The 72,089-nt window shown below is 48.7% G+C and overlaps 1 protein-coding gene across 1 annotated transcript; it reads right to left on the reverse strand.

Moving 5' to 3' along the window:
* Positions 1–11,603: 11,603 nt before the first annotated feature.
* Positions 11,604–41,870, reverse strand: LOC136538681 (protein DETOXIFICATION 40-like). The gene is made up of 7 exons (XM_066530643.1): positions 41,456–41,870; positions 19,045–19,676; positions 18,900–18,956; positions 18,562–18,800; positions 12,268–12,386; positions 12,088–12,174; positions 11,604–11,930 (listed from the first exon to the last, which is right to left on the reverse strand). Exons 1-7 carry the CDS (start codon positions 41,741–41,743, stop codon positions 11,841–11,843), a joined length of 1,512 nt encoding a protein of 503 aa, XP_066386740.1. The 5' UTR covers positions 41,744–41,870; the 3' UTR covers positions 11,604–11,840.
* Positions 41,871–72,089: the final 30,219 nt, after the last annotated feature.

Genomic DNA, 72,089 nt, shown 5'->3' on the forward strand with positions numbered 1-72,089 from the left:
GCACTATCGAGCGGTGTCAGTAGGGATCATGTCCTGCCTGTTATCGGGTCAATCTATCAAGGGAGTAGCCTTGTGTTTGTGTCCTGATTGGGAGAGTGCTATGGTCTATTTGCAGTGTCTTATGGCTGGTAGTGGTCAGAACTTGAGGTTGAGTCATGCTCAGATTTGGAATGTGCTTGGCACCCTTGGAATGATTGTAGAACGGGGCCAGGGGGAGTATGTGTGTGTTGTTGTTTGTCACTTGTGTTTGCCTTCAAGAGTTAATCCCAATAGCCTACTTGTTTTGTTTATGGATAACAGTGACCTTACTGTATTGACGTGGAATGTAAGAGGCCTAAATGATGCTGCTCACCGAGAGCTTGTTAGAGAGACTATTACCTACTCACGGCCGATGATAGTGTGTTTACAGGAAACCAAACTCAGCAGTGTCAGCAATACCATTGCCATAGAGACCTTTGGGCAATATCTAGACTCCTACCTTGAGCTAGGGGCCCAGGGGACTAGAGGTGGCATACTCTTGGCATGGAATAAGGATATGATCTCAATGTCAAATGCGGTGAACAGAGTTTTCTCCATCTCAGCTATGATCAAAGTTGCCTCCTATAATACCCAGTTTCTAATGACTACATGTTATGGCCCAGCAGGTGATGGCAGAAAAGAGGATTTTCTTGCTGAACTGAATGCTATCAAGTCAGCTGCTGGGGTACCATGGATCATCCTAGGAGATTTTAACCTAATCTACCAAGCCAGTGACAAAAACAACCTAAACCTCAATAGAAGACTGATGGGAAAGTTTCGAAGAGCATTAGATGAATGTGAACTCATGGAGATTGCACTACAGAATAGGAAGTACACATGGTCAAACGAAGGGACAACCCTACCTTGGTGCATTTAGACAGGGTGTTTTGCAACCTTGAGTGGGAGGCGGCCTTTCCAAATTTCGCCTCAAATGCTCTGACAATGGGAGCCTCAGACCACTATCCACTGTTTCTCACCCGACAGGATCGAGTGGTCAGGAAAGCGGTGTTCAGATTTGAAAACCATTGGCTCAAGGTGGATGGCTTCCGGGACATGGTCATGAATGCCTAGAGCAAACCACAAGCGGGCTCAGCGCAGATTGTGCTGAGCAGATAGCTAGCAGAGACGGCGTAGGCGCTAAGAAGCTGGAGCAAACTGCTTTTCAGTAATGCACGCCTTCAGCTGTACATTGCAAATGAGGTCATCTTCAGGTTGGATGTTGCCCAAGAAAGCAGACGGCTATCAGAAGAAGAGAGTATTCTATGATAGGATCTCAAAATTAGAATCTTGGGCTTAGTGGCGATTGAGAGTAGGAGAAGACAGGCTTATAGAATAAACTTTATAAAGGCAGGAGACGCATGTACAAGATTCTTCCACCTAAAGATGGCAGCCAGGAAGAGAAGACACTACATACCATCGCTCAAAAAATAGGATGGCACCTTGGTGTGGGCTCACGATGACAAACAATGGGTCCTGCAAGACTATTTCCAAGATCTAATTGGAAAGAAGATACAAAGGCTACAGACCTTCTAATGGCCACAGCTGCAGCTAAATGCACTGGGCCAACTACCTGGCCTTGAACTAGACAGGCCCTTCACAAAAAATGAGATTCAGCAGGCAATAAGAGATCTTCCCAGTGAGAAGGCGCCTGGCCTAGATGGTTTTACCAATGATTTTTACAAGCATTGCTAGGAAATCATCAAGCCGGATGTTCTCGCCGCTTTTCACGCTTTCTACATACACCACAATGGGGCTCTGGAACACCTAAACCGAGCACAGGTGGTGCTGATCCCCAAGAAGGAAATTGCGACAGAGCCAAAGGATTTCAGACCGATAAGTCTGATCCACTCCTTTGCAAAGTTACTGACAAAGGTGATGGCGAACAGATTGGCGATGTATATAGATAAGCTAACCTCCAGCTATCAAAGTGCTTTCATTAAAAGGAGATGCATACAGGAAAACTTCTTGTATGTCAGGGGGCTCGTGCGGCACTACCACCGCACAAGAACACCTACCTGCCTCATCAAACTTGACATAACAAAAGCATTTGACTCGGTATCATGGGAATACCTGATTGAGCTGCTTGACAGAAGAGGATTTCTGACAAGATGGCTGGACTGGCTGGCAGTGATCCTTAGAACATCGTCCTCGGCAATACTACTCAATGGTTGCCCAGGTGACAACATCATGCACCAGAGACGTCTCAGGCAGGGCGATCCACTATCACCCTGCCTGTTCATATTAGCAATCGATGTACTTAATAACATCTTCGACATTGCCACACAGCAAGGCTTCCTATCAAAACTAAAAGGTAGACATGCAAGCCTCCGAATATCAATGTATGCTGATGATGCGGTAATCTTCAGTAACCCAAGACGATAGGACATTACCTGCATCATGGAGATCTTGAATGCTTTTGGTGCAGCCATGGGATTACAGATAAACATGCAAAAGAGCACTGTGGCCCCGATCAGATGTGTGGGCCTAGATATGGAACAGATACTACAAGATTTCCCTGGACCAAGAGTGGCTTTTCCAATGCAATACTCAGGACTACCTCGCACACTTGGAAGGTTAAGAATGGTGCACCTGGAATACATCCAAGATAGAGCTAAAGGGAGGGTGGCTGGCTGGCAAGGGCGCCTGCTAAATGTTGCTGGGCGCAGGGAGTTGGTGCGCTCTGTGCTTAGCTCCCTCCCGGTTTACCTACTGACGGCTGTGAAGGTACCTAAGAATTTCTTGAAAGAACTGGACAAACTGCGTAGAAGGTTCTTGTGGGCTGGTGACAAGGAGCTAACTGGAGGGAAATGCAAGGTTGCATGGAACAAAGTATGTACGCCAACAGGCAACGGTGGTCTAGGCATCATCGAACTTGAGAGGTTCAGTCAAGCACTGCGGCTTTGGTGGCTCTGGTTTTCGTGGGACGACACTGACAGACCCTGGAAAGGAATGGAGCTACCGGTTGACAATAGTGACATTGCACTCTTCAATGCTGCTACAAGTGTGGTCTTAGGAAATGAGAACAAGGCTAAGTTCTGGTCCTCTCGCTGGCTACATGGTCAACCACCTGCAACATTATACCTGGCCTTGTTCAGACATAGCAAGAGGAAAAACAGAACAGTTTGTGATGCCCTGGATGATGATAACTGGATCAGAGATGTCGACTATAGCATGACGGAGCGGGTGGTTGAGGAATTTATATCACTGTGGACTTGCTTACAAGAAATCTCTATCCAGTCGGTAAATGAGGATAGGATCACCTGGCTTCAAACAGCGGATGGCCAATACACGGTAAGATCGGCATATAGAATACAATTCCTTGGAATGGCCTCATCCATGACAGCTAAAATCACATGGAAAACAAAGGCACCGCCAAAATGCCGATTCTTCACTTGGTTGATGCTGTAGAACTGCATTTGGACAGCTGCAAGGCTAATGCTTAGGCAATGGCCAAATGACTACTTCTGCCAACTCTGTGTAAGGAACCTGGAAACGGTCTCACATCTCTTTCAGGAATGCGGCTACTCGAGGAGTGTCTGGGACAAGGTGGGCTCCTGGATCTCGGCGGCTGCTCTAAGGCCGACACACTGGACACAAACGGAAGATCTAGGTGTAACATCCTAATGGGCCAAAGTGGGCCCAAAATCAATCCAGTATGGGCCGGTGACACTGTAGCAGAACACGGGCCGGTTACTGTAGCATCCGAACTGCGGGTACTGTAGACCGAGCACTGGTCATCCGAAAATGGGCCGACCGATTTCGGTGGTACTGTTCACGGGTTACTGTATCACCGCGGAAAAAACACTGCGCAACCAGTTAGTACCATACTGGAAACTCTGAATTCGCCGGATCGACTTAAATACCAGGGCCAGGGACGCGTAGTAACCTTCGGTTAACCGTTTTGAACGAAGCGAGGACGAAAGTTCAAGCGGGTTGCTACGCGGGTGGGACTTCTCCTAGGAAGAGTGGGCCTGGGCCATGTATGTCGGGACTGGATGTTACACTAGGGCAATGGTACGCTGACATGGCCAATAGTGGAACAAGAGATGCAAGAGACGGGGTATGCTCGATGATCATGCTGACAGCCTAGGAAATATGGAGGGAGAGGAACAATCGGGTGTTTCAAAGATCCTCGAAAACGCCGGAGCACGTCTTTAGAACCATACAGGAGGAAGCAAGGACGTGGATACGGGCCGGAAATAGAGGACTAGAAGGACAGCTGCCTCCACTGGAACAGCCTCCTATAGATGCTATAAATCCTATGTAAAATACAACTGTAAAACGTAGGGATGGTATGACTCTCACTGGAATGTGAAAGCCATGCAAATTGACGATCCTTGTGCCAAACCTTTGTAAATAATATACTCTTCCCTTATCAATGAAAGCCGGTAACGGATCTTTCGAAAAAAAATAATATATACAATATTAAATAAAAATGTATTATCAAATATATTTCATATATAGTGTATCTAATTTGATGTTGTAGATGTTTGAGGTATTTTTTTATATATAAAAAACTTGGTGTATGGTAAAAGAAAAAAAGAGTTTCACTTTGTCACGGAGCTAAAAGGACTCGGTACAAATTTGAAACGGACAGCGTGCTCTGTGGCCTGTGGTGGTAGGTAGCGTGTCAATCGAAATGAAACAGCGCCGTTTCGGTTGAGGCCCAGTTGCATCCTAAAATGCCAAATTTTTCAAGATTTTCTGTCACATCGAATCTTTGGACGCATGCATAAAGCATTAAATATAAATAAAAAATAAAACTAATTACACAGTTTAGACAAAATCCACGAGACGAATCTTTTAAGCCTAATTAGACTATGATTGAACACTAATTACTAAATAACAACGAAAATGTTACAGTATCATTTTACCAAAATTTTTGGCATCCAAACTGGCTCTGAGGAGATGGCCGAAACAAAAGGACGCTCATCGTCATCAGTGACGCAAAGGCTTGCAGCAGGACGCCGTTTTATTTTATTTTATTTGTCCCACGTGCCGCTCGCAGCTAGCAAGCGGCCCACACCAGCCTGTTCGCTTGCTCATAAACGATCGTAAATTTCCAGTTAGAAATAGTGTTTTTCTCTCACATCAAACTAGCCAGCAGTAAATAATCCATGATATCCGAACAGGCAGCCGCTGCGAGCTTCGGCTGTGTAGCAAGTATTGATTGCTACTCCGATCGAATTAAGCCCTTGTTTAGTTGGAGAAATTTGGATTTTAGGGCTACTGTAGCACGTTCGTTTTTATTTGGCAAATAGTGTTCAAACATGGACTAATTAGGCTCAAAACGTTCGTCTCGCAATTTCCCACCAAACTGTGCAATTAGTTTTTCTTTTCGTCTATATTTAATGCTCCATGCACGGGCCATAAACATTCGATGTGACAGATACTGTAGCAACTTTTTAGAAGTGAGGGTGGAACTAAACAAGGGCTAACTATCTTTTTCCATCTTTGAGGCAACGGAGGGCCTCGCTTGGATTTGGAGTTAGCAGACTTCAACAAAGAAGAAGCAACATCTTGGTCTGTGATCAAGAAGAATGAACCTTCCTCCAAGCCTAGGTCCTTTGCAGATGCAGTCAAATCAGGACTTCTATCAGGTGCGAACTCAATCCCCCTCAGAGTTTCGGCTTTTCAGCGTCTAGAATTCCCTAAGCGCCCTAGTTCAAGGCAATTCATCGTCAAGCTCAGACAGTTGATCCGACGGCCCAATCAGGGTCCGGTCAAAGAAGAGAGTCTCAAGTCCACAATGTAACTAGCCCAAATTTGAATTTGAGTTTAAGAGGGTGTTTGGTTCCCATGGACTAAAACATGTTAGACTAAAATTTATATTTTAATTAGACTAAACAGTCAAACATTTGAACTAAAAATAGACTAAAATCATTTAATCCTTTAGTCTACAAAACTGGCTTGCTCCCTTTTGGTTCTTTTTTTTTTTTTTTTTTTGCTTGGCTAGTGTTTTTTTCTCTCTTTTTCTCCTTCGTGTGGGTAGGGAGCCCACACCCACACCCACACCCGCACGCATTAGCATCGATCGTAGGCCGGAGCTCGAGGCAAGGGACAAGGGTTTAGGGCTGGCGTAGAGACGAGAGGTAGGATTCGCCGCACAATTACCATCAAACCGCTGCCTGTGTTTATTTATTTATTATACAAAACAAAGTCATTTTATATTCCTTTCCACCCATCAAAACGACCACTGTCTAGGAGTAGCTAGCATGGCATAGCGTCATGGTTCTGGTGGCTTCAGTTACATCATCATGCTCCTACATACTAGGATACAGTCACATGCATGCACCTAGGAGTAGCTAGCATGGGATGGTTGCTTATTCGTCCGTCCGTTCTGCCCAGCTTGTGACAATAATAAATTCAGTTTCTACCGCTAGCAAGTACTCATCTGTCCCTTATCAACTGTTGGTTGGGAAGCATGTATCTCTCACCAGCACAATTTCCGAGCGACAAAAAAAAAAGGAACGGAGGGAGTACTAGTATACGTTGAGAGACCAAGGAGGGAAGCTGAACACATGCTTTGCTGCTGCCCCGGTTCTCCCTCCTAGGCTCCAAGTCTCTCGTCCTTAGACCGTCTTCAACGAGAAGATACAAACCCAAAATACGTCTTCCACAGTGGTTTTACCTACCAAAAACATTCTTCAACAGCTGATCCAGACACACGATCCATTTTGCCTACCGACCGAAACGATACGCAAAAAAGCATCCCCTCTCTCCTCGGTACGTAAATCTCCGATGGTGGCCCGCCCGCACACGCCTCTACAACGCCGAGGTGGCCCGGTCCCGCACCGGCCGCGCCGCCAGCCCCGCTCGTCCGTGAAAGGTCCTAATAGCTAGAGGGGTTGAATAGCCTAATAAAAATTTCTACAACAACACTTAACAAAATGGTTAGACAATTATGAGACGAAGCAAGTGTTGCGCTAGCCTACTCAAAATGCAAGCCACTTACCACAATTCTAGTTTAGATAGAATCTATTCACACAAAAGCTATGACACTACCCTATGTTAGTGTGCTCTCAAAGACTAACTAAAGAGCCACACCAACCAAGCAAGCAAGCTCTCACAACTAGTTACACTAAAGAGCTTGACAACTAGTTTATGGTAATGTAAGGAGAGTGATCAAGGAGGTTATATCGCCGTGTAGATAAAAGAACCAATCAATCACAAAGATGAATAACAATGAAGACCAATCACCTCGGAATCAAATGATGAACACAATGATTTTTACCGAGGTTCACTTGCTTGCCGGCAAGCTACTCCTCGTTGTGGCGATTCACTGACTTGGAGGTTCACGCGCTAATTGGCTTCACACGCCAAACCCTCAAATAGGGTGCCGCACAACCAACACAAGATGAGGATCACACAAACCACGAGCAATCCACTAGAGTACCTTTTGGCTCTCCGCCGATAAAAAGTCAAGAACCCCTCACAATCACCATGATCGGAGCCGGAGACAATCACCACTCTCCGCTCAATGATCCTCGCTGCTCCAAGCCGTCTAGGTGGCGGCAACCACCAAGAGCAACAAGCGAAATCCGCAGCGAAACACGAACACCAAGTGCCTCTAGATGTAAACACTTAAGCAATGCACTTGGATTCTCTCCCAATCTCACAAAGATGACGAATTAATGATGGAGATGAGTGGAAAGGCTTTGGCTAAGCAAACAAGGTTGCTATGTCAATGAAAAATGGTCAAAGATGTGAGCTTCAACCGGCCATGGGGCTTAAATAGACGTCCCCACGAAATAGAGCCATTGTATCCCTTCACTGGGCACAACTCGGGCTGATCGGACGCTCTGGTCAAGTTGACCGGACGCTCAACCTCAGCGTCCGGTCGCCCAACGACAGCCACGTGTCCCGACTTCAATGATCACTTGAGTTGACCGGACACTGTGCACAATACTGACCGAACGCTGAGCCACTAGCGTCCGGTCGTTTTCAGTAAGGTTCCAGAAACGCCTTATGCCCACCGGACGTGTCCGGTCAAGCATGACTGGACTCTGCCAGCGTCCGGTCTGAAACCCTAGCTTCTGTGTGCTGCCCGATAATAGAACCGGACACACCTCACCAGCGTCCGGTCATTCAAGACCCAGTGTCCGGTTGATTGACCGACGTCAGCTTCTCTGCTGTAACAAATGACCGGACGCGTCGGTCTGCTGAGACCAGCGTCCGGTCACCTTTGTGACCAACGAGTCTAACTTCTTTTCATTTCTAACTTCTTCACCCTTGTTCAAATGTGCCAACCATCAAGTGTATCACCTTGTGCACATGTGTTAGCATATTTTCACAAATATTTTCAAGGGTGTAAGCATTCCACTAGATCCTAAATGCATATGCAATGAGTTATAGCATCTAGTGGCACTTTGATAACCGCATTCCGATACAAGTTTCACCCCTCTTAATAGTACGGCTATCAAACCTAAATGTGATCACACTCTCTAAGTGTCTTGATCACCAAAACAAAATAGCTCCTATGGTTTATACCTTTGCCTTGAGCTTTTTTGTTTTTCTCTTTCTTCTTTCCAAGTCCAAGCACTTGATCATCACAATGGCATCATCATTGTCATGCTATGATCTTCATTTGCTTCACCACTTGGAGTGTGCTACCTATCTCATGGTCATTTGATAAACTAGGTTAGCACTTAGGGTTTCATCAATTCACTAAAACCAAACTAGAGCTTTCAATCTCCCCCTTTCACTAATTGAGGACGAAGATCTGAGTTTTTGAGGAAAATTGAGAAAAGCCCAATCTTGGAGATATTTTCTTAGAGCTGCATTGATTCATGAAGTTTTTGGAGTTGGGCTTTTGGGAATAGTTTCACAACTCCTTAAGAAAGCTCGGTGCAAAACTTGGTTTGAAACCGAGTTGGTTTGAGTAAGAATCACCTTTTTTGAGATTGTCTCGGGTTGCTGTTCATAAAAACCGGCCAGGCCAGTTTGGCTACACCCAGTTGGGTTTCGATTGCGATTTGCTTTTCTCGAATGCGTTCTCCGCTGTGTTGCTTCTTGTACCTTTCCGCTGTCTTATTTGAATGAGTTGGAGTCATCCGGTCTCCAGCTGGCTTGTATGACCTCGACTTGTGATTTTGGGCTTTCGAGAGCGCTTTGTGGATTGTTGGGGACAGAGGCCAGTTTTTCGGTCAAGAAATTTGAATTGGCTCTCACTCACCCTCTCCTCTGATCACTTGTTCGGTCTTTCACTTAATATTTATGTCTCTAACTAGATTTATTATGATAATATATTTTATAATTTACTTAATGATATTTATTTTGTACCATAAACGTTAGCATTTTTTATATATCTTTGATCAAATTTTAAATTGGCTAACTCCAAAAAAGATGAGAATTATATTTTAAACTATATGTCAAATTTTAAATTGTCTGACTCCTCGGAAAAAAAAAGAAGGATGCAATTATAATACGCTATTGATTAGAAACGACAGCGCCTTGGTTGTGAAACTTATAGAAGGGACGGTGGATGGTTGGAACTCTGGACCCGATGGCGTACACTCTACACTGTCGATCGCCACCATGATGTTGAGCTGCCAGGAACACGAAGCCGGTTCGGAGGGAACAACCGAGCGGCCGGTGCCGTCAGTGATGACGCAAAAAAGAGAGAGACTTGCTCTACCGCCTGTCAAAGTCTGCATTGACGCCGCCTACTCCGACGATCATCAGTTCATCACTGCGCTGCCGCCGCAATCATACGCTGGGTGGGTTGTTTTGAAATTTTCGTTTGTTTGTTCACGTGGCGCAGCCGCGCGCCTACCCGCCGCACGCTTTTTATCTTTTAATTTAACTTTTCTGATGATGAATTCTGGCGCCGCTTGCGGACACGGCCGGCGGCGACGGCGTCTTCAGCCTTTTCTGATGATGAGGGGAGGCTGCTTGCGCACCCGGCGGCACACGGCGTCTTCAAATTGAAGCCGCGCGCGCGCGAGCGCGACGTCCCAATCCAATACTCCACAATCCACATCGGAAGATGGCAATTCTTTGCCTGTTTGCCATTGTTTTCTCCTCCTCTCCTACTTTCTTACGCGAGACGACGACGACGACACATCGATCGGCTTATTATACAATATATCTATATATTATTTGGAGAGCAGCATGATTGAGATTGACTAGCAGATTCCGCTGACGCGCATGCAGGAGACAATTCATTGACAGGGCATCAAATCGACATGTTTTGCACCAATCGCGTCCTTGATTGCCTTATTTCTTTCAGGTACCGTGCATTGTCAAATGCAGTAGTATAGTACTCCGCGAATGGAGGCATTGGCTCTTTCTGTAGAGCATATCCTGCGCCACCACTCCAGCATGCAGAGCCTCTTGGCTCTTTTTGTACTACTAGGAGCCTGGTTGACTACCTAGCAGCCTAGCACGGCGGCTAAGACAGCGGCTGGTTACTACATCCCTGGGTGTTTTCAGTGACTCAGAAGTCAGAAAAGCAAACCACCACACAATATCTACTCCCTCTATACTTAAAAAAATGTAACGTCGTGCAAGTCAAACTAGTTTAAATTTTATCATATCTATAATGAATATTAACATTTATGTCTCTAACTAGATTTACTATAAAAATATATTTTATAATTAATTTATGATTCTTAAGTTGTATCATAAATGTTGATATTTTTTTATATAACTTTGGTCTTCGGCTTTTTTTTTAAAAGAAGTGAGGAGTGCAACTTTTTGACTATTCTCTGAGGATCTACTCCTCGTCACATCACTTCATTTTTCTTATGCAAGTCACATCGTGGATATTTTTGAACAAACGTACAGGAGGGGCTTGCGCCCCTACTGAATTCACATTGTGGATATTTCAAGTCCAATAGGTCAAAATCAGTACAATCTTCTATCTGAAGTACTAGGTCATACAATCTTCAGTTTCACCAACTTTTTACAAAAGAAGATACAAATATTTATGATATAAAATATGTATAGTTGATTTTATCATGGAATATATTTTCGTAGTATATATATTTATAATTATAATTGTTGATTATTATTTATAAAACTTAATTATACTTATAATAGTTTGACTTAGACTAGATCTAGATATGTATTTTTTTTTTAACACAGAGGGGATACTTCTATCTATGAATTATTGTCTTTTGTTGTGGACTTGTGGTAGATAGACTTAATAACGGGCCTGCCATCCTGCTATCTCTGGCCATTAACAGGTACGTAGGCCCATCGCTCATTCTACCTACAACGACTAGGGCCTATCTCTGGATGTACAAGAAATATTATAACAGACCTGTTGGTGTGGCATATGCCATGGTCCTGCATCGCCATATTTTGTATCTTCGATTCAATATATAACTTGAACTACATATAGATTTCGATCGTGTGGCTGCTAATTTTGATGGACATTTATTTCCCTTATTTTGAGAGCCTATATATGCATGCTGCAGATTTGGATGGCCGGCATATTGTGTCGTTTGCTGGGCACATTAATTTCTTCAGCTCACGGGTGTAGCAACCAAAAAAAGAAGCGATTTTTTTTTAAAAGTAAAAAAAAATCCACTTGTATGCTCGCGCGGAATTCTAACTCAAAAGACACGTCAGTTCTGTAACCAAAATCTTCCTTTTCCGCTTTGCAAAATTTGTGAGATACGAACGAGTACATTCATCTAACGTCGGGACGTATACAAATTCTCCACGGCTTGATCGATATCACTGTTACTGTTATGGTAAAAAAAAAAATCTAAACACTCCGGAGAAACAGTTGCAGGCAGGGTCCATATCTTGACGGTGACGGTGGTGATCGAAGCCGGCCGGAGATTGATGTGGATATCCATCCATCCAGTAAATTAATTGCCATTGCCGCCCCCCGCAAGAAGGGGTTCCTCCGTCGTCTTCTTATCCTCCCATTTGTGTAACCTTTTCTGTGCTTCCTCTACCTGAAACATAATTATCCAAACAGAGACAACGGAAACAAGTAGCAACAACACACAGTTAGCTAGCTGTGCGACAGAGCTTAGCATTCATGATTGAACCTAGATACAAAAGTAAAAATGAAAATGTATCTTTTATTCTGCAAGTTTTAGGAATTCCTACCTCTTTGTTCCAATCAGTTCTCAAGGTGACCCACAACAAAATAGCCGTCTGCATGCAAGTTCCTCCAATCATACCACCCCAAATACCCTGTCAGGAGAGGCATGAGTACGTCATTAGAGTTCATCATCATTCGTTATACAAAAAAAAAAACATTACTAACTATGCATTTGAGCTCATTACCTTTACACCGAGCTTGAAGACGAACCCGAGGAGGGCGCCGAGGGGAACACCAACTATGTAGTAACAGCCAATGTTCACGTAGGCTACGAATTGTTGCCACCCACACCCAACAGCGACACCTTTTATGTGAAATATTTGCTTGTTAGAAATGTTCAAATCACACGGAGAACGAACTACTCCTACAAGTCATGATCAGAAATAATCAGTCGAGGTATCATCCATTTATTTCTGATCATGATGTAAGTTTGCTGTGCTCTCCCCATTCAATTAAGAAGGAAAGAGATGGGAAGCACTTGCCCACGCACCAAGCCACCACATGATTTCTAGGAGAATCGATCATTGCACGTCCTAAATATTGACATGACAGACACCCACTAAAGTTGTTCGGAGTGCTTACGAGTCTGTATATACTATATATAGTGTAAAATGTGAACAGGTCAATTCTTTTTTTTAACGAGGACATATAGGCGTTTTCATTGGTTGCATGAGACGTGGTAGTATTTGGTAAGTCATTGATTCCCTAATTCAAACTTAAATGTATCTCAAGCTTTATCATCATCAGACAAAAAGTAGTGGCCTGAGATAATAACCATTCTAGTGCAAACATCTAAAGTTCCTCATACTGAATGGATTGCTCAGTCAGTTAGAGGATAAATTTGTTAGCCACTGGATCACCGGCTCAGGTGAGTCGACTACTCACCAGTCTTGTCGACCACGGCTGAGCACGACAGACGTTGTCTGACCACACACTATGGTCAGAGGTAGAAGAAAAAAGAGAGAACAGAGCACACACACAGTACAAGCACCAGCGTTGGCCGGAGCTCTGTATAGGAGATGGCAAATCTGAACTCTCTTTGTTGAGTTGCAGTGGCAAACTATATATACAACTCTATCCATCTAGTCCTAGTACAGCTCCCATGCTGCTACAGTGACTAGATAACACAGTAGGACTGACTTCTGTGCCTGTCCTTGTAGCGGCTACAGTACCACAACAGGAAGCCTTTTCGGCATCGCCTTCCCTTGCTGTGTGTTCATACAAGAAAGCAGTAGATTATCTAACAATTCTTCTCCTAATCCTACTGCTATCCCTTGTACCCCCTCCATGCCGATCATCTCCTTCATCTCCGTGAGTCGAAGACGTCCGAGCGGCTTGGTGAGGACGTCTGCTAGTTGCCGACCAGTTTCAATGAACTCGATGACGATATGCCCTTCATCGACACAGTCCCTAAGGAAGTGGAACTTCACGTCGATGTGCTTGCTCCGGTCGTGGAGAACCGGATTCTTCACGAGGGCGATGGCGGGCTAGTTGTCCACCATCAGTGCTGGTGGGTGAGCTTCCGCACCGGTCAGCTCGCCCAGCAGCCGACGTAGCCACACAACTTGGCACGCCGCTGTGGCCACCGCTATGTACTCTACCTCGCACGTAGATAGCGTCACCACCTTCTGTTTCAGTGACAGCCATGAAATTAGAGCTGACCCGAGGAAGACGAGCACTCTAGAGGTGCTCCGTCGTCTGTCGATGTCTCCCGCCATGTCTACATCACTGAACACAGTGAGCTACAGCCTACTCCCGCCGGTCTTGGGAAAGATGATCCACTGATCCACCATCCCCTTGACGTAGCGCAGTAGCCACTTCACCGCAGCCTAGTGATCCTCTCTGGGATCCTCCATGAAGCGACTGACGTAGCCCACGATGAACACAATGTCTGGCCTTGTGTGGACTAGGTAGCGCAGACCGCCAACGATGCTCCAGAAGAGTGTTGCATCCACCTTCGCCGCAATGCTGGCCTTCGTCAGCTTTAGCCGCTCCTCCATCGGAGTCACACATGGCTTGCACTCAGCCATGCCGCTCCGCTCCAACAGCATCGAGGCATACAACTTTGACCGAGTGTGAGTTTCTCTTTCCCTGTCTCACCTCGATGTCGAGGTAGTAGGAGTGCGCCAAGACCGCTCATTCAGAAACGAGCCGCCATCTTGCGCTTGAAGCTGTTGATGTCCTCCGTACGAGCGCCGGTGATGATCAAGTCATCCACATACACGCCGCCGACGAGCTCCTCCTTCCTCCATCACCGCGTGTAGAGCGCGTGCTTGGTTGCGCACTGTTGGAACCCAAACTCGCCCAGCGTGACGTCAAGCTTGGTGTTGCATGCTCATGGAGCCTGCCGCAGCCCGTAGAGTGCTTTGCGCAGTCGGAGCACCCTGTGCTCCTCTCCCTTGACGACGAAACATGGAGATTGCCGGACGAAGACCGTCTCCGTCAGCTCGCCGTTGAGGAAGGCCGATTTAACATCCAAGTGATGGACGCGCCAATCCTTTGCTGCTGCCAAGGCTAATAGCAAACGAACAGACTCCATACGTGCTAGTGGTGCAAAGACTTCTTCGAAGTCGATGCCCTCGTGCTGAACAAAGCCTCGGGCAACGAGGCGCGCCTTGTGCTTGACAATGGCGCTGAGCTTGTCCTACTTGACCTTGTACACCCACTTCAGGCTGATCGGACGACATCCTGGAGGTGGATCGATGAGCTCCCAAGTCTCATTTTTCTCGATCGCCTTCATCTCCTCCAGCATTGCCCGTCGCCAGTTTCCATCATGCTCTGCCAGCGCAAATGTGGGTGGTTCCTCTGCACTGATGAGCAGCGGCTCTTGGTCATTGAGCAGCCGACCAGCCAGGCCTGAGGGCCCTATGCCATCGACGATGTCATCCAGCCTGTGGAACCGCATCTCCTCACCTTTGTGGAAGGCATCCACGAACTCGGTGATGTCACTTGGAGGTGAGGCGAACTCGATCGACATCGATGGAGTTCCCTGTTCCGCCGGAGTGCTCGGCATAGCACCTGGAGTGCTCGGCACCCTGGTTGTAGTTCTCGACACTACTCCTAGACAGCCCGTCACCACTCCTGGAGTGGTCTGCACCCCTCCGGGAGTGCTCGGCACACGTCTTACAGTGATCGGCACCATTGCAAGACCCCTCGGTTCTGCTACGGGAGTGCTCGGCACCCATCCTGGAGTGGTCGCCACCACTGCAGAACCTTCCGGCACCACTCCTGGCATGCTCGGCATCCCTCCAGGAGTGCTCGGCACTCCTCCCTAAGTGCTCGGCATCTCTCTCGAAGTGCTCGGCTCTATTGCTGGAGTGCTCGGCACCCCTCCCGGAGTGCTCGACACCTCTTCCCCAGCGTCTCCACCACCGTGGATGACCAGGTGCTTGACGATGAAGGTGTTGGTGAAGCCACCAGCTTCCCCCATGCTCGGATTGTTCCAGTCCCAAGCTGCCTTCTCGTCGAGCATGACATCACGCGAGACAAGTACCTTGTCTCCGCATGGGTCGTAGAGCTAGTACGCCTTGGTACCCTCCACGTAGCCTAGGAACACTATCGGTGTGCTCCTGTCCTCTAGCTTGGTGAGGGCCGGTTTCGTCTTCCTGACGTGGCCGATGCAGCCGAATGTCCGGAGGAAGTACACGCTCGACTTGCGTCCATACCAAGCTTCGAACGGCGTCTTAGCCGTTAGGGTCTTGGTCGGAGCGCGGTTGAGGATGAACACCGCCGTGGTCACCGCCTCACCCTAGAACCTTGCTGGCATGCCTTTGGCCTTCATCATGGATCAAGCCATGCCGACCACCGTCTGGTTCCGTCGCTCCACCACGCCATTCTGTTGTGGCGAGTACGGTGCGGTGTGGTGTCGCACCACACCCTGATCCGCGCAGTACGCAGCGAACTCCACCAAAGTGAATTCGCCGCCGCGATCAGTCCTCAGCACATGGAGCTTCTTACCGCTCTTGGCCTCCACACGCATCTTGAACTTCTTGATCGCCGCCGCCACTTCGTCCTTGCTCGTCAAGAGTTGCAGCCACATGTAGCGACTGCAATCATCCACGAGCAGGAGGAAGTACCGCCGACCACCGTTTGTAGCTAGCGTGATCGGCCCACAGAGGTCGCCGTGGACGAGCTTGAGAGCGTCCTTCGCGTGATACTTGGCCGCCTTTGGGAATGATAGCCTCCTCTGCTTCCCGGCCAGGCAGCTGTCACACAGCTCGCCTCCGTGCTTGATGTGGGATAGCCCTCGGACCATCTTCTCCAGCTGACCAAGCGCGTCGAAGCTAAGATGTCCGAACCGAGCATGCCACAGCCACGGTTCCTCGGTGTGCCTTGCCGCCAGGCAGACCGGCTGCTTTACCTTTAGGTCAAGCAAGTACAACTAGTTCTGGGACCTCTTCACCTTGGTAAGAAGTCACTGCTCCCAGTCCCTGATCCTAAGGACTCTGTGCTTGATTAGTACCTTGCTACCGCGCTCATCCAGCTGACCAATGCTGATGATGCTTGAACGCAACTGCGGGATGTAATATACATCCGTTAGCGTGCGGTGCTCTTCGTTCTGGCACCTGAAGATGATGGTGCCGCGCCCTTGAGCCGTCACCAAACTTTACCGTACCGGTAACATCGTCGTCGAGCTCAGAGAAGGCTGCCTTGGAGCCCGTCATGTGGTTGCTGCCACCAGAGTCCAGATACCGCCGCTGCTCCTGGTCAGCGCCCACACATTCGAGGTGGATTTGGGAGCACGGTTCGTCAAGGTTGACAGCCTTCAGGGCCTTCCCAGGTCCTTCCACCGTCGTCACCTCTTCCTTCTCCTCTGCCTCAACGTCGTGCAGTGCACAGAACGTCGCCATCAGGATAGTGGCCTCATCATCATCATCATCAGCTTGCGCCAGATGAGCCTCATCCGTCTTCTTCTGCTTGCGAATTAGGCACTCCCGTGCCCAATGGCCCGTCTTCCCGCAGCGCCGGCAGACATTGGGGTCGACCTGTTTCTTCTTCTCCAAAGAAGCCTTGCCGCGGCGCTTGTTATTTCCACCGCGGCTGGAGGAGGCTACCCCGGAGTTCCTCCGAGTAGCCCACTCCTCCTCTGTCAGCAGCAGTTTGCCGCTGTCCTTCGTTGCTGTCGCTTGTTTCAGGCGCTCGTCCACCGCCCGCAGATGGCCTGTCACATCCTCGATGGTGAGGGTGGACAAGTCCAGCATCATCTCTATGGAGAGAGCGATCTTGATGTACTTTGCCGGCACGGAGTGGAGCGATATGGATGTACTTTGCCGGCACGGAGTGGAGGTACTTGGGGACCGCCTTCTCTTCATCGATGGTGACGTCGTGGCTCTTCAGCTTGCTGATGAGTGTCTGCAGGCGGAGGGAGAAGTCCTCCACCGTTTCACCATCCTTGAACTTAAGGTTGGCGTACTCCTGCTTTAGAAGCTGGGTCGTCGCCTTCTTTGCGCGGTCGGAACCGATTCGCATCGCTGCAATAGCCTCCCACGCCTCCTTAGCAGAGCTCTTCGCCCCCAATGGCTCCCTGTACTCCGCCGGTACAACAGCAAGGATAGCCTCCAACGCTGACATGTCATCTTCTTCATTGTCGGTGCCTTTGTCAACAGCATTCCAGAGCCGTCGGGCTCTGAGCTTGACCTTCATGGTCACCGACCACTCTGCATAGTTGGTGCGAATCAGCGTCGGTCAACTGGTGTCGCTGACCTCCCGCACCGTGCGAACAACGACCTCCTGTCGTGGTTGGGCAGCCACAGCAGTGCCACTGCTGTCGCCCATGTTCGAACCTTGCGTCATCGCCAGCGGTTAGTCCAACAATGGCGTTTTTATGGCTCCGATATCAATTGTTAGCCCACTAGATCACCGGCTTAGGTGAGTCGACCACTCACCAGTCTCGCCGACCACGACAGACATTGTCCGACCACACACTATGGTCAGAGGTAGAAGAAAAAAGGAAGAATAGAGCACACACAGTACAAGCAGCGTTGCCCGGAGCTCTGTACAGGAGTGGTAAATCTGAACTCTCTTTGTTGAGTTGCAGTGGCAAACTATATATACAACTCTATTCATCTAGTCTTAGTACAGCTCCCATGCTGCTACAGTGACTAGATAACACAGCAGGACTGACTTCTGCGCCTGTCCCTGCTGTGGCTACAGTGCGGCAGGTGAGCCGTTCGGCGCCTGCCTCTGCAGCGGCTATAGTACCATAGCAGGGAGTCTTTTTGGGCGGCGCCTTCCCTTGCTGTGTGTTCAGAAACAGTAGATTATCTAACAAAATTATTCCCACTGACCTAATAATTAATAACTGGTCTATGCATGCATGTCAATAGGTATGACTAGAAAAGCTTCAAGCTTCTTAATGATGAACACAAACAATTGGTAAAGCAGGTTTTGGATGCTACGTTTACTAATTTGGTACGTAGTAGGCTAGTAGCATATAGCAGGTTCACATGAGAGATTGAGAGAGTCTCTGAAATCTATACCTGATAGAACAGGTTGGATGCCGTTGAGAATGAGCGTGATGGCAAGCAGTGGGCAGAGATCCGCCACCGCGTTGGACACCACCTCACCCTCTGTGAACAAGTAGCTGATGTAGTTGCGCAGGCAGAGGATCACGATGCTAAGCATGACAGATATCAGTGTGGAGACCGCAGTCACTACCCACACTGAGAAGCAGGCAGATTTTGGGTGGCCGGCACCGAGCTCATTGCTCACTCTCACGCTGGAAATCAATCATTCAGAAGTCAGTTAGCATACACAGATTAAACCAGTAATAAATTAAGCCTGGCAGCTGTAGTATGTAGTTGAGTTGCGAACCTACCTGGCAGCAGCATTGAACCCTACTGAGATCATGAACACCCACCCAGAAATAGTCATGCTGCAGATCAGATAACACGAACAAGACAACAAGATTAATGTTTCTGATTTGACATGATTTTCTGGTAACGTACTACGCTACTACTCACCATACAGACAGCGCATCCAATGCAAGTTCAGGGTTGGGGAGCAAGCCGGCGATGAGCACCAGGACCTGAAAGTACCAGGTCTCAAGGCAGAGCATAACGGCCGACGCGGCGGAGAGCTTGAGGAAGTCCCACAAGCCCGAGAAGGCCTGGCAGGTGAATCCGGTCCAGGTGTGTCGGCACCTGGGGCTCATGACGATGTACGCGAACTGCGCGGCGACGATGAGCCACCAGCTGAGGCTGAGCACCAGGGAGGCCCCCAGCAGGCCGAGGCCGGCCTTGTAGACGACGACCCAGCTGAGCAGCAGGTGCAGCGCCAGCGTGGCGGTGGAGATGTAGGCGCTCGGGAGCACGATGCTCTGCGCCTGCATGAACTTCTGGATCGGGAAGTTGATGGCGTACGCGAAGATCTGCGGGATCAGGCCGTACACGAAGATGGACGCGGCGCGGGCGATCTCCGGCGACTGCCCCAGGAACACCAGGATCGGCTCCGAGAAGGCGTAGAGCACGGCCAGCGGGACGCCCGTGGCGCACAGGAGCACGGCCGAGCGTTGCAGGTAGATGCCCAGCATGTCGTACTTCTGGGCGCCGTAGGCCTGCCCGCAGAGCGTCTCCACCGCGCTGCCCATGCCCAGCTGCGACAACCAAACTATTATGAACATCTGGTTCTTCATTTTGGTGGAACCGTGATTCGCGACAAAAACAGAAGACTCGGGACGATTTCATGATATTGTGAATAAGGCCCATACATGCGAACGGCTTTACCTGACCAGTAGTCAACAATGATGCAGGCCCATCTATGCATTGCAAAGGCCCGGAAAATCTTTTGTTTTCGTAAATTTTTTGAAAGAAACTTTATTTGTAAAAAAACAATTCGTTGATTTAAATTTAAACAAATCTAGGCTCTTGTCGCCGTCTTGCTCCGGCTGACAAATAAATTGCCTTACATTGGACGATTTTTGTCCATTTTCTACATTGGAGTATCTTAAAAATCTCCACTCTTTTATATGAGCTCAACTAAAGGCAAACTTTATGCGACAGCTATAGAGCTCAATCAAATCTGTAACTTTATAGCTCACCCTTATTTTTTGTACAGTCATATTGGTGTTGAAATAATCGATATAAATTTACAGATATAGAAATACATATTTGAACATTATGGTTTTCCAAATAATTCAGCACTCACGTACATAGCTTTATTAACCCCCCCCCCCCCCCCCCCCCCCCCACCCCCCACACACACACAAAAAAAAAAGGTCAGGGATGTTTTTTTTTAACAAATTGTTAAGATGTGGGCCACTCCTCTTCTTAAATTATATGGTGGTGCCGGTTACATATCACTATATCAGCAACAACTTGAAGTTCAAGCAGACGATACAATCAAAAGTAAAAGACCTAATAAAAGACGCACATACTAATTTAAGATGGTATGTGTCGGAGACCTAATACCGGGGTACCTAATGAGGTGGGACTAATGACCATCAAATGTTGATGCTTCCAGTCAGACAAAGAGCACTACTACGCTTCTTGTCTAAACGACGGAAGACTGGTTCCGCCTCGCCCGATTGCTAAGGGCCAGCTTCGCCTCGCCCGACGTCCGAGGGCAGGCTCCGCCCCGCCCGACCCCCGAGGTCTGGCCTCTGCCTCGCCCAATGACTAAGGGCTGGCTCCGTCTCGCCCGACGTTCGAGGACTGGCCTCCACCTCGCCCGACGGCTAAGGGCTGGCTCCACCTCGCCCGACGTCCGCGGGCAGGCTCCGCCCCGCCCGACCCCCGAGGGTCGGCCTCCGCCTCGTCCGACGGCTAAGGGCTGGCTCTGTCTCGTCCGACGTCCGAGGGCGGGCTCCGCCTCGCCCGACGACCGAGGGAGGGCTCCACCTTGCCCGACGATTGCACCCTGCTCCTTCATGATGACAAGCACAGGGTACGACTGGACATTCAAGTCAAACGCAGTACCGAGGACCATGCCCTGCACGCCTGCTGGAAGGTACCGTCAGGATACGATGGGACGGGCGCTTTAGGTCCCTTCCGATGTAACAGTGCCCGAACAGTGTTGTAGGCGCCGACTTTTATCCCACAGTGTAGAAGGCGCCGCCTTCAGTCCTCGAGCGTGGATACTAACATAGGCATACGACAGCCACTACGGTCCAAGACAGAAACCACATCGTCTACAGTGACGGACGTATGGTCACTTCCCCTGTTACTCCCCGAGGGGTCACAGCTCGGCTCTCTGGCACGCCGCACCGTCCGCCGACGTAGGATGGGACTCACCCACTTGCTTAAAGAGGCCAGGGCATGGCCTACGAGGATCAGCGAACATGCCACCTCTGACACGGCCTGCCATGTTAAGCAGGGTAGGCACAGGGAAAAAGGAAGACCCGGCTCCCTCAAAGGACCTTCTATACCTTCGACATTTTCCTTTTTTCTCCCATCTGTAACCCCTGCTCCCCCCTTGGTCTATAAAAGGGAGGACAGGGCTCCCCACTAGAGGGACCAACTTTTGACGGATCAGTTCAACATACACAACACATCATGCATACCGTCGAGCGGCGACTGAGCTCTTGGCATCCTTTCGACCATTCCATCAGAGACCTGAGACCTCCCCCTCTCTCAACCATTTGTACCCCCTACTACGAACCTTTTTTTGGTACTAATAACACAAGCAGCAGCAGACTGGACGTAGGGACATTTAGCCTGAACCAGTATAAATCTTGTGTCCTTTAGTGTACCATCTGGGCCTAACGCGCAATAGTCACAAATTTACTAGCCGGTGTTTGTTTGAAACACCGACAGTTGGCGCACCAGGTAGGGGCCTTTGCGTGTTCCAAATTAGGCCTCGGATGGCTAACCACGCAATTAGCTAGGTCCCGGGCGTACACGTGCGTTTCAGTGACCTAGACTTCATCATCACACTGGGAGGAGAGTTGGCGCTGGCGCACGCCGCCGTCCAGTCTCTCCCCTCCGTCAACTTCAACTATGGGAGGCTTGAGCGCCAGCCCGACGTCTCTTTTGGACCACAACCATCCAGAGAGGACCCGCGCCGCCTCACCCTCTCTCCGAAACACTCCGCACGGAGCGCCCCGACGGCATTTCCATTCGGTCTCCGCAACACCGCGGCGACCGTTAGCCACCTTGTGGCACAGCGCACGATCCTATCCCCCTCGAACAACGAGTTCATAGGGATGATCAAAAGCGTTACGGAATCACCCCATGGACTCATTGTGGAGGGGCCGGGGTCGGACTCTGGCTCTGACTCTGGCAGAGGGAGCCATCATCCCTCCCGGGAATGTTTCATGGCAGAAACCTCCGAGGGACACGTCGAAAGAGTCTTCGTGGAGGAGACTATCCCGGCAGGCAACCTCGGCGGCGCAACCGAGAGGGGGACAGTGGCCCCACCTCACGTAGGGGTGGAGCAGCTGAGAGCCCGAAAGCGGGAAATAGATGAAGCCGGACAACAGCTTGTTCGGGAGTACGTGAAGGTCAATGAGGAGATCTGGCGCCGTGGAGATGGTGGGCACATATGCGCCGTGGCCCGCAATGCAAACCGAAGGATCATCACCGACGATGAAACCCTTCCCCACTTCACTCGGGCGAGCCAGAACATCAACGCCGCAACGGCCTTGCTCCGTGGCCTTCTAGAGGCCACAACGCTCGAAGATCGCCGGGCCCACCGCAAAATCCGCAAGCTACTTGAGCGTGCGGCAGCGCAGCAGGTGGAGAGCTCATTGTCTCGGCGACGTGAGCCCGACACCAGCCAGCGTACACCCTCGGTACGTCCGGTCAGGGATGCATCGGTCCACCAAGCACCATAAGGCGGCGAGCAGCGCGCTGCAATCCCGGTACATCAACGTATCGGTCACAACCACGACGCATGCAGCACCCTCGATGCCCACAGATGTGCCTACAGTGACCCAAGGGAAGGTGCCCACCGCGGCTATCATCCTCGACGCGGCGGACGCTACGACAGCGGCAAGGACCGGAGCCCGAGCCCTAGCCTCCTAGGGCCTCAGGCCTTCAGCCGACACATCCTCAACGCTGCGTTCCCACCAAGGTATCGACCACCTACTAATATCCCTAAGTACTCCGGGGAGACAAACCCTAGGCTTTGGCTTGAAGACTATCGGCTTGCCTATCAAGCTAGTGGTGCGGATAATGACGACTTCATTATCCGCAACCTTCCACTGTTCTTGCTCGACTCGGCTCGGGCATGGTTGGAACACCTGCCGTCCAACGGAATCCAGAGTTGGGTGGATCTAAAGGAGATCTTCGTGGGAAACTTCCAGGGCATGTACAAACGCCCTAGGAACCCATGGGACCACGAGAACTGCTGCCAGAAGGCCGGTGAGACCCTCCATGGGTGCATCTGGCGCTTCTCTCGGTAGTGCAATGAGCTCTCCAATGTCGTCGACGCCGACGTGATAGGAGCCTTCCTATCCAGGATGACCTATGAGTCCTTGGTTCATAAGCTAGGATGCAAGGGCTCGTGGACCACCAAGGAGCTCCTGGATATCGCCACCAGCCATGCCTTAGGAGAAGAGGCGGTCGGAGTGATCTTTGATCGCCTCGGGGGTAAGGCAAGGCGGGACGAGGGTGTCGGCATAGGCACCTCCAATCGTTCTGCCAAAAGAAAAAATAAGAAGCAACGGCGCGAGGACCCACTTGTGGCTGCTGCTGACCGCAAGGGTGGTCAGAAGCCCATTGAGGGCGCTCCAAACCACTTTGAGAAGATGCTCGAGGGGCCGTGCCCGAACCACGCCTTCCCCATAAAGCATCCGCTCAAGGACTGCAGCCTCATGCGGAAGTTCTTGTCTGGAGGCTCCAACAAAGGGGAGCAGGGGAAGGAACCTGCCCCCGCTACGGACAACGCCAAGGAGAAGGACGATGGCTTTCCAACGCCAGACGCCTGCCTCATGATCTTCGGGGGATCAACGGCCTACGACTCCAAACGTCATTAGAAGGTCGCACGCCGCCAAGTCTACATGGCCCAACCGGCCACACCTCCCTTTCTTCGGTGGTTGGAGTCCGCCATAACCTTCGATCGGACCGACCATCTGGACGCCGTCCCCCACCCAGGAAGATATCCGCTTGTGGTCGACCCAATCGTCGGCCTAAAACACCTCACCAAAGTTCTGATGGACGAAGGCAGCGGCCTCAACATCATGTACGCAAAGACGCTCAATGTAATGGGCGTCGATCGAACGCACCTCCGCCTAATTCGAGCGCCTTTCCACGGCGTCATGCCCGGGAAGGAGGCCATGCCACTTGGACAGATCGATCTGCCTGTTACCTTTGGGGATCAATTCAATTACAGGACTAAGACCCTCACCTTCGAGGTGGTTGGGTTCCCCAGAACTTTCCACGCCATCCTGGGATGTCCATGCTAAGTGAAGTTCATGGCCATCCCCAACTACACGTACCTCAAGCTAAAGATGCTAGGCCCATGCAGGGTCATCACCATCGACACCTCCTTCCAGTGTGCCTACGAGTGCGAGGTTGAGTGCTGTGGCCACGCCACGAGAATCATCGGCTCCGGGGAGCTCGCCGCCCTCAAGGAGGAGGTCGCCGAAGGAGAGCCTGACGCAAAGAAGTCGACTGGGTCATTCAAATCGGCCGAGGGCTCCAAGGAGGTCCTCATAGATTCCAGCAGTTCCGAGGGTAAAACGGTACGCATTGGTACCACACTCTCCTCCGAATAGGAAAGTGCGCTCGTCAACTTCCTCCGCGGCAACAAAGATATCTTTGCGTGGAAACCCCGGATATGCCAGGCATTCCAAAGGAGGTCACCGAGCATACCTTGAAAATCCATCTAGGCTCCAAGCCGGTGAAGCAACGCCTATGCCGCTTCGATGAGGAAAAGCGCAGGGCCATCGGTGAGGAGATAGCAAAACTATCGACCACCGGATTCATCAGGGAAGTACACCACCTAGAGTGGTTAGCTAATCCCGTCCTTGTACGAAAGAAGAGCAGGAAATGGAGGATGTGTGTTGACTATACGGGCCTCAACAAGGCATGCCCAAAGGATCCATTTCATTTGCCACGCATAGACCAAATAGTCAATTCTACCTCAGGGGTGCGAAACCCTCTGCTTCCTTGATGCGTACTCCGACTACCATCAAATCACGATGAAAAATTCCGACCAACTCGCGACGTCTTTCATCACCCCCTTCGGATCATTCTGCTATATTTCGATGCCATTCGGTCTAAAGAACGCTGGGGCAACATACCAGCGATGTATGATTAGATGCTTCGAGGACCTCATCGGGTGGACCGTTGAGGCCTACGTTGACGACATCGTAGTTAAGTCCAAACGGGCTGACCATCTCATTGCTGATCTTGAGCAAACCTTTGTGAAACTTCAAGTGAATGGCATCAAACTTAATCCCGAGAAATGTGTTTTTGGGGTCTCGAGGGGTATGCTGCTCGGCTTCGTCGTCTTCGAGCGTGGCATCAAAGCCAACCCAGAGAAAATCTCGGCCATCACAAAGATGGGCCCAATTCAGAACATAAAGGGGGTTCAGCGAATCATAGGGTGCCTCGTCGCCCTTAGCTGATTCATCTCGCGCCTTGGTGAACTAGGACTCCCCCTTTATCGGCTCCTAAAGAAAGCCGACCGCTTCGAGTGGACATCCGAGGCCCAGGAGGTGCTTGATATGGTCAAACTACTTCTGACAAAGCCCTCGATCCTGGTTCCTCCGAGCGATGGAGAATCCCTCCTGCTATACATAGTGGCCACCACACAAGTGGTCAGCGCCACCCTAGTAGTAGAATAGGAGGAAGAAGGACACGCCCTCAAAGTCCAGCGCCCTGTGTACTTCATCAGTGAAGTACTATCCGACTCCAAAACCCGCTACTCCCAAATCTAGAAGCTCCTTTACACCGTCCTCATCACCAAAAGGAAGCTGCGCCACTACTTTGAGTCACATCCCGTAACAGTTGTGACGTCGTTCCCCCTCGACGAGGTCATCCAGAGCCAGGACGCCACCGGAAGAACTACAAAGTGGGCACTCGAGCTGATGGATCAAGGCATCACATATGCCTCCCGAACGGCAATCAAATCCTAGGTATTAGCTGACTTCATCGCCGAATGGACCAAGGTCCAAACACCACCGGCGATCGTCGATCAAGAGTACTAGACGATGTACTTCGATAGATCGCTGATGAAAAAGGGCACTGGCACGGGGCTGGTCTTCGTATCACCCCTCGGGGTCCACATGAGGTACATGGTTTGGTTCCATTTCCCCTCATCAAATAATGTGGCTGAATACAAAGCACTCATCAATGGCCTATGCATCGCCGTCGAGTTGGGCATCCGACACCTCGACATTCAGGGTGACTCTCAGCTGGTCGTTAACCAAGTCATGAAGGAGTCAAGCTGCCATGACGCCAAGATGGCTACATACTGTCGAGAAGTCCGATGGCTGGAGGACAAGATCGATGGCCTTGAACTCAATCACATCCCAAGGCGCCTCAATGAGGCGGCCGACACACTTGCGAAGGCACCGTCCGGTCGAGAGCCAGTGCCGATGGGCATCTTTACCAGCGACCAACACAAACCCTTGGTGCGCTATGAAGAGTCAGAACGGACCGATGATGGCCCATCTGATCTAGCCCCAGGGGCCGACCAACCGACCGCTCCACCTGGCCCCGGTGTCATGGAGCTTGAAGAGGATCCAGCAACAGAGCCCGACCCTCTGGGCGACTGGAGAATGCTCTACCTCGACTACCTCCTCCACGACATGCTGCCAACGGACAAGACAGAGGCTCGATGGCTCGCACGTTGTGCCAAATCCTTCGTTCTTGTAGAGGGTGAACTCTACAGAAGGAGCCACACCGGGATCCTGCAGCTCTGTATTCCCGTCGAACAGGGGAAGCTTCTGCTAAGCGATATCCACGGTGGGGTCTACGGTCACCACGCCGCACCTAGAACCTTGGTTGGGAATGCATTCCGATAGGGCTTCTACTAGCCCACTACAGTAGCTGACGCCGAGCAAATTGTACGCACCTGCGAAGGGTGCCAGTACTACGCTTGACAAACTCACCTCCCGGCCCAGACACTCTAGATGATCCCTATCACGTGGCCCTTCGTGGTCTGGGGGCTCGATCTGGTTGGGCCTCTCAAAAAGGCGCCCGGGGGCTACACCCACTTGCTTGTCACCATAGACAAGTTCACAAAATGGATCGAAGCTCGGCCAATCTCCGCGATCAAGTCTAAGCAAGCTGTGCTATTCTTCCTCAACATCATCCATCACTTCAGAGTACCAAACTCCATCATCACAGATAACGGCACGTAGTTCACTGGTAAGAAATTCATTTGATTCTATGATGAACAACACATCTGGGTCGATTGGGCTGCCGTCGTGCACCCCCGATCGAACGGGCAGGTCGAGCGCGCAAACGGCATGCTCCTACAGGGCCTCAAACCTAGGATCTTCAACCGGTTGAACAAGTTCGGCGCATGCTGGGTCGTCGAGCTCCCTGTGGTGCTCTGGAGCCTGAGGACAACTCCTAGCCAGGCCACCGGCTACACACCTTTCTTCATGGTATACGGTTCCGAGGCCGTCCTTCCGACGTACCTCTACTACGGAGCGCCAAGAATCAAAGCATATGATGAACAGGGAGCCAAGGCATCCCACAAAGATGCCATGGACCAACTAGACGAAGCCTGCGACATTGCCCTCCTCTGTTTGGCCAAATACCAGCAAGCACTACGTCGGTACCATAGCCGATGGGTGCGGGACTGAGCCTTCAACATTGGGGACCTGGTTCTCCGCCTCGTGTAGAGCAACAAGGACCGCCACAAGCTCTCCCCACATTGGGAGGGACCGTAAGTCGTCGTAGAAGTACTTTGGCCAAACGCCTACAAGTTGAAAACCATCGACGGCGAGGTCTTCACCAATGCCTAGAACATTGAGCAGCTACGTCGTTTTTCCCTTAATAAATGCATCCTCGATCTTTAGTGACATCCGAACCCTACAAACTGTGAGGGGTCGAACCTCACTCGGGGGCTGATATAAGCGATATAAGTACATGTATCTTACAAACACTTCCGGTGTGTTACCTCTACAAATATTCTCTAAGTTTTCCATTCTACTCATAACAAGTCCTAAGGACTAAGATTTCGGGAACAAATTCTGAGTACAACTGGTAGGACTACGGGAAACCCACGCCCCAGCAGCTATGACCTCCTTGCTCACCAGTGTGATCAAAATTGATTCACCCGCACTCCTAGTTTTTGCGACCTGGACCATGGGAAGGGTCGGAAGGCACCAAAACCTCTTCTACAGAAAAAAGAGGAATATGAAAAACTGTTTGCCATAACAAAAGATGAAAATTTGTTCATTCTTGCAGAAATTCACCACTTACAAAGTGACCCCAACACGAAAAGGACTAATGTATTCATAAATACAAAAGACTGTTCACTCGGGGGCTCCCCGACAAAACTTATTCGATTACAGTTTCTGACCATCCCTACCACGAGTACTGCTACGGTCGCCGTGCCACGCTCTCCATCGGCGACGCCCTACCCCTCCGCGGGATCCTCGAGGGCACCGTCATCTGCAATGTCGAGCACCACGTCGGTGACTGTGGTGCCCTCCGCGGGGCATCCAGGGACTATGCCATCGTCATCAGCCGCAACCCTAACAACGGCACCTTCGCTGAGGCGTCCCGGGACTACGCCATCGCCATCAGCCGCTACCCTAACAACAGCACCTGGGCAGGGGGCGTCTCCCGTTGAGGAAAGGCAGCAACGAATGACGACAAGGCCGATGACGCTCGACACCCTCTGGTGCCCCTCCTCCTTTGGCAGCAGTGGCCCCTTCTCATCAAAGGTGGCCTGCACCACCTCATCTACATTGGATGACCTCCAGCTCAACATCGTGCTCTGGATCCACGAGCGGATCTGTGAGTTTTTCTCTCCCTGGCATTACCGTCTCTCACTCAGGACCCGCCGCGACGCATGAATGAATTCGATGGAAAATAAGGAGAAGGTAGCGGCCCAAGAACAGACGAGAGAATGGGATGAGAACTCCCCTCCCCCTCCCTATTTAAGGAAGAGGCGCAGCAACTAAGGAAAGGCAAAAGGTTGGGACAAAAAACTCTCTGCTTTCTCCTATTCAATGCAGGTGGGAAATCAATGCTGACGGGAATCCGAGGGACGCGCCTGCACCGATGGGAAGCGCTCTGGTCGACAAGACATCGCCTGGTCAAATAGGACGTTGCCTGCGAATGGCCCACCACTAATGCGCACCGGGCGTGAGAACCAGGGCACACCCGCAGGCAGGCAACTCTCCGATTCCCCAGGCAGGACCATGGAATGACCAGACATTAGAACCCCCATCCAGCAGGGGCCCAATGGGCCTCCTAGGTCAATCGGATGGCCTAGGCAAAACGACGAACGAACGGCCGCAGAAAGATAAGCACCTCTATTTTCTTACTTTGCGCGTTAATTTCATTACCGAGTTTCCCACCTCGGCAATGGTAGGGGCACGGACACCACTCGGGGGCTGCCAAGAGTGTCTACCTGGTTAGACATCCTCTTTGCCCGACCCCTCCTTACGTCTAAAAACCAGAAGCATGGTGTGTGGGTGTAAAACTTTGAATACAACTGGGCGAACCGCCAGACCCTACGCCCCGATGGCTATGATGTTTTTTGTTCACCAGCATAATTGAATTCGCAGTTTCCCGCATCGCAAGCTTTAGCTCCCGCCTTCTCAAGAAGGGTAAGGAGGGGTCCTCCTACAGAATCTCCTTCAAGGAGAAGCTATTAGGTCGCCTAAATCAATCGAACGGCCCAAATCGCCGCCGAGAGACAGAAACAAAAAAATGGCAATTCTTATGCAGGTTACATCGACCTCGTCGCAAACGTTAGACCCAAACCCTACACTGACATATTTGGTAAGAGCTTCCTGTCGCTCATGCCACCAAGGTAACGTTACCGACCCCCCGCTTTCATTTCAATTAAATTGTACATTGAATCCATACATCCAAACGTTGCATATGCAAATCGCTGCATCTCAACGTTTCATGTCGCGTCACGAAGCGGCAGCCGCCTCATTCAATATGAGTGGCAACTGACCGAGGTTCGAAGGCCAGCCCACAAAGGGCTCAAGGCCGCCTCGCGTCAAACAGAGCCAGGGGAGAAAAATTGAGATGAGACCCAGTGGCCTTGCCTGACCCCGCTCAGAAGCGGACAGGGACATCTCGACCTTTCTTGTTTGATTCTAACCCCAAGCCAAACCCATAGAATCTCCATCGAGGAGAGGCCAACGGCCCTCCCTGAGCCTATCGAACGGCTCGAGCATCTACCGGGAGGCAGGTTAAGAAGTAGTGAAATGCCACATGAGGGCTCTGTCGACCCCGTCAGCGAATGATGGACCCGAATTTCACATGAACGTACCCGTTAGTGAGCTCATTGAGCATGACACTCGAGCCATCAAGGCAAGTATCGTCAACTCAGCCCCTCCGGTTGCGGAAACCGATGATAGGGTAACGCGCAAAACATGGCTGACCCTAACAGACCCTAACGGGCTCAGGGGCTCGAGCCGCTCGATCCATGATCGAGAGACCAAAGTTCGAAGGCTGACCCATGAAGGGTCTAAGGTCGCCTCACATCCAACAAGAGCCAGGGGAGAAAAACGCAGATGAGCCTCAACGGCCTTTGCCCAACCTACATTAAGGCAGGAAGGGTCATCTCAACCGTCTAGTTCAATCCAGCCTCTAGCCGAGCCCATAGAATCCCCATTGTGGGGGAATCTGTTGGATGGTAGGTCAAGGAGCAACAGAACGCCACCCGAGGACTTTGCCGACCCTGTCGCAAAGCAAACAGGATCAGATTCCATCCGAACATCCCTGTTAGCGAGCTTATAAAGCGCGTCACTCGAGCCATCTAGTCAAGTGACGTCGCCTTCACCCCTCTAGTTATGGGAACCACAGATGGGGCGACAATCACAAAATGAGCCGGCCCTTGACCGAATCCCCACCATGCGCGGGGGCTTGGGGAAGGCCGGGCCAGCAATAAGACCAAACGCATGGTCACACAGCGATCGCCAAAATCCTAAGTAAGGGGTACGTGTGACACCAAGTTCGCTACCCTCGCTCCGGTCTCCAGTAACATCCGGCCCCAGCGACCGCAAGGGGTCAGATCTCACTCGGGGGCTGGCAAAGGTATGACCACCTCCTTTCCTTTTTTGAAACAGTCATTACATCAGACCTTTTTCCTCATGTTGAGACTAGCAGCAAGGTTTGGGGGAACAGATAGGTAAGACTGTAAAAGGCCCACGCCCAGACGGCTACGGCAATTTTGCTCACCAGCACAAACAAAATTTCCCCTAAAACACCTCAGGCCCTATAGTCTTAATGAGCAGAAGGGTCGGATCGCATAAATCCCTTTTATTGCAAAAAGGGAAGAATGTAAGATCAAACAAACGAAACGAAATTGCGAAACAAAGCCATGAATCTATTTTCGACATCAAAGTACCGACACTTGTCCACATATTACAGACAAATATTTATTTCAACTAACTAACTACCCCTCCGAGGGAGAACCATGTCTTCAATTTTGCTCGCTAGGCTTTCCACGAGAGGAGTCACCGCCGCTTCTATTTCATCCAGCTCGGAGAGCTCATAGCCAGGCGCGAAACCTAGGCTCATTGCCCTCTGGTTGATGTTATCATTATAATGCGAGTGGGCGATGGCGAAGGCTTGGATAACCCCTAGGCAAAAAGCTTCCTTCTCTAGCTGGTGCACCCACGCTGTGAAATCTACGGCATGCGCCGCGAGCGAGCTGGTCCCTTCCGCCTACACCACCCGCAGGTCGTCACAGACAACGCTTAGGCCAACCTTCAAGAGTTCGAGCTCGTCGCTCTCCGCCTGAAGAACACTCCTCACTTCGGCGAGATCCCTGGCCAGTCCAGCAGTGGTGCCCTCGGCCTCAAGCTTCTGAGCCTTCGTGGTATCAAGCTCGGCTTGGAGAGAGCTAATCCTCTGCTGCGCCATGTCACGCTCCCGCACGGCCTAGTCGCGCTCCTCGCAGATCGTATCGTGCTCTGAGCAAAGCCTCTCCGAGGTCTGGTGTTGCTCGTCTCGCTCCCCACGTAGCCGAGCGACCGCCTTGGCGTCCAACTTCACCCTTTGTTCTAGGGTCGTGGACCTCTCCTCGGCTCATAGCCTGAGCTCCCGCTCCTTCCCCACCTCACCTAGGAGGTCGACGATCCGCTAGCGGACCTCGGCATCCTGCTGGAGCAGCTCGTCCCGCTGCTTCTACACCCTGGCGGCCTCCTCTATGGCACGCCACGCCCTTGCTGCCAAATCTTGGAGCATCCCCGTGGCATCCTCCATGTGCTGGCGAGACTCGGCTTCCTGCCGTCGAAGATCATCCGCCTCGGCCGCGAGGGGAGTCAGCTTGGCCACCCTCTGGTGGAGCTGGGCGGTCATGTCCCTATGCAGTCGTGCCTCATCAATGAGGCAGTCCCACTCTTCCTTGTGTTCACACAGGAACCGGGATTTCTCCTGGCTACGAGCAGCAAGAGACTGGAAAAAAGACAGGTGATCAGAAAATAAAAATAGACGAAGAAAGGAAAAATCAAGATGCAAGACCAAGCAAATACCTGGCCGACGGGAACGATGACATCTCGAAGGGCGCCCTAGGCATGGTTCAGAGCATCCAACATGGCCATGATCTTGTTACCAAGGCTTTCCCTGTCCATGTCCTTGGCGCCATCGTCGAGGTTGAAGATCGCCGACGACGCATCATGTGGACTCCCCCACCAGAGCAGGTGCTCGTCCCGCACTGGCGGGCGGCTGCCCCCCGATGTTAGGGACAGGGACAACTCCCTACCGGCCTCCTCGGTGACCACTGTGGCATCTGAGGGTCCCTCGCCAGCGACCTCCTCCGTCCTGCCCAGGACGGGCGTCGCCTCGGAGGCCGCCGGTGCCACGGGACGTGCCGCTGCCTCGGGCGCCGCCACCATAGCTTCTGGCTATGGTCCATCCATCGCAGCCACCATCACCTCCACCCTCGTCGGTAGGACCTCATCCGGTTGCTCCTCGACCATCGTAGCCGACACAACGGGTGCGACCAACAACTCCACCTGCTCCGGCGCCAAAGGTGGGATCACTTCCATCGCTAGTCACGTGGCAACCTCTAAGGGTGATCCCTCGGCTGCACCGATTGCTCGACCCATTGAGGGCGCGGGCACCATCACGGGCGGTGCCAGACCCACCGGTGAGGCTGTGGCACCGGCTTTGCTCCCGCCCAGAACGGGAGCAACGTCAGATGGTGGCCCCCGCCTTGCCTGAAGGGCGAGGGTTTTCTTGGGCACCAGCGCTATAGAAATGCCCTGTCTGACTGGCCCCCGGGCACTGCAGAAGAAACAGAAGTCATGAGTCGTCGTGAAAAATAGAGAAAAACAGAGATAACAGAGGAGTCGGAAAACTACGTTGGCGCTATTAGACGACGTTTGGGGGATGAACCCCCGACTTCCGGCTCCACCTCATCAAGGCGGGGCCGCTTTGAGCCTACCCCCTGCTCTCGAGCAGAGAGGCTCACCTCCCTTGTCTCTGAGGCTGCGATGGCGGAACCGTCCCTCTCTACCGTTACCTCGGGCATGGCGGTAGATCCGCCCGCCCCTATCGGCTCATGGGGAGCGGCATCGGAGCCGCCCCCTCTGCCAGCACCCCAGGCGTGATGGTAGGCCCACCTGCTTCCATCGGTCCTGAGGACAGGCCGACAGTTAGGCCCATCTCCACCAGTCTTGAGGGCTCACTTCCCCCTGCGTGGAATGGGAAGGGTCCCTGCATGGATGGGTGGGCGCTTGTCCGTGAATCCTCACCCTCTAGGACACCCCAATCCACGCTAGCGGCAGCCTCATCAAACTCGTCGCTATTGTCGTCGTCATTGTCTGTCTCCTCTCCTCGATCTTGTGCTTGCTGCTTCTGAAGCAGCTTCTTCTTCCTGAGCTTCCTCATCCTTTTGTCCCACTCGGCCGCAATATGGTTCACTTTCGCCAGAGTCCGATCCTTCGGCAATGGAGCTGGCCTTTCCTTGAAGAATAGTGCCCTCGGCTGGTCCCGCCATCCCAAGGCCAGCTTTAAGGGGTCGAAAATTTAAGTAAAAAGGAGTATGGAGAAAGAAAACTTACAAAATCGACGAACCCCGGTTCCGGCCGCATTGGGGGATGCCCCGGCACCGGAAACACAAAATCAAAGATGACTGTAGCAGTGTCCTTCAAAGAATCCATCACCTCCTTGATGCGCTGCACCACTTCAGAGGGAGGGAGCGCTTCATCGACAAGCACCATCCCTTCAAGCGACGCTTTGGGCACCATCTGGTGTAGGCGGAGCGCGCGCACCATGAGCGGCGTCACCCTCCTCGCATGGTAGGCGCCGATGATCCCCGATCCCTTCATGCCCCTATCCTTCAGAGTTCGAATGGCGGCAAGAAGGTCGTCGATGTGCTTCTTTTCCTTGGCCAGGACACCCCACTTCCACGACCCCGGGGCCTCCACAATGAAGCGCCTAGAGAAAACTGGCAAGGGGGCGGCGGCGTCATCCTTGACATAGAACCATTGCGAATGCCACCCCTTGTTGGAGGTCGATAGCCACATTAACGAGTATGCTTCTGCCCGATTGTTGCGGAGGTGGATGCCGGCGCATCCCACCGGCGTGTGTAGATCTTGCTTCCCGACCCGCTTCTTCAGAAGATTGATGGCGAAGAGATACCGCCACAGGTCAAAGTGGGGACCAATCCCCAAGAACCTCTCACACAGGGTGATGAACGCTGCAATGTGCTGGATCCCGTTGCGGGCAAGGTGCTACAGCTCCACCTGGTAGTAATCCAACAGCACCCGAAGGCACTGATGAGCGGGTATGGTGAATCCCCGCTCGTTGAAGTGAGCAAAGGACATGACATACCCTTCGAGCGGCGACGACTCATCTTCATCACCGAGCAACCGCCACTCCTCGACGATAGTCAGCGGGCGAAGGAGGCCACAGTGAACGAGGCCCTCCAGGCGTTGAGGGGTGATGTTGGATCTACACCATGGCTCCATTGACACAAATTGAGAGGGGATGGCTATGGGTTCGGCAGCGGATGTGAGCTTGACAGCGACCACGATGCGAATGCGGGAGGCTCTGGCAATTGGCGGTGGAGGTTGACGATGCGAAGGCGAAAAGGCAAAGTACGAAACCCTGGGGGCGAACCCTATGGTTTTATAGGGGTGACGGATGTTATAGGGGTGACGGATGCGAGAAGGGCAACCATCCGCCTTGATCTCTGAGCCTACCACGACACACTACTGCGTCATGTCATGGGATACGCGCTCACGATCCCTATCCTTTCCCACCAAAATCATGCCAGACAGTTCGCCTTCCCCAAGCAGACCGAGACTCTTTTCCCATCGAGGGAATACGGGTCAAAGGACCCTTTCACCGGCCCACCTGGGCCCAGAAGTCAAAGGGCCGGCCCAACAGTCTCAACGGTCGTCCCAACAAGGGATGGGTCCGCAAGCGACCAGGATTCAGGGACACGAGCATCAGTAGGACCTCGACCCGCAGTCGAGCCCCAGCCGGGCTGACCCTGGATGAGATCCCCACGAACGGGATACTAGGGTTCCCTAAAAAACTACCCAGTTGACAAAAAATGAATCTCACAGCCTTACCCACGAAGGGTCTGAAATTACCCCCCGGGTGATTCTATCCGAATCACCTGGGGGACCGGGGGCTACACCCGACGGGTGCGCTCGCACGCACCCTCTGGCGAATCAAAATACCCTCCAGATGATTCTATCCGAATCACCCGGGGGCTCGGGGGCTACTATCGGGGACCTAATGCCGGGGTATCCAATGAGGTGGGACTAATAACCATCGAATGTTCATGCTTCTAGTCAGACAAAGAGCACTACTACGCTTCTTGTCTGAACGACGGAAGACTGGTTTCGCCTCGCCTGACGGCTAAGGGCTAGCTCCGCCTCGCTCGACGTCTGAGGGCAGGCTTTGCCCCGCCCGACCCCAAGGTCTTGCCTCCGCCTCGCCCAATGACTAAGGGCTGGCTCCGTCTCACCCGATGTCCGAGGGTGGGCTCTGCCTCGCCCAACCCCCGAGGGCTAGCCTCCGCCTCACCCGACGACTAAGGGCTGGCTCCGCCTTGCCCGACGTCTGAGGGCAGGTTCCGCCCCACCCAACCCCCAAGGGTCAGCCTCCGCCTCGCCCGATGACCGAGGGCGGGCTCCACCTCGCTCAACGATTGCACCCTGCTCCTTCATGATGACAAGCATAGGGTACGACTGGACATTCGAATCAAATGCAGTACCGAGGATCATGCCCTGCATGGCTGCTGAAAGGTACCATCATGATACGATGGGGTGGGTGCTTTAGGTTCCTTCCAACGTAACAGTGCCCGAATAGTGTTGTAGGTGCCGACTTTTGTCCCACAGTGTAGTAGGCGTCGCCTTCAGTCCTCGGGCGCGGATACTGACACAGGCATATGGTCGTATCGCCACTACGGTCCAAGACAGAAACCACATCATCTACAGTGACGGACGTATGGTCATTTCCCCTGTTACTCCCCGAGGGGTCACAGCTCGGCTCTCTGGCACGCCGCACCGTCTACCGGCGTAGGATGGGACGCACCCACTTGCTAAAAGAGGCCAAGGCATGCCCTACGAGGATCAGCGAACACGCCACCTCTAACACAGCCTGCCCTGTTAAGCAGGACAGGCACAGGGAAAAAGGAAGACCCGGCTCCCTCAAAGGACCTTCTATACCTTCGGCATTTTCCTTTTTTCTCCCATCTGTAACCCCTGCTCCCCCTTGGTCTATAAAAAGGAGGGCAGAGCTCCCCACTAGAGGGAGCGATTTTTGACGGATCAGTTCAACATACACAACACATCACGCATACCGTCGAGCGGCGACCGAACTCTTGGCATCCTTTTGACCATTCCATCAGAGACCTAGGACCTCTCCCTCTCTCAATCGTTTGTACCCCCTACTACGAACCTTTTTTTGGTACTAATAACATGAGCAGCAACAGATTGGATGTAGGGACATTCAGCCCGAACCAGTATAAATCTTGTGTCCTTTAGTACACCATCCGGGCCTAACGCACAACAATCATAAATTTACTGACCGGTGTTTGTTCAAAACAACGACAATATGTATTAAACCTTAAGTTTACAGAACATCTTCACACATGTATATGATTCGATGTAAACTTAGCGTAGCTTAGTTGGTTAGGTTTATTGTTGTGGAATCTGTCCTTCTAAATTTAAGTATTTTTTAACATTGGTGATATCAATTTATTCTAGAATTTAACAGTGTGGGTGTTTTGCACCGTGCACACTTAATTGTAGTTTGTTACTAAAAAAGGTCAATTAATAATTTCAGCGAAAAACTAAAAGCAGATTTAATTTAGAGAGCGTATATATAAAATGGTAAAAGATTATTTGTCGACAGAATATCGTCGGCAGTCCTCCGAGAGGTATCCCACGAAGGTAGATTGATCGGCAGGGGAGCGTGAGATCAAGAACAAGAAGGCAACAGAGACACACGAGTTAGACAGGTTCAGGCCGTCAGTATAACGTAATACCCTACTCCTGTGGTCTGTTGGTTTGTATTAGCTATCGTATGATATTGTGTGTGTTTGGAGGCGGTCCCTGCCCGCCTTATATAGTCCGGGGAGCAGGGTTACAAGTCAGTTAGATCTGAGAGATAACCGAAAAGTAATAACTGATTACAGGAATCTTGGGATCATACATATCCTAACAGATCTCATAGTATCTTCAGGATATCTTTCAGATGTCTTGCGGAAGGCGCCGACCAGGATCGTGGCCCACAAGGCTTTGTCTTGTGGGCCCCCTAAGGGCGTAGCCCATGTGGTCTGCCGTGGGTATCCGGGGTCGTACCCCCTACAGCTAGTCCCCGAGCGTCTTGTACCCGTTGTACAACGCCGTCTTGTGCTTGTCTGAGCAGGTGCGAACAAAGCCAAGCAGTCAAAATCACGGTCCAACCACCATGACGAGTTGCCGAGCAGTAGTGAGCAGTTGCGAGCAGCGAGGACCACAGCCGAGCAGTAAGATCCAAGCACGGCTTGCCATAAGGGTGTAAGGAGCTCAAGTTCAGAATAGAAAATTTTCTCGCAGTGAACCAAGTGTGCCCACTTAAAGTCCGACCACGGGAGAAGGAGTCAATCTTCTTCAAGAGGCATGTAGTCTTCGAGAAAAAATCCCGCACATTCACCGTGAGGTGAAGTGTGCCCACTTAGTCCCCGAGACTAACAGTAGATGACGTAGTCATGTGGTGCCAAGGTCAGAAAGTAGAAGAATAGTAGAAGACCAGCCGAGTAGGCAGCCAGTCCCCGAGCGGGGACTAAGTGGGCATACTTCACCTTGTGGTGAATGTGCTTTGTCTCTTTTTGGGCCCCCGCCCGGGGACTGGCTGCCTGCTCGGCTGATCTTCTACTTTCTGACCCTGGCACCATGTGACTACGTCACCTACTGTCAGGCTCGGGGACTAGCTATAGAGATATGGCCCCCGATATCCATAAGACAAGACATGGGCTGCACCATCAGAGGTGGCGCAGCCCACTAGATCAAGGCGTGCACGGCGCTTTGTATAGTACCAAATATGCTACTTTCCTTATAACTCTGCCCCTCTAGAGTATATAAGGAGAGACAGGGGTCCCCTAGCGGACAAGATACATACATCTACACAAAGATCGATACATCTCAATGCAATACTTCAGAACACAGGATGTAGGTATTACGTCGTACTAACGGCTGAACCTATCTAAATCTTGTGTCTTGGTGCTTGTATTACCATCTCGTTTCTGATCTCGCTCACCTCTACGACAAATCTATCATCGTGGGATACCCCTCGATGAACTGCCGAGCATCTTTTGTCGACATTATTATCCATGCAACTAATAAGTGCAGAGTGAGCTAATCATTTAGAAATGCTTTGGATCCAAAGAAAAAAAATCCACCAAAAACCGGGGGTGGGTGTGGCACTGTGCAGGATATAATCTAACCATTTCGCCATCGATCTTGTGGTTTGGCTCATTTATGCTGGAAAGAGTCAGAAGGAAAGGACCAGAAGCTAACATTTGGAGGTTATGTAGACTACGACAGCCACCAAGAAACCAAACTAAGCTGGAAGCATCGACAACGCTCACGTACGATAGCGACCGTTTTGTCCATGCATGTATGTATGTATCGTCAATTTCTTCATGAACACAGGTGCCCGGTGTGACGGTCAGAGATCTACTAGACGTGAGGCCCAATTTTTCTAGCACTACTATCAGGTAGGCAACCAACGGGGACACCCTTCTAGAAAGGAAACGAGCACGCCCTAGACGACGAGCACTGCAGGATCGGAGGACATTTACGAGAAATGAAAGCGCGGGCCACGCTCTGCCCGTCGTCCGGCCGGCGCTCAGCTCGCTCGTTCCATGGCTCCATGCAGAAGCAGCCGTTCTGGCGCCGCCACTAGGCAGTACTAGCCAATTTGTTTGGTAGCAGGTCTCACTCAAAGGTACCTCGCTTCGGCTAGCGCCACTCTGATGGCGATGAGCAGCAGCAAGCCGGCCGGCCGGAACGCTGGATTTCGTCCGCTTTGCTTGCGGTTGCAGCAGCTCAGGATCTATCGGGAGGGCTCGCCGATTGTGTCGTCTCCTTTAATTTCGTCATGAGCGTCCCGGAGGTTGCGCGGTAGGAACGGAATGAGGTCGCTCTTGCTCAGGATCGATTAGTGTCCCGGATTGGCTTGCCATTGCGAGCCTCACGACTAACGATGAGCATGCAGCCCGGGACGGCGGCCTCGCCCAAGGCACAGTTTTTTAGCCTGGTCTGAGCACGGCACGGACCGGTCTTGTGCGGGCCCAGGCCAGCACGGCCCCATGCACCAGGCCGTGCCTGGGTCGCTTCCCAGGCACGACGGGCGGCCCGGCACGACCTCGTAAATGACCAAAGGCCCGGTGAGGAAGCCCCAGCAGCAATGGGCCAACAGCCCACCGCGCCTTCAGCACACCTCCTCCCTTAACCCTAACTTCACTACAGCCTGCTCCTGAAAAAGCCCACCACACCTCCTCCCTTAACCCTAACTTCACTACACCCCGGCCCCTCTCCCACGCCGCCGCCGCGCACTCGGCTCCTCGCCTCCTGCTCGCTCGCATCGGCCCCCTGCACGCGCGGACACGCCGGCCTCCAGCACACGAGCACGGCGGACGAGCACGCCAACGTCGATCGTGCCAGCCTCCTCCACGCTACCACGCGCTCCGAGCCTCCTCTCCTGCCGCGCGCGGATGCTTTGTCACCGCCTGCGGCTGGATCTGCCTTGGCGGCGAGGGCGGGGTGGCTACAGGGGCGAAGCAGCGACGGCACGGCCTCGACCTTCTCGACTTCTCCTCGTCCCTTCCCCTTGCAAGCAGGCCTCGAGCTGGCCCAGTAGGCTTTTAGGCTCGTGCTTTTCAGGCCAGCATGGCCCGAAAATCAGCCCGGGCACGAAGGACAGGTGCGGCACGGCCCGACGGCACGCCGGGCCCTTTCGGGCCGTGCCTAGCATGGGCCCATGCCGGGCGGCCCGTTTGCTCATCTTTACTCACAAGTCACCTCCTTGTTTTTTTTTCTTTCTTTATAGACTAGACTATAGACAAAGAGCTCCCTCCTGGCGCAAGTCGATCGTGTCGTGTCCTGCAGTCCTGCTCCCATATTCAAACATCCCTCAACAATTTTAGTCACAACTTGTATTTGGTCAAAACCTACCTACAATTCCAGTGTGAGCCTGCACTAGCCCAAGAATGAAAGCTGGTTGGCAGAGTGGCCGCAGAGGTCGTATATATTCTACTCCTAGTAGTCCTAGTATGATACTGTCATCGTAACGTGAGCATATGAACCCGATTCAAAAAAAGGAATTCCCACACTTACTATTATTTTTGTTACGGGGTTTATAAGTTAGAATCAGCCTTATTTTTTAATTATAAAATAATATTTTTCTCTCGTAACAGATTAATCTACAAATCAGTCGCAGGAACAGACTTCGTTCAATTGGTTCAAGAGGAACGTCCCATCCCTACCTACCAAATTAATACCAATCGACCAACAACAATCTAAATTAAGCCCGGCGGCGTTTGCTGCTGCTTTATTTGCACTGCGGCAAATAAAAAATACTGCCGTCCTCTCGCGCTTTCTAATGCCTGGCTGCCTGCCTGCACGCCCGGATAATCGATGGTAACTAACTAACTAACTAAAACAGTCTCATGGAGGAGCCCGGCCGGATAATCGGGAGAGAGGGACAACTAACTACGTACGCATCCATCCACGACGACAAATCAAAGCAATCAGAAGGCGGAGGAGAAAGAAATCTGCAGGGATGGATATGCATGCATGAGTATGACTGTGCGTGCGTGCAGTTGCGTACATACCATGAGGCCGTAGGCGAAGATCTGGATGCCGGTGTTGCCGAGCGAGGCCGCGGCGAGCTCCAGGTTGCCCAGGTGGCCCGAGAAGATCTGCGTCGACATGGACATGAGGTAGTTGATCATGTACATCACCACCGCCGGCGCCGCCAGCCGCGTCAGCAGCCGCAGCTCGATGGACGCCGCGGCCCACGCGCGGCGCGCCCACGGGCACGACGCCTCCGCCTCCGCCGTCAGGATGCTCTCCAGCCGCCCCGACGCGCCGTCGTGCGCGTCCGCCTCGTCGCTGGCCATGCTCTCCCGAGTCCCGACGACCTAGGCTATGTGTCTACCTCTACCTCTAGCACGCCACCACGCGGCGGGGGCGCCGCCCGGGTGTCTTGCTTGGGATGAAACCAAGGCGGGCAGGAAATTAAAGCCTGGGATTCCAAAGGCGAGTCTGATAATTTATCGCATCGCCCCTGCTATGCGTCTCTCGACGTGCCACTGTGACTAGAAGTCTAGAACGTTCTGCCCCCAGAGCCTATACGAATGGATAAGAAAATGCAAAATATTCCAACGACCCAGTGAACTCTAGAATTCATCGTTGGCAACAATAATGTAACATTTGATCATTGCCATTATGAAAAATTAATCCGCATGCAACACCTTGCAAGAATGGTACAGTACATCTCTTTGTTTTTTCTCCTTTTATAAAATTTAAAAAATAAAATTTATTTTTATATCCATAATATAAGTTAATGTTGATAATAATATCACGATGTCCTGTTAAACCTGCATCAAATTAAACTGCGGTACATTTTTTTTCTCCCGTTGCAAAGCATAAAAATATTTATCTCAAAAATATATATCATAACTTTAACTTTTTTTACTATCTGTCTGTCGTTATGCACAGTTAAATATGGAGTTCCATAACGTAATTTTAATCTAGGATAAAAGTATTAGTTGCCAATAATGTCAAGGATTTATTTGTCTACTGACAATTATGTGACAAAGACCTCTCTTAATTTTTCACATGGTGGCCTTAGTCGGGGATTGTACCGGGACACGCGAACAACTTGAAGACACAGTCATTTTAACTGGTTTGGACAACAACCTACTCAGTACTTCAATTTATAGTTTGATTAGTTGGACATAAGTAATAAACTCATCAATGTTCTAATAAAAATAATTTTTGTTTTTGATGAAAACTACATCGAGTGAGATCTTTATTTTCTAGATAAAGATAGATCAAGAGTTCAAAGACCCATAACGTAGCAATTTATTGTTTTTAACATTTATTCTATATATAAAAATAAAAAGAATTGCGAGGTACGCATCCGAAGGGACATACGGATCGAACGGGAAATCGGACGGCGACCAGAAAAAAGAAAACGGAAGGAAGGACCAAGAGTTTACTCGTCGGTAACAAATGAATATCAAAACGGAAACGAAAATGGACCGAAAGTAATAAAAAAAATGAACGAAGAATTTGAAGGCAAATCTTCGGCATTACGGAGGGGCAGCTCTCTCTCTCTCTCTCTCCTCTGCGGCCAGGACCCGTCGCTCAAATATGCCGAAGAATTTTTTGAAAGGCAAAATAATAAAACATCGTGCGACGATTGTGTGCTGAATACGAAGAAATCAACATTGGTTCATCCCGAACAGCAAACACCCGTCTCATCCCTTTGCATCACATTTCCTCATTGGCTCAATGGTCTGGGCCCTGACATGATATTACCATTAGATAATGATTGCTGGAAAAGTAATAAAATTGCTTGGTTTGGTGTGTGATCAAGCATTTTTTTCCTCCCCCGTAGCAAGCACGAGCATTTTTGCCAGTATTAGAATAAAATATAAACTAATTCAAACTAAAGTGACACTGTTTTAGTGCGTGGTTCAAGTTCTCTCACAGACACTAATGTAGATGGCAGGTTCTCTTTCACACACACACTTCAATCAATGTAGATGGTAAACTGAAGGTTCAAAACCGTGATCCAAGAACTTGTCTTTTAGTGCACATAAACCTAAAGTTTATTATTTTCATATGAATTTTTCAAATGCAAGCTTGAATTTCAACTTTTTCATGTGAGTAATTTGTACGCATTATGGATGTGCCAAGCTTTAATTTTTTTAAATGGCTAAAATGTATTTTTTTAAATTATTTTTCATAGTTTTACATAGTATAGATGATTTCCACCACATATTTTTCCTAAATATTCGGACAGACACTTTGATTCCGCCCACCGTTAAAAGGGTCGCACAATGACCAAGCTAGTGCGACATCTCTTTAATAAAAAAGTTTTTACTATATATTCTCTTTCACACACACTTCAATCAATGTAGATGGTAAACCGAAGGATCAAAACGGCGATCCAGGAACTTTGTCTTTTAGTGCACATGAACCTAAATTTTATTATTTTTGTATGAATTTTTCAAATGCAAGTCTGAATTTCAACTTTTTTGTGTGAGTAATTTCTACACATTATGGATGTGTGCCAAGCTTTAATTTTTTTAAATGACTAGATATATTTTTTAAAAATTAATTTTCATAGTTTTACCTAGTAGATGGTTTCCACCATATATTTTTTCTAAATATTCAGACAGACACTTTGACTCAGGCATTCAGCCCACCAATAAAAAGGGTCGCATGATAACCAAGCTAGCGCGATATCTCTCTAATCTAAAAGTGTATACTACGTATGTTAGCCCTTTCCTCCAAGTTTTTACAAACATGAACAGTTGAAAAATTCAACATGTGCACTCACCGCACGCAGCCAAATCAAAGACGCCCGCAGTGACGTCAGGCGAACATATATGTTACCTACAGTTGCTGCCGTCTCCAGTTTAAAACTGTTCGAGATGGAGGCTTCCATCTAAGATATATACACTTCACATACCTGATAGAGAGGACAGTTGCAAATTATATTGCACGGCGGCTTCTAGAACAGTACTCCTGCTATGTCCAATGGTAAAATAAGGATTAAATTCATGGATGATCCTCAAAGTTATCTTGAAGTATCATCTACATCCCGAAGTTCTCAAATGCATTTTTTCTTCCCAAAGTTGTAACTGGTTCATATAGATCCAAACAGACATTTATCCAACCCACTATCTTACGTGACATGGATATGATAGATGCACATATGTCAGCTAGCGCTAAAGTTTCACCTTAAAAAATTGTATATTTTTTATACAATCTTGGATGAAAATGATTTTTACATAAAAATTGTAGCCCTTAACGAGATCTACAACAATGTAGAATTGTTTTTTTCACTTAAGATTGTTAAGATGCTAAAAATAATATAAAACTTTAGTAGCATATTAATCGTGTATCAGGGCAAATCGCCTTAGAAAACTCATATCTTTCTTGCAGTGAGATGTGATGTGTCAAGATAAAAATCAAATATAAAGTTATGATGTCATGGGATATAGTCTGCAATAAGAGTTTCCATAGTTTAAGCTACGATTTCAACTAATTGCATATTGGAACATAATGAAGATATTCTATAGAGGGGGCCTATGGATATGAATGAAAAGAACATACAAAGAAAGTTTATCTTGGCCAAATCAAGATTACAAAGTATTTATATGAATATCGGTGATAATTATTTTTTACTTTTTTTGTAGGTAATGAATACGATGTATAAAACTTATATGTTCTAAGAGTCTAAACCTTGCAAAACAGCAAAAGCATAGTTTGATGCATTGTTCTTGTGAACGAAGGGTCAATTGGTTGAGTTATTCGTGGTGAAAGTTGTCTATCTAGATTCAAGTTCTTGACTTAGGACAAATACTTCTATTTTTTTAGATTATTTTAGGATTTAATGGTGACTCCATCAATATCAAGATACATGAGTTTCTGAGCCTTTCAGAATGTGTACGTTTATATTGATATGTTGGGATGCATGAGTGTTTCAAATTCTGTCATAGATGGCCTTTTATGACGGATTTTGGGAATGTTGTGACGAAATGAAAATATCATGTATCAACAAAATGGTAGTGCTAGCGCCTGGACGTCTGTCCGGATGCCCACGCCTACACTATGTTTCGCACGCTCCACATGGAGCCCACGCCGCCCGAGCAAGAAGAGGGGAACGGGGTGGTTCGAAAGGACCCGGTCGTGGCGTTGTATGGATGCCCAGCCGACACCAGGAGGAGAACACACTGAGATGAGGTAGCAGAAGGTGAGGAGGAAGATGCAACACCCGATCTAGTTTTGAAACATCCAGATGCAACACTTACAACATACGTATGAAGACAGATGAAACACTTGAAACATGTGCTGAAACACTTGCAAAACACACCTAAAAACACTAGAAACCATTGTGTCAGAGATATGGGCAGGGGTATCCGTACCGCCCGTATATATGGCCACCGCCAAGCAGCCATCAAGGAGGAGGCCCGCAAAGGCTAACGAGATCAACCAATGTGGAGATCAAGGCAAACCAAGGCAGGCGTATCTGGACGATAGCTAGGATCAATCAGTTGTAAAAAAACTAGGAATATAATCGGTTAGCCCGATCGCCCTCTCTGTAACCCTATCTCTCCTGCCTATATAAAGGAGGGTAGGGACCTCGGGCTTGAGATCCAATCTTCCACCAATTCCATCTATCTCGTAGCTAAGAGCAACAACCCCTGTAATTGAGCATACGAATACAAGAGCAGCCGCACCGCTGGAGTAGGGTTTAGCGCGCACCGCGCCCCAAACCCGTATAAATCTCTGTGTCTCGTGTGCTACCATCTAATTCCATCTACGTGATCACATTGCTAGATATTGTCGATGCAAAACAATCCGACTAAGGGTGTGATCAAGAGGTGGTCGAAGAAGGACGGCCATGGCGCCGCCACCTCCGTGCGATCGAGGGTTCCATGGCGTGGCAACCTCAAGACTCGCACGTCGTCCTCGGTGTCATCATCACCCAATCAGTTCTACCTCGCCAGGCTTGGGGACGCGATCGACGCAAAACCACTTCAGCTAGCACATCACATAAGTCGCTATGCCGAGTCTACTTTTTCTCAATTCTGTCAGGAGTACCTCCTCGACACTGCACGCACGATCTAGTGGGAATCACACCATCCAGATGGTGCACAACCATCGCCATAACTAGAAGTCGTTTTGCCTAGATTCTTTGATAGGCTCAAGAGCGTCACGATGGCATGCGCCTGGGAACTCTTCTCGACGCCCGCGATCAACCCTAACAGGGCTGGGTCACCCCGGATAACGAAGAGAAATCGCGGAACCAACTAGCTGAGCGCTAAATGAAGCCAAAAGCCGAGTTATCGGGTAAATCTTGGCTACGCCATGAACCTTTCATGTCAGAACCACGGACACCCGGTGGCTCATCTTGCAAAGATTATAAGATGTATCGTGCGATAGTTGCCATGGCAACTCTCTCACGGGGCACTCCTCGAGGGGTTAATCAATGGTGTAAGGGACACTCGAAACAAACCCTCAAACGAGTGATGATCATTCATGCCCATACTAGGATCCGGTCAGATTCAGGACATACACCTGTTGTTCTAGAGGCTCACACCGTGGCACCCACGACGATGACCTGGTTACCCTAGTCAGAGCACCCAATCACTTTCGACGAAAGTGACCAACCCGTACACTCGGTCGACGTCGGTAGGTTCCCCCTGGTTGTCAGCGCAGTTCTCGAGACTGTACACGCCACTAAGATCTTCATGGATGGAGGAAGTGATTCCAATCTGATATGTTGGGACACTTTCGAAAGACTAACGATCAGCACAGACAAATTACGCCCACCAAGGGGCCCGATCACCAGAATAGTACCAAGGATACAGGTGATGCCTCTCGGCATCATAGATCTACAGGTTACATTCGGTGAGGCGGCAGACTCCAGCCAAAAGATACTCCCCTTTGAGGTTGTGGATTTCCAGGACACCTATCATGCCATCCTCAGCATATCGTGTTTCATCAAATTCATGGTTGTCCCTCACTATGCGTACCTAAAGATGAAAATGCCAGGTCCCAAAGGTATCATCACGAAATCTAGGGATGTTTAAAATGCCTATCATTCTATCAATGCGATCTACTCGCAATCAAGAATGCGGTCCGAAACTTGGATCCAGCGTAGTGTGAGCTCGACTACGTCCTCATGCAAGGACAGGGCTCAGGGGCTCCGACGCTAGCTCCACCGCGTCTTGATTTCCAGTCTCAACCACCCAAAGAAAGGAGGCTGCCACCAGCCCAGTTCATGGCCTCGGAGCCAATAGTGGCCCCATCATTCATGCTCAGGGAAGATTCAAGGAAGGTCCGCATGAAGAAAACCAACCCGAGTAAGACCATGAACATCAGGAGGAGCCTGAACTAGGCATAACACAATGAACTCATCAAATTCCTGATTGACAATAGGGACATATTCGCTTGGAAACCCTCAGATATGCCGGGAATGCCAAGGGAAATCGCCGAGCATTCCCTGAGAATCTGGGCCGATGCCAAGCTAGTGAAGCAACATTTGAGATGATTTGATGATGAAAGTCGTAGGGCTATAGAAGAAGAAATAGCCAAGCTCCTTGACGCGGGCTTCACTAGGGAGGTCCTGCATCCAAATTGGCTTGCAAGCCCCATCCTGGTGCCCAAAAAGAACAACAAGTGGAGAATGTGTGTCGACTATACGAGCTTTAACAAGGCATGCCCGAAGGATCCTTACCCCTTACCCCATATAAACCAGATCATCGACTCCACTGTAGGATTAGAATTACTATGTTTCCTTGATGCTTACTCCGGCTATCATCGGATCCGAATGAAAGAGTTTGACCAACTAGCTTCTTCGCTCATCACCCCGATCGGAGCATACTGCTACATCACCATGCTGTTTAGGTTGAAGAACACGGGGGCTACATACCAGCGTTGCATGAAGCGCTGCCTCCATGAGTAGATCGGTAGAAATGCTAAGGCTTACGTCGATGACATCATCGTAAAGTCATCCAAAGCTGGGAACCTTATTCAAGATCTCTCAGAGACCTTCAATAACCTCCAAAAGTTCAAGATCAAGCTCAACCCAGAAAAATGTACCTTCGGGGTACCATCCGGCAAACTACTCGGCTACATCGTATTGGCTCACGGGATTGAGACCAATCCAATGAAGGTTAAAGCCATCCTCGATATGGGACCTCCTCGAGTGTTAAGAGATGCCTAGAAGATCATGGGATGTTTGGCTGCCTTAAGCCGGTTTATCTCTAGACTGGGCGAGAAGGGACTCCCCCTCTACAAGCTCTTACGTAAGACGCCAGACTAGCGATGGACCCCGAAGGCTCAAAAAGCTTTCGACAATATCAAGGACTTCCTCACCAAACCCCCTGTTCTGGTGGCTCCTCAAGAAGAAGAGCCTCTACTCCTGTACGTCGCAGCTACCACCTAGGAAGAAGGCCACATTCAGACCATTCAGCGACTGATATACTTCCTCAGTCAAATACTGGCCGAGAGCAAAACTCGCTACCCGCACATCCAAAAGATACTCTATGGGGTGTACTTGGCAAAGAAGAAGCTGGTTCACTACTTCAATGCGCACCCGATTACTGTGGTCACCTCCTTCCGTTAGGAGAGATCATCAACAATTAGGATGTGACCGTGCAAATAGCTAAATGGGCCCTAGAACTTATGGCATATGGCATCACTTATGTGCCAAGCACGTCCATAAAATCCTAGGCTCTAGCGAACTTTGTTGCCGAATGCTTAGAAGCACATGTTGAACTGGCTGCAGCTGACCTGGAGTACTGGAGCATGTACCTCGATGGCTCTTTGATGCTACAAGGAGCAGGAGCGGGAGTTGTCTTGGTCTCCCCAATGGGAACCGAATGAGGTACGTACTCCGTTTAAATTTTGAGGGTGCTACCAATAACATAATAGAGTACGAGGCTCTGCTCCATGGGCTGTGAACCGCAATCACCCTTGGAGTGAGAACACTTGTCACCTTAGCAGACTCTGAGCATGTCATCGGGCAAGTAGTGAAAGCCTCAACATGCTGCGACCACAAGATGGAAGCCTATTACACTGAGGTCAGAAAACTTGAGGCAAAGTTCGATGGACTCAAGCTACGCCTCATCCCTTGAAGGGATAATGAGGAGGCTGATAGACTCGCTAGAATCAGCTCAACCCGAGACATGCCCCTAGGCGCCGTGTTCCTCGATGAGCTTATGAGATCGTGGCCATGTTGGGATGTTGAAACTCTACCTCCCTTGAGCTAAGCATGCTTGCCATCACCAAGGCCATAGGCTCTAACCTAGACTAGGCATAGGAACTCATCAACTATCTGTGACACGGCGTCCTCTCTGTTAATAGGGATAAAACCGATCGAGTACGTCAAATAGCCAAATCCTATGTTATGAGAGATGACAAAATTCATCATAAAAGCACGAGCAGAATCTTGCAATGGTGCATAGCCACGGAAGATGGGATAAAGCTCTTGCAAGATATACACTCAGGGGCTTGTGGCCACCGTGCAGCACCAAACACTTTAGTGGGTAAAGCTTTTCAACAAGGGTTTTACTAGCCCACTGTGGTCAAAGACGCACAACGCATCGTGAGGACTTTGCAAAGGATGTCAATACTTTGCTAAGCAAAAACACTTGCCTTCTAAAGAACTCCAAACGATACCGATCACATGGCCCTTCGCCATCCGGGACTCGACCTCGTCAGGAAACTCCCACCTGCCCCTAGGGGCTTCGACCACCTATTTGTCATGATTGACAAGTTCACCAAGTGGATCGAGGCCAAACCTATAGCTATAGCTAGCTCGGAGGCGGCGGTCGAGTTCATCAAGGAGGTTATAAACCGGTATGGGGCCATGAACATGATCATCACCAACAACGGCACCTAGTTCACGGGGAGCGCTTTTGTCAACTTCTCTAACGAACAACAGATCAACATAAGATGGGCAGTGGTGGCCCACCCCAAGACCAACAGTTAGGTAGAAAGGGCGAATGGATGCATTCTTCGGGGCCTCAAACCCTGAATTTTTAGGAAACTAAAAAAGTTTAGGGGTAGATGGGTCCAAGACCTCAGCCAGTCCTATGGGGCCTATGGACCACTCCTACTAGGCCAATGGGGTTCACTCCCTTTTTCCTTATCTACGGTGCAGACATAGTACTACCCGAGGAGATCGGCTACGCCTCTCCTCGTGTCCGCACCTATAATGAGGATATAGCAGAGGAAGCCTTATAGGATTCCCTCAATAGGCTTGACAAGCACTGCAGAACGACACTCATCCACTCTGCAAGGTATCAGCAGCAGCTACACAAGTACCACAACAAGCATGTTTGGCCACTAAACTTCATGCAAGGCGATCTGGTTCTACATCGAGTGTAGACAACCAATGGGGAAAACAAGTTTACACCTCCTTGGGAAGGACCATTTATAATGGCCGAAGTGTTAAGATTGGGAATGTATAAGCTAGCAAACATGAAAGGTGAAGTCTACACGAATGCCTAGAACATCGACTTGTTACGACGGTTCTACGCGTGAGAAAGCAGCCCTACACTAGGGCCTAATTTACGGATGGTGTACCACCATCCCACAATAAATGCAGTACACTCCACCAATAAGACGATCAGTATGAATCTGGGCTTAAACTAAGCACCCCAGCATGTCACGCTGACCTACCGAGGCATTCGAGGGCTACCCGATCAAAAAGTTTCAAAGAGTATACCGCATTCAGGCAAATCATGTCATGGGTCTCCAATCAATCACCGCAATATGTTATGCTAACCTATTACGGTGATCCAGGGGCTACAACTGACACAACACTGCATGAAGCCATGAGGCTATTACTTAGGAAAACACAGAACATGAAGTGTAGAAAGTCTTTATTCTAAGGCTAATGCATTTTGCACATCATGAGGAGCAGAGTGGATTACATCCTCTACTCTCTAAGATTCGGCAATGGCGCCTGCCGCACCCTAAACTCCACGGCCAGTGCACTGACATCATCAGGTTCTTCCACCTATGGAAACCCGATCGCCATGTCGTGAAGGTCCTCACCACTATGGAGTGTAGCGTCCGCCAATGCCAACGCAGCCCATGCGACGAACCTTGTATAGAATTACTTTGGTAAACTACCTCAAGACATTGCCGAGGAGATCTTCCACGCTCACCCCCACTGGCGGGAGCACATCAATAAGGCCACCACATGCCTCTAGCAAGGTAGCATGTTGGTCCCAATATTGACCCGCCCTGACCGCCATGGCGGAGGAGTCAGCTGTAGTAGCATCACGATCACGCTCTATCTCCATCACCTGCTCGGTTAGAACGGCATTGGTATCACGATGTATCGCCACCTTGCTTTGGGCAGTGACTAGTTGCTCTTGGATGGCCGAGAAGCATAATTAGAGCAACCGCTCATCAAAGCAAGACATCTTTAGAAGGATGAATAAGGAATCTTGCTAGGAACTTACCAAGAAGGTGTGCCTAGGCTTTGGCATAGGATGCCACGGCAGTGGCCGCTTCTCACTCTGACCTAGCCATCACTTCTTGTATGGCCTCCAACTACGCTCGGAGATGACTCGCCTCATCCTCGACCATCGTGACTGCCGGTGGAGCTGTAGCTTCCACCGCCGCAACATCGCATGGTGATTCAGGAGGACTCATGTTGTCAAACACAAGAAGCCTGGAACACCTAGTGAGAATTAGTACAAAGCCCCAAGTTCACCTAATTCGGGTCGGTTTAGAAACTTACTCGACAAAAACAGGACGGATGGACGAATAGCGCTCGCCTGTCGCCCATCTAGTAACCTCCATCCTTGAGCTCCCCACGATCCCCATCAGATTGGATCTAAGGGGATAGAGATGGAGGAAGACAAAGAATTAAAGAAAGGGAGGTAAGCTCAACAGTGCATAGATAAAATCATGCTCATTTATGCCTCCCTCTTCTTTATATAAGTAGGAACCAGTGCACGGATGGCATCCCAACTGCACACGCTTGTGCATAGTAAAACGAGCCATCAACATCGATGCTCCAGCTTCTGATAAGCAAACTCACCCTTAGATCCTAATGGTCTACTTTCAATGCACCCTCATCCGAACCGGTGTAGGAGAGTGGTCTAACACTCAGATCGAGTACTTGGCCTGACTCACCCCTTCAGCAGGTGTAAGGGGTAGCAATTCATTCGCTATCGACCCTACCCCTCTAGAGTCAGGGGGTATTTGGGATGGTCACCAGCCTAACTCTAAAACCTCTAACACTCACTGTCACGTAAAGCTCCTAATACCTAGACGAGCTTAAAGTACCTTATTTCAGCAGATGTGTGCCTCTTCAGGGGAAACCAAAAAAATGGTTGGCCCATGGCTATAACCAAAGTACGGGATCCTAGAATCTGGAAAAAGAGTTTTATGATGTGCCCCCGCTGGTCTGGCTTTGTCCTACTGCTTCCTTTCAGTGAAGCGGATGTTCACTTGTTCTACCTATTAATAGCTCGAAGATTAACACACGCAACTACCGACAGCTGCTCACGCATTCGTTACTCACCCACAGTGGTGCCCTGAATCGGGACACTGCTATATTGGCCTTAGGGCTCTGGGACAGCGTCCTCACTCTAGCACTAATGAGGTTCACAAAAATTCATATCACATCGCTTGATGGATCTTGAAGAAAAACATGACACCCTTAGTGCTCATTACCAAAGGGCCTGTAATAGGTCACTCTCAAAATCAACTGGCTTAGTGACGCGCGGGCGATGGAGGTTCACCTACCCCATCCACATTGTTGTTTTATGACTAGGACTTAATGATGCGCAACCACTAACTACACGTCAGAATACATCGGCAACCAACTTCTCGAGTACAATGGTATCTTTACCCTAAACCTGGCATCTATGATGTCCTGGAGGCTACGCTTTCGGTTATCGGGAACACCACCCGAATGCGGCATTAACAACATCCCAAGGGCTACGCCTAGGAAACTATGTTTCTTGATATGGGGTGTACCACCAGAGTCAGGCACTTACAGCTGACAGGGAACAACGTTCCTTGATGTACAATGAACACCGCCGCACTCAATGCTTGAAGAAGATTATCGCTACCCGAGAAATGGTCTTGGTACTCAAACGGCAACATACTGGCTCCCCAATACTTGAGAATATCTAGCTGCACTACTCAATACTTTGGCACCCAAAGATGTTGTAACACCCTCAATGTTACACCATAAATTATCTACTAAAACATGTCATGAGCATCATGTTTATGTGTTATTGCATGTGATAAAGTGTGTAGATTAATTTTTGTAACTCAAAACGATCAACAAAAACGCTAAACAAAAGTTGCTCCACGATTTGTACAGTCATCAAGTAGGGTTTAAAACCAATTTTTATTAAGCAAAAATGCTATAGAACATGTATGTGATACTTAAATAAAGTTTGAAATGCAAACTTTGTAGATGACAATGAAATACTTGCGGTCAAAAAATGATATTACTAGCCAATATTTCCACTATCTTAGAAATCGCAAATTTAAAACAAATCCAGCTCAAAAACTTAGAATTTTTCAAGTCTGCCAACAGCTAGACATTGCTATGTTTAGCAATTTATTATGAGAGATTGGGTTAAAGGGTGGTGTAGTGTTATAGCTCGATTTGGTAGTCTCATATGCCATCTTAAGCATGGTGAAGCTGGTTTGGCTCCTGGAGCAACCATTTGGTCGTGTTGAGCGCTTTGAAATTCGTGCGCATCACATGTCTTGGGTTGATTGGCACCGGGTTCGTGGTCACCTCGTGGCCTCCCCACATCACGCACATGGTTGTGCATGCATGCGCTGCCACATGCAGCTACCATGGTAGCCTCTGTCGTGGCCATGGCTTGGCTGCTGCTCGCCCACCGTGCGGAGTCGCTGCTGTTGCCGCTTGTCCCATCCCACGCTGTGCTGTCGTCACGTCCACCACTACTGCCTCGCATTGCGATGCTACCACTGCCATCGCATCATCATTGTGTCCACGCCTGTACGCTATAACCGCTGCACCGCGATGCGTTGCTGGGCCGCTTTGATGCGGCGCGCACGTGGTCGTGCCACTGTCGCCATGTCATTTTTGACACTGTGGCCACGCGAGCCATGCCGGTCGGGCATGCACATGCCTGTCTGCTAGCATCTACGTGTGGGTCTCCATGAACTTGCCGACCGTGTCCCTCCAAGGCGAGGATGAGCCGAGCCTACCACCATGCCCCGTTTCCCTCTTTCTCTCCCTGTTTTTTCGCCGCCGTCGTGTCGCGGCCACGGTGAGTCAGAGAGCGAGCACCTCTCATTAATTCCTCATGCCCGCATCTCTACCCTCATGTCCCCTCTCTAGCCACCCCCACCCCGCTTTGATTGTAGCTCAGCCATGCTCCAATTTTGGAGCTTTGCCCACCACCGTGTCGTTATGAATCGTCTCCACCCGTGTCGTGGCCAGCCTTCACCACTTCACCCCGCGCAAATTACTCTGCACTACTATCTCACCTTGGCTCCCTCTCCACCATGTGTATGCTAGTGGGAGCGCTACCGCCTCCCTGCTGCCGCTGACGTGGCTATGTCTACCGTGGCTTATCGCTGTGCTCATCGCGCGCATGTGGCCAGCACTGCTTAGGTAGATGTTGGCTGAACCACCACTTTGGCTGGGTTTGGGGTGTGCCCCTGGTGCTTATTCCTGATCTCTACCATTCTATTGGCGTTGTGGCTCATCGGAACATGGTTGCCGCTGTTGTAGGTCGCCCGCCGCCAGGGAGAGCCCGCTCTACTTCACCCCCGTTCATGCAACCATCGCCCATCGTCATGCGTCGGCCCATAGGTGAGCATCAGTCCCCTAGCTAGGTCTGCAAGGGTCCAGGGTGGCCGGCGATGTCACTAGTGCCACCGCTCGCCGCGTCGGAGCACGCGGGGAGGCTAGGGACTATGCCATTGTAAAGAGGAGAGAGTATAAGGGTCTTTTAGCATAAGTGTTGTCTGTAGGAATAGTAACATGGATTGTGGGTTATTTTGTTCATAATCTAGGGGTGTTTTTGTTAATGTGCCAGCGCGGGTGGGATTTCCTTGTCGCGGGCCGTCTCCGCGCCGGCCGGCACCGCGTGGGCCACGTGTGTGGGCCGTGCGAGAGAATACATTTTTCTTTTTCATGAGGAATTAGAAATAGTTTTCTAATAGAAGTTTTGAGCTGATCTTTGGTAAATCATATAAAATCATGTAGGTATCCAAAAATTGTGAAACAAATTTTGTTTAGTTCCTAAAATTTTGCTTTATCTATTAGTTTATTTAGTTCATATATATACATATTGATACCAGGAGCTATTAAATCATTTGAGAGTGCTTAATATTATTATGTTAAATATTGTAGGAATTTTTGTGGTAGATTGGTGATAGCTTTAGCCCTAAAAATTTTATAGCAGCATCGTGGTATTATTATGTGCTCACTATAATTTTTGTAGCTTTAAAATAGACTGGACATAAGGTAGTTAAATGCTCTTTATTTCAAATATATATTAAATCATTAGTAGAAATAAAGATATAACCTTCAATTATAAAGCTAGGTGTTTGTTAGTTAAACCCAACACTTTGCTTGGTAAAGATGATAGTTAGCTTAGTGCCTTAGTCATTAGAGCTAGCTTAGTAGCTTGGAATTTTTATTCTTATTTTAAGAGTTGATGTTGCATAAATACTAAGTGTTGCATCATCATTGCATGCATGTAGAGAATAAGTCGGTGGAGATCGTGACCATCGGCGATCATGAGTATGAGGAGGTGATCGAGGAGTACGAGGAGGAGATCCTCATGCAGGAGGTGGTCCTAGAGCTATCACTGACTGACTTAGCTAACAATTCGCCTGCCCAACGTAAGCCCCGTTGCATAACTCTTATTTTTTTATAATCACTATATATATATATATATATATATATATATATATATATATATATATATATATGTGTGTGTGTGATGTGCATTTAAGTTACATGATCTTTAATGAAACTACATGCATAGATAAACCTACCTATGAGTCCTACTAGCATAGGTCGAGTAGCTGCTATGCTTCGGCTATCGATAGGGTGAGTAACCTACCGTTACTCAGAATAAGTGATTATTATTACTCTCATGACAAAATGGTAAAAGGAAATGGAGACCGAGTAGGGATATGGTACGGGTATTGGTGGGTGTAATAGGTTGTGTCCTGCGGCGAACGGGCATAGCTTAGCTACAACATTTCCCTGTCTTTGTCGGTTAAGGACCATCCGTTCCAGTGGATTCTCATCAGGTCACAAACTTATTATCCTGAGCACATACTTGCTTATGGGAGTAGGAAGGTACGTTGCTCTCTTGTCATGGGTTCCGGCTCTTTCTGGACTGACTGATTGGAGATGGGGATGGTGGAAGTCTAAGCACCACACTAAGTCTAGGACTCAGGAGTGGGGGCTTGGAGTCCAAGCTTGGATGGGGACTTGGACCCCTTGATAGGAGAGTGGTGGGTTGGTCTTGCTTGTGCCTGGGGTACAAGAGGGGCATGTGTTTTAGGGTACCTAGCTGGAATACATTGGTTCACAAATCACCATGTGATACGGTATGGCTTGGCTACGATCTAGCACCGTAGTAAGAACTGAAAGATGAAAGGGAATGAACGGATCTGATTGCTCAACTCTTGCTTGAAAGTAGAATAGGTGCTTACATAGAATGGTTAGCTAATGAACTAATCATGAATGCTAATAAAACACATACATAAGGATTCACTACTAGTAATGCTTTTTGAAAAAAAAAGAAACCTAGCAAACCTTAAAGCTTATCATATCCTTTGGAGTCGAGAAATTATTCTCACTAGTCAGGTAAGTCTTGCGAGTACATTGTGTATTCAGGGTTTATTTACCCCTATTTTAGGTGCAGCTTGAGGAGTGGCTATTGTGTGGAGGATTCTTTTGGTGGGCACAGATGGATCCTTGTATCTTATCGTTAGATGTTTATTTTAATTCCGCTGTTTAAATTTTGCACTCTGAACTTGGTATTGTCATAATGTATTTTTGAGAACTATTGTTGTATGAAATGGACTAAGTGATGTAAACTCATTCTCATTATTGGATCCTTGGTGAAAAACGTAGATTGTTCGAGTTCTCCCTTAGGGTGTGCTCAACGGAACCGTCAGATTAGCTTACTTTCAGGGCTCCGAAAGCGTGCTATTTCAGGCGGTTCTACCATAGGTGGTACCAGAGCCAATAATGAGTCTACGAGTTACAAAACTCTTTTCAAAACCTAAAGTTTGACCAATAAAAGCTTTGCGAAAAGTAAGATGTCATAAAATTATGTAAATAAGTATAAGCCCTAGTAATATGGTCTATCTAGGATAGTGGCACTGGTTTTATCTAATCAATTTTCTACATGTACACTAACTTATGCTATGTAAGAATCGTTTAGCAAGCGGAAAGTGAGTGTGCGATGTGCTGAAAATTTTTGTGAATGCCGCTATATTCTGGCTTGAGTGAACGGGTAGGCCGATGCATGCATCATGAAAAGAGAATCTTATTTAAACTAAACTTCCCCCACATGTATAATTTGGATTAGTGAATTGATAGGATAACCTAAAAGAATGCTTTAATAAAAGTCTTATCATTTCTCTAAGTCTCTTGTTCCTAATCTGGAGGGTTGTCCATAATGGTTGGTTCTTATATGTTTATAGATGAACCTGATGTCTGGTTAGGGGAGTACCAGTGCTGGGGTAGACCAGGGTGATAATAGTCACGGTGAGGACAATGGCCACACCATTGGGGATAGCCACGAGGCCCCACTGATGGCTCCTCCACCTCCTCCACCACCACCTCCGATGTCCCATGCGGAGATGATGGCTGTTCAGCGCGAGGTAGCCCGTGCCTTGGAGATGGTAGCCTAGGCGATTGGTGGCTTCGCTCGTGGGTGCCACAGAGGCAATGGCGGGAACAAGGATGGTGCCTGTGTTCCTGAGGGTCCCTGTTCTTACTAGGATTTCCTAAAGATGCACCCATCCATGTTTACGCCAATGGCTGAGCCTCTAGATGCGGAGCATTGGCTTTGTATTCTGGAGCAGAAGTTTTAGCTACTCATTGTGACTGAAGAACAAAAGGTGTGCTTTGCAACGCATCAACTATAGGGTTTTGCCAGTGCATGGTGGGACATGTTCAATGCCATGCAGCCGGTGGACTACCGTGTGACTTGGCAGGAGTTTACCGCTACTTTCAGAGAGTACTACATTCCTGCTGGTGTGCTGAACATGAAGTTGATGGAGTTCTTGGGTCAGAAGCAAGGGAGTATGACTGTGATAGATTATGTGAACAAGTTGCTGGGACCCATGTAGACATTGATGAGAAGAAGAGGGACTATTTCTATCGTGACCTCTCTTGCATCTTGCAGAAGGAGTTGTATGTAGGGAACTACCAGACTTTTGGTGCTATGATGAATGTTGCTATTGCCATGGAAGGACTTCAGCACGACTCTCAGGCTGAGTGGAGCGCAAGCGGGTGATCACTAGATCTTCTAGTCACCCCTAGGCTCAGAAGGTGTAGGTTGTTAGGAGGATGTCCTATCACTCTCTGCATGGACAGCCTCCCGTTAGTCTCAGCAGACTCACTAAGCACCTCTCACCCAGTACCATGCACCTACTCAGCAGGTGCAACAACAGCTTTAGGAATAGCAAGTTCTGCCTCGTCAGGGATAGGGGAACAAGCATGGTGCTTGTTTCAAGTGTGGCAAGGAGGGCCACTATGCTCGGGAGTGCCCACAGAACCAGTCTGTGCAGTCTTCTCAGCCTTCAACCAACACTACTACACAAAGTTTAACCGCGACGGGCAGATCTGGTTTTCAGCGGCGGGCAACTGTGTCCGCCATGCCCAGATCATCACGGTAAATCAAGATTTACCGTGACGGACCCCAGTTGCCCGCCGCGGTAAACGTAAAAAAAACAAAAAAAAACAGTGAGCCCAACGCAAGCCCATCTAGGCTCAGCGTCGAGCCCATCCGCCGCTGCATCGCCGTGCCTGCGCCGCCACGCCGCTGCACCTCCACCGCCATCGCGAGATCCGCGGCGACGACGGATCTGCGGGTCCCGAGGCTAGATCCGTCGGACGACGCGTCGTCAGACGCTTGGAGAAGGAGGGACCGGGCCCAGCCGCCATGGAAGAAGGCCGTCGCGCGCTGGGAGAAGGAGGATGCGCCGCCACCTTCGATCCGCCACTGGATCCGCGGGCCCTGAGGCCAAATCTGTCGGAGGATGTGCCGCCGATGACCACTTCACCGGGAGGAGGGGGCCGAAACCGCCGGAGACCCGGCCCGCGCGCGGCACATGTACCGCGCTCCGCCTTGCGAGCTGCAGCCACAACGAGGGAGACAGAGAGATTGAGCCCAGCCATGACGAGGGAGACCCGCGGCCGCCGGCAATTCCCCATGGCGAAGCTGGAGTCGTCGGAGTCTGAGTCCGAGTCCGATTCGGAGGAGGAGGAGGAGGCCATCAGTGACGGCGAGGTGGACGTGCGGGCGGACGACTTCATTAACCGGTTCCGCCACCAGCTGAAGCTGCAGCGCATCGACTCCTTCATCCGCCACAGGGAGACGATCCGCCGTGGCCAGGCCCAGGCGGCGGCCCGGGGCATGTAGCCAGCCGAGGGAGCGAGATGCTGCTGCAAGAGTCCTCCATGAGCACGTGAGGAGAGGTTGAAATGGATGAAGAGAAGATGCAGAGAAGGCAGGCATGCTGGGGGATCGGTCGGGAGGTAGGGGAAGGAGATGGTCCGCTCTCGGTTGCTGTGAGGGAGTTGGGTGAGATTGAGGGAACCTAAGTTTGCCCTTATATATAAACCCGATAGGGGCTGTGCCTGGGCTCCGAACTGGGCCAAAAGTTTTAGGAGGAGGGCCTTTAAGGATGCCCGCCACGGTAAATCTATTTACCGTGGCGGACGTCTTAATATGTCCGCCGTGGAAAATAGGGCATTTTCCGTGGCGGACGTCTTAGGACGCCCGCCATGGTAAATTGATTTACCGTGGCGGGCAGAAATGTCCGCCTCGGTAAATGAAAAATGTCCGTCTTGGAAAATCCTAGGATTAACCGCGACGGGCAAAAAAATGTGCCCGCCTCGGAAGGGTCCAAAGGGGTGTCGCGCAAAATCATTTCTGTAGTAGTGCAACTCCCGTATGGTCAAGAGGACGATTATCAAGAGGAAGGTGCCCATAAGCCGCTCTAGATAAGTCAACTTCACTGAGGCTGAGGAGATCTTGCAGAATGAACCTATGATGGCTGGTATATTTACCATTGATTCCCACCAAGTATATGTGTTGTTTGATTCTGGTGCATCACATTCATTCATGAGCATGGGGTTTGCACAAAGGCACAATATATCTCTTATGGCTATTCCTATTACCTATAGAATCAGTACTCTGTGTGCATAGTTGTGTGTTAATACTTAGACGGACACAGTTAGATTAGTGCTAGCCACTCACACTTACCGCCTCCAGTTCATGGTGCTGCCTAGGCAAGGCATAGATGCAATTCTAGGCATGAACTGGTTGTGAGTTTATGGGGTAGTCTTGAACCTTAAGCAGAGAGTTGTTGAGTTATAGCTTCCTTCTTCCGAGGATAGGATGTCGCTCCTTATGTCCTCAGATCAAGCCTTGCCAGTTGTTGCTCATGTTGAAGCTTCTCCTGATCTTGCCTCTATTCCTGTGGTCTATGAGTTTCTGGATGTCTTTCCTAAAGATCTACCTGGGTTACCACCGAATAGGGACATTCAATTTACTATTGAGTTAGAACCTAGCACTGCTCCTATCTCACGGGGTCCCTGCCGCATGGCTCCTAAAGAACTAGCAGAAATGAAGAAATAATTAGATGAATTATTAGAGAAGGAATTTATTCGTCTTAGCTCTTCACCATGGGGTTTCCCAACTATTTTTGTGAAGAAGAAGGACGATACTCTGTGGATGTGTATGGATTACCTTCCTCTCAATGCGGTAACCATTAAGAACATGTATCATTTACCTTGTATTGATACTTTGTTTGATTAGTTGGCTGGTGCCCAAGTGTTTTCTAAGATTGATCTTCGTTCTGGGTATCACCAAATTAAGATTCGGCCACAAGATATACTAAAGACAGTTTTCTCTACTAGGTATGGGCTGTATGAATACCTAGTCATGTCCTTTGGTCTCATGAATGCTCCTACATTCTTCATGTATCTCATGAATTCAGTCCTCATGCCAGAGTTGGATAAGTTTGTAGTGGTGTTTATTGATGATATTTTGATATACTCCAAGAACAAGGAAGAGCATGCCCAACATCTCCGAATAGTACTAACTCGATTGAGAGAATACAAGTTGTATGCCAAATTTAGCAAGTGTGAGTTTTTGGGGCATGTCCTAACACCTGAAGGAATTTTGGTAGATCCAAGCAAGGTGCAAGATTTTCTAAATTGGAAATCTCCCAAGTCGGTGCATTAGATTCGTCAGTTTCTTGGTCTTGCTGGTTATTATCGGCACTTCATCCCTGACTTCTCTAGAATAGCCAACCAATGACCAAGTTGCTCTAGAAAGATGTCAAGTTTGTATGGAGCCTGGCTTGTGAAGAAGCTTTCCAAGCCCTAAAGAAGTTTCTTACCTCTACTCCTGTCCTTGCCCATCCAGATATTGATAAGCCATTTGATGTGTATTGTGATTCCTCAAGGACTAGATTGGGATGCGTGCTTATGTAGGATGGACGTGTGGCTTATGCTTAACGCCAGCTGAAAAAGCACAAGGTGAATTATCCCACCCATGATTTAGAGCTGGCTATTGTGGTGCACGCTCTAAAAATTTTGAGGCATTATTTGTTGGGAAATAAGGTGCATATTTATATGGATCACAAGAGCCTTAAATATATTTTTCACTCAGTCTGAGCTGAACTTGAGGCAACGAAGATGGCTAGAGCTAATCAAAGATTATAATTTGGAGGTTCATTACCATCCTGGAAAAGCTAATGTGGTAGCTGATGCTTTGAGCTAGAAGTCATATCAAGTTGAAGAAGCACCTTTGTCCCTCAACCATGCTGAGGTGCTAGCTCATATTGCTCTTGTCTCAGATTTACTTGAGCAAATTATTATAGAGCAAAGGGAAGATGTTTTGAAAATTCTGAGTATCAAGAAGTTAATTTCTGAAGGGCGTGGTCCTCATTTTAGTGTTGATGACCAAGGCATAGTGAGGTTCAAGAATAGATTGGTTGTTCCCTCAAGTGATGAGCTTAGGAGAAAAATTTTGGACGAAGCTCATAACTCCTAGTTATCCATTCATCCAGGAAGTAACAAGATGTATCATGATTTGCGTCACTCGTATTGGTGGCCAAATATGAAACATGACATTACCAAATACATCTCAGAATGTGACATTTGTGAAAGGGTTAAGGCAGACCATATGCGTATGCCTGAATTTCTACAACCCTTGCCTATCCCTGTTTGGAAATTGGAGGATATTTCCATGGACTTTGTTGTGGGTTTGCCCCGCACGGCAAAAGGGTATGACTCTATTTGGGTCATTATGGATCGCCTTACCAAGTCCACTCATTTCCTCCCGGTGGATACAAGGTATTTTGCCAAGAAGTATGCCAAGTTGTATTTTGACTGGATTGTGACCCTGCATGAAGTTTCACTTACTATCATCTCTGATAGAGGGTTAGTCTTTGTCTCTTGTTTCTAGGAGCAACTCTAGAAATGTCTTGGTACTAGTCTCCTCAAAAGTTCAGCTTATCATCCGCAAACTGACGATCAGACAGAAAAAGTCAATCAGGTACTTGAGGATATGTTGAGGGCTTATGCCATTTCTTTTCCTAATAAGTGGGACGAATGCTTGACTCTAGCTGAGTTTTCTTATAACAATAGTTATCAAGAAAGCATTCGAATGGCACCATTTGAGGCCCTATATGGCAAGAAATGTAGAACACCTCTTAACTGGGTTGAGGTGCGTGATTGTGGATATTTTGAGCCTGATTTTATCAAAGAAGCTTGAGAGCAAGTTAGTATTATTCAGAGGCATTTGAAGGCAGCTCAAAGTCATCAGAAAACTTATGCGGACAAGAGAAGAAGGCCCTTGCAATTTGAAGTTGGTGATCATGTGTATCTCAAAGTGTCGCCCATGTGGGGGGTGCATCGCTTTGGTGTCCGGGGAAAGCTAGCCCCTCTTTATGTTGGACCTTACAAGATTTTGACCCGGTGTGGTTCTGTTGCCTACCGTATGCAGCTCCCAGATATTTTGTCAGCAGTACATAATGTCTTTCATGTTTCCTAGTTAAAGAAATGTTTACGGGTCCTCGATGAAGCAGTGGAAATTGAAGGACTCACTCTCCAACCCGACTTGTCTTATATTAAGCATCCTGTCAAGATCTTGGATGAAAAAGAAATAGTGACTAGAAACAATGTGGTGAAGTTTTATAAAGTTCAGTGGCAAAATCATTTGGAGGACGAAGCAATGTGGGAGAAAGGAAGCTATATCTTGAAGCATTATCCCCACCTTCTTTCTAGGTCACCTAGGTAATTGTTTAAATCAAAATTTATTTCTTATCTCTTTTTCCACACTAGGCACATAAAATCTCGGGACGAGATTTTGTTTAAGGGGGGTAGAATTGTAACACCATCGGTGTTACACCCTAAATTATCTACTAAAACATGTCATGAACATCATATTTATGTGTTATTGCATGTGATAAAGTGTGTAGATCAATTTCTATAACTCAAAACGATCAACAAAAACGCTAAACGAAAGTTGCTCCACGATTTGTACAATCATCAAGTAGGGTTGAAAACCAATTTTTATTAAGCAAAAATGCTATAGAACATGTATGTGACACTTAAATAAAGTTTGAAGTGCAAACTTTGTAGATGACAGTGAAATACTTGCGGTCAAAAAATGATATTACTAGCTAATATTTCTAATAGCTTAGAAATCACAAATTGAAAACAAATCCAGCTCAAAAACTTAGAAATTTTCAAGTCTGCCAACAACTAGACATTGCTATGTTTAGCAATTTATTGTGAGAGATTGGATTAAAGGGTGGTGTAGTGTTATAGATCGATTTGGTAGTCTCGTATGCCATCTTGAGCTTGGTGAAGCTGGTTTGGCTCCTAGAGCAACCGTTTGGTCGTGTTGAGCGCTTTAAAATTCATGCACGTCACATGTCTCGGGTTGGTTGGCACTGGGTGCGTGGTCACCGCATGGCCTCCCCACGCCACACACATGGTCGTGTGTGCTTGCGCTGCCGTGCACGGCTGGCCGTAGCAGCCTCTGTCCTGGCCATGGCTCGACTACCGCTAGACCACCACACGGAGCCGCTGCTGTTGCCGCCTACCCTGTCCTGCGCTGTGCTGCCGTCGCGTCCGCCACCGCTATCGTCGCATCATCGTCGCATCCACGCCTGTATGCTGTAACCGCTGCACCACGCTGCGTTGCTGGCCCGCTTTGATGCCACGCGCACGTGGCCATGCTGCCGTCTCCATGTCATTTATGACACTATGGCCACGCAGGCCACGCCAATCAGGCATGCACGTGCCTGTCTACTAGCGTCTGCATGTGGGTCTCCATGAACTCACCGACCACGTCCCGCTAGGGCGAGGATGAGTTGAGCCCACCGCTGCACCCTGTTTCCCTCTTTATCCCCTACTTTTTTTGCCACCATCGTGTGGCAGTCACAGTGAGTCAGAGAGCGAGCACCTCTCACCAATTCCTCATGCCTATGTCTCCGCCCTCATGTCCCCTCTCTTGCCGCCCCACCTTGCTTTGATTGTAGCTCAGCCGTGCTCCAATTTTGGAGCTTTGCCCACCGCCGTGCCGTTATGAACCGTCACCGCCCGCGTCATGGCCAGCCTTTACCACTTCACCCCTCACAAATTACTCTGCACCACTAGCTCGCCTTGGCTCCCTCTCCACCGTGAGCACGCCAGTAGGAGCGCTACCGCCTCCCCACTGCCACTGACATGGCCGTGTTCGCCGTGGCTTGTCGTCGTGCTCGTCGCATGCAAGTGGCCAGCATAGCTCAGGTAGTTGCTGGCTAAACCACCACTTTGGCCAGGTTCGGGGTGTGCCCCTAGTGCTTATTCCCAATCTCTACCATTTTGTTGGCGCTGTGGCTCACCGGAATGCGGTTGCCACCGTTGCAGGTCGCCCGCCACCGGGGAGAGCCCACTCTGCTTCACCACCGGTCGTGCAACCACCGCCCATCATCGTGCGTCGACCCATAGGTGAGCATCGGTTCCCTAGCTAGGTCTGCAAGGGTCCAGGGTGGCCGGCGATGTCGCCAGTGTCACCGCTCGCCATGCTGAAGTGCACGGGGGAGGCCAGCGACCATGCCGTTGTAAAGAGGAGAGAGTACAAGGTTCTTTTTGCATAAGTGTTGTCTCTAGGAATAATAATGTGGACTACGGGTTGTTTTGTTCATAATCCAGGGGGGTTTGTTCATATATATACATGTTGATACCAGGAGCTATTAAATCATTTGAGAGTGCTTAATATTATTATGTTAAATATTGTAGGAATTTTTGTGGTAGATTGGTGATAGGTTTAGCCCTAAAAATTTTATAGCAGCATCATGGTATTATTATGTGCTCACTATAATTTTTGTAGCTTTAAAATAGACTAGACATAAGGGTAGTTAAATGCTCTTTGTTTCAAATATACATTAAATCATTAGCAGAAATAAAGTTATATCCTTCAATTGTCAAGCTACGTGTGTGTTAGTTAAACCCAACACTTTGCTTGGTAAAGGTGATAGTTAGCTTAGTGCCTTAGTCATTAGAGCTAACTTAGTAGCTTGGCATGTGTATTCTTATTTTAAGAGTTGTTGTTGCATAAATACTAAGTGTTGCATCATCATTGCATGCATGTAGAGAACGATTTGGTGGAGATCGTGACCACCGGCGATCACGTGTACAAGGAGGTGATCGGGGACTATGAGGAGGAGATCCTCGTGTAGGAGGAGGTCCTAGAGCTGTCATTGACTGACTTAGCTAACAATCCGCCTGACTAAGGCAAGCCCCGGTGCATAACCCTTATTTTTTATAATCACTAAATATATATATGTATATATATAACTGTGATGTGCATTTATGTTACAGGATCTATATTGAAACTACATGCATAGATGAACCTACCTATGAGTCCTACTAGCATAGGTCGAGTAGCTGATATGCTTAGGCTATCGGTAGCGTGAGTAACCTACCGTTACTCACAATAGGTGATTATTATTACTCTCATGACAAAATGGTAAAAGGAAATGGAGACTGGGCAGGGATATGGTACGGGTATTGGTGGGTGTAATAGGTTGTGTCCCATGGCCAACAGGGCATAGCTTGGTTACACTGTTTCCCTATCCGTGTCGGTTAAGGATCGTCCGTTGCAGTGGATTCTAGTCAGGTCACAGACTTATCATCCTGAGCACATACTTGCTTATAAGAGTGGAAAGACTCGTTGCTATCTTGTCATGGGTTCCGGCTCTTTTTGGACCAACTAATTGGAGGCGGGGATGGTGGAGGTCTAAGCACCACATTGAGTCTAGGACTCAGGAGTAGGGGCTTGGAGTCCAAGCTTGGACAGGGACCTAGACCCCTTGACAGGAGAGTTGTGGGTTGGTCTTGCTTGTGCCTAGGGTACAAGCGGAGCATGTGTTTTAGGGTACCCAGCTGGGATACATTGGTTCACGAATCGCCATGTGATACGGCATGGCTTGGCTACAATCTAGCACCGTAGTAAGAACTGAAAGATGAAAGGGAATGAACGGATTTGATTGCTCAACTCTTGCTTGAAAGTAGAACATGTGCTTACATAGAATGATTAGCTAATGAACTAATCATGACTGCTAATAAAACACATACATAAAGATTCACTACTAGTAATGCTTTTTTGAAAAAAAAAAGAAACCTAGCAAACCATAAAGCTTATCATATCCTTTGGACTCGAAAAATTGTTCCCACTAGTCGGGTAAGTCTTGCGTGTACATTATGTACTTAGGGTTTATTTACCCCTGTTGTAGGTGCAGCTTGAGGAGTGACTATTGTGTGGAGGATTCTTCTAGTGAGCATAGATGGATCCTTGTATCTTATCGTTAGATGTTTATTTCAATTCTGCTATTTAAATTCTGTACTCTAAACTTGGTATTGTAATAATGTATTTTTGAGAACTATTGTTGTATGAAATAGACTAAGTGATATAAACTCGTTCTCATTATTGGATCCTGGGTGAAAAACATGGATTGTTCGAGTTCTCCCTTGGGGTGGGCTCGATAGAACCATCCGATGTAGCTTACTTTCAGGGTGCTTAGCGTCTAGTGGGAGATAAGCGCCTCTAGAAGCGTGCTATTTTGGGCAGTTCTACCATAGATGCTCACTATGTACTTATAGTACATAGAACTTATAGGAGAGACTGCGACATCTCGAGGGCTTAAAGTCCTACGAAGGCTACTGTCAGAGATATGGGCCAGGGGTACCCGCACCGCCTGTATATATGACCACCACCAAGCTATGGTCCCAGCAGCCGTCAAGAAGGAGGCCCATAAGGGCTGACGAGATCAACCAACATGGAGTCAAGGCAAACCAAGGTGAGCATATTTGGATGATAGCTAGCATCAATCTATTGTAACAAATTAGGAATACAATCTATTACCCCGATCGCCCTCTCTATAACCCTACCTCTCCTGCCTATATAAAGGAGGATAGGGACCTCGGGATCCAATCTTTCACCAATTGCATGTACCTCATAGCTAGGAGCAACAACCCCTGTAATTGAGCATATGAATACAAGAGCAGTTGCACCACTGTAGTACGGTTTAGCGCGCACCGTGCCCCGAATCAGTATAAATCTTTGTGTCTCATGTGCTACCATTTGATTCTATCTATGCGATCACGTTGCTAGATATTGTCAGAGCAAAACAATCCTACACATTGTAAACATACACAACATCCACATAAAACACTGGCAAACATATATGTGAAACATATGCAACATCTAGATAAACACATTTGCAACATATGTCTAAAGAAACAAATGAAACATTAGAAACAGATGCTTGCAACATGTGTGTACGACCATTGCAACATATGCAACATCCCGATTAAGTTTTACAACATTAGTATAAAATACTTGCAACATACCTATGAAACATCTGAAACACTTGAAATATACGCTTGTAGTATGCACTTTTAAGCACAACATCTACTTGTTGCTTGGACGAAATGGAGGCTCATCATTGCGGTGCTCGACACCTGAGCGGAGCTCGATGCTACGGAGTGGCGAGGGGTGATGCCAGCAGGCAGGTAGCTGTACGGTCCTGACAACTGGCCGTGCAGCTCCAATGATAGGGCGAGCGAGTGCAGTCCCTAGCGGTGAGGCACCCCATACGGTGGAGGCGGCAGCGCTGCTATCGGCACGAAAATGTGTCAACACACAGCAAGCCGGAAGGGTCTGCTCGATGAAGCTGGACATCCGCCTGGCTTCAACGTAGGGATAATCGATCTTGCGTATTCCTTCCAAGATGTGCCATTCAATTTGACCCAGCAATTGACAAGGAGAGAAAGTTTATTAGTAATTTAAGGTGGAACGTGCCAGTCTGTGCCCAGACAGTTCTAAGTGTGCCACTTCGGGAGCAGCCATACGGGAAGAACGATTAAATAGCCGATATGCACAGAAATGGATTGTTACGGACTATAAAGCTCATGGGTAACGATTAATTTTCTATTAACAGGTACAGTACTCATAGATGTAAATAAGATCATTAGCTAAATAGATGTAATCAGTATAAAGCAGTAAGCCGATGAATCTAACGATAAAGGATATAGCATGCAAGCAAATCGACTATCTGATACGAATGGACCTACAAACGCTATGAATCTAATCCGTTACCACCAACAGTAAGGTTCGACCAGATCGATGGCAACTATGATGATAGCAACAAACTAAAACCGAAGAATCCATAAATACATCCATACTTTGATAGGCTTTCCAAAAGACATACTATTCATGAAGGCTCGGATGAATCGGCTGAAATAGATGATTCAGGTGAAGAGAACTACAGCATGTGAATAATCGACTATTTCACGTGAACAAACCTATGGACTCCTCAGATTCAACCTGCTATCTCTAACAGTGGGGTTCGACCGGATCGATGCAGCCATGAAAAAGACAACGAATCGAACCTTTAAAGTACACAGATCTATTCACACTTAATGGAATCAAGGACTCACACTGTAGGCATTGATGCATAGGTCATCGGCTATTTAGCTGATGCAGGCATAGCAAACAGCTAAGGTCACACCTAGTCAGGAACAAATCTGCTAACTAGCATCCTCCAATCTACAGTGCCATCAGTGGGGATCGACCGGATCATTACAGCCATAATGGTGAACTATAGACTAGATTTAACTAGCTAGCAAACCTCTTCAAGATTATTCATGCCTTAACTACGTACTATGCATGATCAAGATCAAAGTAGAAACAACCGATGAAACATAAATCGTCGCTCAAGGTAAACAATATCGCGTTGTAACAAAATGAATGATGGACCTAAAGGATATGAGGCCAATCTAAATCAATCTTGACCAGACAGATTGATGTTGCTGCAAACTAATGACAATGAAAAACATCAGCAAGATCAGTAACTTGATGAATCTACCAAAGATTGTCATTCTTAGGTAGAGCCGATAACTTGACCTTAATCTAGTTCGAGCAGTGGAGGTCGACCTGAACTAGACAAGAGTCGATAACTAGCTTATACTAGAGCCGTAGTCGAGGTCGACCGGATCGATGCAGCCATATGAATAGAAGTATAAGCCATGACGATACTTACAGACATGCCAGAGGTCGGCCGGACTAATGCAACCCTGCTCGCTGAAGAACTCACCGAGATCTACTCTACTCCTACTCCTAAGGGTTGGCCAAAGTTGAAAAAGTAAATGACTTGTATTTGATTGATTGTGTCATTTACAATAGCTGGGGTCCAATATTTATACCCAGAGCTTAAACATGAATCCTACTCAGGTACGAATCATTACAATCTTTGGTATAAAAGAGAACATTCCTAACTTAAAATAACTTGGACCCTAATCTTTCCCTTTTTATAGAGTCCGATATGTATTTCCCGATGCCAACCGTAGCCCATCATCATTATTTGCTGACGTTATTTGAAGAGAGCTGATTCCAGTGCCTCCTCTGAATCAGATGATATCGATCTTCATGCAATCGAGTCCTTGATGGACACAATTTTAGAAGCTTTGAGTTCCCGCGTTCTTCTCTAAATTTTGGTGTAAACACATGCCCCTGAATTTTCGGATAAAAATGATTTTATCCCAAAATTCCTATTTATTTGTTTATCACGCCGCAACTGTTTTATTCCGAGATATACGCATGACTCCTGACTTCCTGGCCTGAGTCTTATATAATATCCCAATAGTATCCTTTCCAACTTACTCGGCCTATTTGCTTTCCCCTTCTCTCTCGAGCAAATCTTAACAGTCGACGCCGCCTTCACCAAGGCCTCAAACCTAACAAATCTTCTGCCCTATCAAGCTTTTATTCAAGCGGTCTTCTTCAGATTCAGATCTGTTTTGGCTACAATGGTGACTAGCGACCACATCCCTGAGGTATGCTTTCAAGTTCCTGTTCTCAAAGTATCGGTCGCTACCCTATATTTCTTTTGTTCTCAAATTTATTTCATCCGATTTCTAGGAAATGAGGAACGAAATCTTGATTCCATCAACTGTTGTTTCCAATGTTTATTTTCTTGGGCCTATGGGGGACCCTGATCCATTTGATTTTATCCATTAAGAAACCAACCAGATCCCCTTCAAATAGTTTGCAGTGGAGTCATCCTCCTGGAACACCAAAACTCCCTTCAGAAACTGGCCCAAAATGCCTAAAGGATGAAGAAATTGGTTTCGTAGGGTGTTTGAGAGAAAGGGTGGACATTGGGAGCTTTATGATCTAAATCAGTGCTTGACACTTTCGTTGTCTAGAATGAAGAGGAATGATTCACTCCTGATTTATGTATCTTATTTCTAGTCCAACACCCTAAATGCCTATGTTTTTGGTCACGGCCCAATAACTATGACTTTGGCCGATGTTTATATGTTGATCGACCTCAGAATAATAGGATCGATGAAGCCTTATGACTTCTTAAGTGCTAGATCCAAGAAATTAGCCAAGATATCAGACTGCACAGGATGAGCAAGTTACATTCTGAACTACATTGGAGACGAATCAACTGTTAGCAAAAAGGAATATGTGACCTTTCTGAACATGTGGTTAGAAAGATTCATCTTCTGTTGGTCATCTTATGATCTAACTTACAATCATAAACTCATGGCAGAGCATCTAGCAGTAGGTAAGGATATCCCTCTTGGAAAGTATCTGCTAGGAGCTATTTATCATCTGATGTACCAGGTAGCTACCCAATTACTGAAGAATGAACCAGTGCATACTATCAGTAGCCCTTGGTGGTTGATACAACTATGGCTCAACCTGTATATGCACAAGATTATAAGGCCTAACCTCAAAAACCTGAGTTTCCCTTCCTCCAACTTTGATGAGGAATATAGGGGCAAAAAAGGAAGAACCTGTCAGTGCATGAGCTATGGTGAGGCTGCATCAGCCATAACAATTGATATCGATATTAACCATTTCTTTAAAAAGTTTTATAGAGGGTTCAATGCAGACATCCTAACTTGGCTACCATACGATGAGG

The sequence above is a fragment of the Miscanthus floridulus genome, chromosome 2 (assembly GCF_019320115.1).
Source record: "Miscanthus floridulus cultivar M001 chromosome 2, ASM1932011v1, whole genome shotgun sequence".
Classification (NCBI taxonomy): Eukaryota; Viridiplantae; Streptophyta; class Magnoliopsida; order Poales; family Poaceae; genus Miscanthus; species Miscanthus floridulus.

What these genes read in the sequence shown, in the direction of transcription:
- LOC136538681 (XM_066530643.1), bottom strand. Translation starts at nt 41,743, where the DNA reads ATGGCCAGCGACGAGGCGGACGCGCACGACGGCGCGTCGGGGCGGCTG. An exon ending in TCTTCGCCTACGGCCTCATG is followed by an intron (nt 19,677 to 41,455) that starts GTATGTACGCAA and finishes TGGTTGTCGCAG; the next exon opens with CTGGGCATGGGCAGCGCGGT. An exon ending in TTGGATGCGCTGTCTGTATG is followed by an intron (nt 18,957 to 19,044) that starts GTGAGTAGTAGC and finishes TCTGATCTGCAG; the next exon opens with CATGACTATTTCTGGGTGGG.